Source organism: Pelecanus crispus, chromosome 5, assembly GCF_030463565.1.
Source record: "Pelecanus crispus isolate bPelCri1 chromosome 5, bPelCri1.pri, whole genome shotgun sequence".
Lineage (NCBI taxonomy): Eukaryota > Metazoa > Chordata > Aves > Pelecaniformes > Pelecanidae > Pelecanus > Pelecanus crispus.
Window position 1 is genome coordinate 67,870,552 of NC_134647.1, and position 72,089 is coordinate 67,942,640.

The 72,089-nt window shown below is 41.5% G+C and overlaps 1 protein-coding gene across 3 annotated transcripts; it reads right to left on the bottom strand.

Annotated features, from left to right (window-relative positions):
- Window positions 1-1,307: 1,307 nt before the first annotated feature.
- RNF11 (ring finger protein 11) lies at window positions 1,308-33,532 on the bottom strand. 3 transcript variants are annotated; one of them, XM_075710462.1, is made up of 4 exons: window positions 33,352-33,532; window positions 19,568-19,618; window positions 3,292-3,461; window positions 1,308-2,708 (listed from the first exon to the last, which is right to left on the bottom strand). In XM_075710462.1, the coding sequence occupies exons 1-4, from the start codon at window positions 33,472-33,474 to the stop codon at window positions 2,537-2,539; spliced, it is 516 nt and encodes a 171-aa protein (XP_075566577.1). In that variant the 5' UTR covers window positions 33,475-33,532; the 3' UTR covers window positions 1,308-2,536. The 3 variants fall into 3 exon arrangements, with proteins under 3 accessions (XP_075566577.1, XP_075566578.1, XP_075566579.1); XM_075710463.1 differs by having other exon boundaries at window positions 19,564-19,618; window positions 33,352-33,483; XM_075710464.1 differs by lacking the exon at window positions 19,568-19,618 and having other exon boundaries at window positions 33,352-33,529.
- Between the last annotated feature and the right edge of the window lie 38,557 nt (window positions 33,533-72,089).

Consider the following 72,089-nt stretch of genomic DNA (forward strand, 5'->3'; position numbering starts at 1 on the left):
AATGGACTGGCTAATATGTTTGAAGTGTAAGTAATTTATTAGACACCTCTGAGACAGGAGGCAAATATTATCTTCATCTTACAGATGGTGGAATTAAGACACAGATCTGTTTTCACAACTGTAGCTAAAATCCAGCTTACACATTATTTTGCATTAAATTCAGATCAGTTACTTTTTTAAATTAGAAATCATCCAGAACATCATTGCACCTAAAAACTTGAAAAATCATTTGATTTATTTGTTATATTTACACATTTGTCTTCAAGCTAAAATCTGAACTTTTTGGAATGTCTTTGTGTAATCACCTCTAGTTTTAGCCCTTCACACCTTTTTGCTATTTAATGAGTATTTCAATAAAACTAATTTTTTCCCTTAGTCCGGTAAGTATATCGGTGTTAAAAGTTCAACTGTACAAAGTGCCTAGAAAAGCATTCAGCTCAATAATCGGTCACTTCATATTTCTTTCAAATCTTTCTTAAACAAATCTTGTAATAAATAAAGACTAATACCAACATGACAATGCTGTATTTTTCAAATTGTTCATTTCCCAGTTTTAACAAGATAAAGAAATGAATACTTAATGTGGACATTGCTTTACCAAAAACAAAAAAAAAAAAGAGAGAGAGAGAAAGAGAGAGAAAAACCAACCCCCCAAAACAAACAGACAAAAAGGAAGACACAAAGGAACACACATGGAATGATGAAAAGGAACAACGATATTGCACAACTTCAGGTCTCTCTTCCCAGATTTTGATCCGTGTAATTGGGTATGTATGAATTCAGAAAAAAATTGTGTCCAGATAAATGTGTAGCAATTTGAGTGACTCTAGACTGCTTTCAATTCCTTCTGACTGCTAGTTGGCATTCTTTAAGAGAGCAGGTTGCTGTTAGCTGCAGGAATAATAAATAAATCAACATGTTGCTTCTACGATTTGCTGACCAACCCTTCAAAAATTATCTGTAACATGCACGATTCTTTTATATTGTAAATACACGAAGTCTTCAAAGTACTTGAGTCTTTAAACACAACTTGTTGTATCAAGTACTGAAACTACAGATGAAAAAGAATCGAGAACGTTCCCTGATTTTTTGTGGTTAACTTGAGATTGCACCTCATTTTGCAAGACCAGGACTTCTCAACATATCAGCGTTGCGTTGAATGTATAAAAGTCACAGTAGGGTACATTAAAGGAAAAAAAAAAAAAAAGAAAAAGAAAAAACAAACATGCTAAGTGGATAAAAGGTCTTTACAGCTACAATCTTTGCTAGACCATCTCTTAACAAGCACATACTGTTTGCTACAGAAATTTGCTAATTGTGTCATTCTGGCTATAGTACTTTTTTTGCCCTCAACTGCTAGTATGACAGTCTGTGTTTATATAAACTTTGCATTTATGTGCAGAACAAAGTATGTCTTTCTCATATCCGATTTCATACCTGTTTGGTGGACTGATGTGTCACCCAGCAGGGCTTAACAGATACATTTAATACAGGAGACTGAGATACAGTATGTTTATTCTTAACTTCTGATAACCTAAGAACTACAAGAACGAGAGATGCAGTATCCATTTGCTATGATCCAAGACAACCATTTTTAGGGAAAAAAAAGTAGAATAAGTGATCCATACTAACACTACATTAGTTCCAAATTTTCTTTTTCAGTCGTGGTACCTTAACTAGTTATTGTCCATCTGGCCCACTTTTAACCTGATCAAGTTAAAGGTGACATATTAAAGTTTAAGGACTGTTGTTTCATCAAAACCGAAGCAAGTTATAAAAAACATGAAACCATAATTTCTCTGTAGGACCTGTTTCATATCTTCATGTTCCACATCGCTTGTAGAAAAGGGATAATGCATCTCAGTTTGCTTACAAGCTAGGAGATCACTTTGAAGTCTGCATATTCCTAACTGCAAACAAAATATAGCACTTTTAACAGGTTATAAATAAACTGGTTTTCAAGCATAGAGCCAGCCCAACAATAACAATACACTATTAAAAAGACCTAAGGCAATGAATTCCATCTCCAATGGAAAAAAAAAAAGAAAAAGAACTGTGCAAACAAGCTTAAAACTATTTCTTTGTGCCAGTGTTATAAAATGTAGATTTCAATAAAGCCTTGACCCAAATGCCAGGACTTGTGAAAAGAATCAGAACAAAACTGGTTACTTTATTTAGGAAAAAAATACTCTTACCTTGCTGCTAATAAAATTGGATACACGCAGTTGAAACATTTACAGTCGCTGTAACACTTTACACAATTCCTATATACGGGTGTAAGAACAAACATTAAAAGACAATGGTGGGTCAAGGCTTTACATTAAAAATAACAACCTACTTTTCTATAGTCTCTAAAATACTATGTTTTTTCCAATATTTGCAGCCATTCAGGAATATTTTTTATTTATTTATTAGGAAATGTATACTTTGTGCATGATCTTAATTCCTAATTCCTGGCTCTTTGGGCTGAATGACAAAAGGATCAAACCCATTAAAGTGGATGGTCTCCTTGAAGGTTCAGTGGAGAAACCCTGGCTCAGTTAGTCTCATATGATGAAAGCAGTGCTGCATCCACTGGCTCCATGCAGGATGGACAGGTAAAGGATCTCATCAACCAGTCATCTATACAGTCCAGGTGGTAAATGTGCATGCACGGCAGAAATCGGATAGGGTCCCCATAAACAAAGTCCATCATACAAATGACACATCTGGGGGCGGGAAAAAAAAAAAAAGTCATAAAAATATTTAAGCTACTGTTACCACACTGGAAATGAAAAGTAGTGCAGTATCTACTCCTGGATATGTTTGAGTCAAACACACTTCTAGCACTTGCAGATAGTGGGAGGAGTTCTTAGCTCTGTCAGTGCTGGCTCCACCAAGCACTAGAGTTTTTTGGTGTTTCCTTTGTACTATGTGCCCACGGTTGCAATATGAGCAAGGGCAGGAAGCCTTCTACCTCAGCAGAGCGTATAAAATGAGAAATGGCAGAAGGGAGCCATGAAGGCGAGGAAGTAACATGAAATTACTTCCCTGTGAAGAGAGAATAAAGAGGAAAAAACCTGTAAGGGCATGAATTACATGGGTCGGGAAAGTAAGTTTCACCTGTGACAGGAAAACAAGTGAGGATAAAGGAAAGAGCCTTCTGCATGGTCATTTTTTTTTCAGAAAGCTACATTAAATTACAGTCCCTGAAAATAAGGCAAAAACAGGAGGACAAGATCAGGTTTCTCGGGGCAGTATCATAAGCCAGTGCAACAGCCACGTTAGTTCAGTTAGGTTTCTGTAACTTACTCTCTGATCTTCTTCTCGGAGCCATCTCTTCCAGGATCATAGACTCCTTTAGGTAGATGCTGAATAAGGCCTATCCTCTGCGCTATTCTGATTTGTTCCTCTTCTGTCAGCTGTGTTGCTAGCCGAGTCTGGCTAGGAGTCGGGTGATAAACAGGAACAGGGACCTGCTCCTGAAATTAAAGTATTTCCGTTAAAAAAACCACAGAGGCTTTCCTAGCATTTCGTAGCACAGTACAGGCAGTGTATTTAACTTTCCCTCTCTTAGTCCTACAAATGTTTGTATCATCTCCCGCTCCTACTTTGCAATTTTGGGGCTATAATTATATTGAGAATGGGATAAAGAATTGAGGCCAGTATCTTGAGCAAGGAGCTGCTTGTGCTTGTTCTCTGCAAAAGCTTTTTAGCTCCAGAATTGTTCATCCATGAAATACACATAGGACAAACTCCACATGACAGCAGGCAAATAAACCTTATAGGCACCTGGTGAACTGCTAAGAGACTGAACTGAACAACATAATGGCTGCGGCTGAGCCTCTAGTATTTGCAACAAAAAGTAGATTTTTTTTTTTTAAACATTTAGGAAGAATTATTTGCAAAGATGAGGACAGCACCTGTTCTTAGGAGTTTTAGAGAGGAAGGTTTTGATTGGTTCTGTAATAACTAAAATTTATGTGAACTGTTCTGGGCCACACAAACTCCAATCCAGAACTATAGATTTAATTCTTCTATGTTTAAAAAAAGTCACCTGGACAATAAAAAGAATAGCTTCAGTAAGTAAGCCAGGTTTTACATTTGTTCTCATACATTAATATGATTTTACAAGCTCTCTCAAGCTGGACTTCAACTGCTGTATGTTTAAAGTACATATTTCCCAAACAAAAAATAGGCAACATGTAGGTATTATGCAGTCCTTCCTCTGCCACGTTCTCAGAAGTTCTTTTGAATATTAACGAACTTTAGATCAGATATTTTCACTAACATTTATATTCACATGGTACTTATTTTACTTGCTTTTAAAGCACTTTTTCAGACATAAATACCAATTTTGAACAGGAGATACTATTAGGACAGTATTGGCCAGTAGCCATAAATCTACTGTTAATAGGGAGACTATTTCTTGCAATAGGCCTATTTTAATGGTACTTCTTAAACAGCAGGAAAAAAAAAATCAACTTATAGATGCATTCTGAAAATAAACCTGGCGCAGAGACACAATAGCATCAATTCACCTGTTTGGAAAAAATGCAAAAGTTGATGTTTCAGAGGACATTGCTGCAAAACCCGCAGACTGCAGGAGCGTGTGCAGCTGCACCGCAGGAAGCCCTGATGCAGCACACAGCACCTCCGACAAAGGTCCCACTGCCAAACTTCCCCTCTCTCATCACCGATACGGGGAAGACGTGGGCTCTCACCGTCTGCGACGGAGCAACCACCTTCTGAAACGTGCATGACCTCACAGAGCACGGACCGCGGTGGGCACCTCCAGATATTTCTAGCAGCAGGAACACGGCTGCATTCCCCTGTCCTGTTCCCTCTTTGCCTGCTCCAGCAATGGTCTAGTGCAGCGTGCAGCGACGCCAACACCTGGCAAAGTCCAGATACGGGGTTTAACGCATGTAATACTGCGCTTGTAAAAACTGATAAAGTGATTCTTCTTTCACTACTAGGCAGCATGGCAAGCAGAAAGACAGACGGGACTCCTGGAAGGCTGGGGGAAAGCAGCCCGAGGGGCGCGCAGCCTCTCGCCGGCTGGTGCCGGGGGTGCCCAGCAGCAGAAGTCCTTGCTTAGAAGAAATGCTAATCAAAAATACAAGCCTGCTTGGCAATTCTTCTCTTAACACAGTGCCTACCACTTGCAGTTGAGCTGTGGGGTAAAATTCAGAGTCTCCTCTTAATTTGGCTACACTAGAATTCTCCCCTCTGATTTCCTAGCAGAACTCAAAGGAATTATGAGAAGGTTCAAAAGACAAAATGCCAGTGGTTCTGTAAGTTTGGTTCATTTCCTGACTACTCTAAACTGTGTTTCACAGAATCACAGATTTCTTCTAGATCAGCTGCCTCTTAATGCTTTAAATCATCTAAAGTAATCATTGTCTGGATAGGGAAAAGCACCAGTGGAAGCTAGGGATGACCTGTCAGATACAACAGTAATCATGAAGCGGCTCTGCAACCTTTGGTGTCTGCAAAATAAAGCTCCCCTTGGCAAAACCATGACTGCAAGTGACAATGCAGAAATACAAGGAAAAGCAAAAACAGGAGGAGGAAAAGAGATCCAAGAAACTCTCAAAATGCCTGAAAGTAGCAGTGACAACTGACAGCAAATGCCTGTAGCAGAAGAACAGCAAACTGATCATCTCCACAAAAATTATACAGCAAAAGGAAACTACAGTTAAGTAAGAATCCGTTGTGAGTTAGAACTATCACATTTGGACAACTCTGGAATGAGAAATCAGTCAGGCTACCCAACCGATGACTGCTTCGGTTAAGTTTTGGACAGTAAAGTAACACAACTTTTAAGCCCGTAATGAGCCCAACAAGAACAAAACCTCACTCCCTCGTTCTAGTCTTTTACAGGCGCAAGCTGTGAGCAACCACCAAGGGACTATGCGCTTGGGGAACCCATTTCTGCATTATTGCAGTGCCCCACTCCCATGGGTGTTGTCTTCCCCAAGAAGACCTGAAGAAGAGGGGCCTGATGGACCCCCGGGCCCCCTTCCCATGCCAAATACACAAATGCCTTCCTGACCGCCAGCGCTGTATGGTAACACTCCTTTTGGTGTCCTGTCTCACGTTCCCTCCCCGCAGAGCCACCACCCTGTGCTACATGTCTGACATAACCAATTAAGGCAGGAATTTATAGTTGCCAGCTGTGGGCTTCTACAATTTCACATACTAGACAAGAATCTCTTGTCAGATGAGTTAACTCTGGGTGAAAATGGTGCTGCCTTTCACCGTGACGTCTTCATGCTTGTGAATATAAAGAAATGGGGTTGGTGTGGCTGCCAAGCTGTTGTGAAAAATGCATAAATTGTACTACTGTAAATAAAAAAGGGTGACCGCTCAATACCGTGAGCCGGTGCACTTCCTTAACACGCTCTCTGGTGGCACTTTAATCTCGCCTCCTGATTACTATTAAAAGCCTGCCCAAACAGAGCTAGCCGTCCACTGGATACGAACATACCAGTAAAACGGAAGAACACGGCCACATGCATGGCAGAGAGTCAAATTATAGGGTACACCAACAATGAGCTTTTCAAACCAGTCCTCTCCCCTCCAACAGATAAAAAGAAAAAGGTGTAAAAGGTGTGTTTATACCTGTATGATTCTAAAAATATTTTAAACTATTTATTCATGAGAATATGAGAGCCCAGATTTCTCCGACTCGGCTCGCTGAAGCGACATTCAGCATCCCCGGAGGGGTCGAAGTAAGAGATGGAGCAGACTGCATGAAGTGCTCCCTCAGCTAGACCCTGACCGCCACCCTCAGTCAAGCTGGGCTCCTTCAGCCCCCAGCAGCCCTGCTGGCAGGCACCCAGGCTGGCCCCGCACGCAGCCCCCACTGCATCGCCAGCTGCATCCTTTGGTTTCTCCACTACCAAATCTCTGAAGCATTTTTGGAAGTTGAGCTCAGCTGACAATAATTTCAAGCCGCCTGTAAGTACAGAGTGCAGCCCTGCCTGCGCGGGTTTATCGCCCCTTTGCACATGTGTCACAGTTTATAATGGCTACTTTTATCAACCACGTCAAGGCAAGGTCCCACTCGCTCCAGCGTGGATATTCAAGGGTAACGATGTGAGGATTTGAGACTTCAGTCAACTTACATTTGTAGCTAGAGGGCCCCTGACACATATATATATATATATAAAAGATTCTGTTACCCAAGTAATTATTATTTTACTCCAAAGACGAGCATTAATTTATGGCGCTGGTGTCTCACTTTTCCCTTATCTACCATGGAAAATGTTTTTGCAGACAAAATTACGAAATACTGAACTTCTAGCCAAAGTCCGTGTTATTTATCATTTGATAAAGATGTCAGGCATTTCAAACTAAGATGAAAATTCATGTTAACTCTATTTCTCCATGCAAAAAAAACCTAGAAAAGGCCAAAACAAATAATCAAACCCACACACTAGTGTCAGGCAATGAAATAAAAACCACTTTCTGGCACTTTACTTGCTCTAATCAATTATTTTTTCCCATATGAATTTAGTAATGATGAAACATCTCAGATGGCCGCAGTCCTGGAGATACACAACTCTGTTCTTGTTCACAAAGTAGGTGGTGTCAGCACAAGTTCCCCTGGCTTTCTGTGAAATCATTTGTTCCTAATGTTTATTCAGCCCTTAAATAACAGCATTACTTTAGGCTCAAGGACTACAGCAGGGTTTGTGTCTCCATCTCACCCTGGCTCTTCCTACTTTGGGGCGGGGGGTGGGGGCGGGGGGGTGGGAATCATAGAAGGCATCTGGAGGTCTGCATTTTTCACTTCTAATGAAAATAAACATTTTCACACATGGCTTAAAAGGCCCAGACGCTGTGTTCCTGCATGCAGATTCCCAAGCACACTTTCGGTTCTCACCTAGAAAAAGGAGGTTTCATCAAGCATGATTTTTAGTTTGAAGTTTTCTCATCAATGCAACTTACCTTGGTTACTTATGCTGCAATAAATCTGCTTTTCTCTTGTTTTACAGCGTTTTCATCTTGTTTTCGCAAGTGCAGTGATTTTGTAATACTCTAAAAACAGGTCAGTGGTAGATCAGAAACTCTTAATCCCTGGATAAAGATTATTTTAAGATCTCTCTACACCACATATCAGCAGTATGTTATCAGGACTTTTGTTTGTCATTTTTAATAATTGCACCAACATGCACAAATTATCCTTTCAGGAAGGTCAAAGGTGAGATGAATAATTTGTTAACATCTAACAGTTCCAGAGGTTAAAGCTTCACTGCTATCCCCGAGATCCTGTCTACAGCCACCTGCCTTCCACTATTGCCTGCTTCGCTCGGTTTCCATCTCCGAATTTTCTTTCTCATCTAATCTAATGCTCTTAGTGTGTCTCACCCTGGGATATTTATTTGCTTTTTAACACCAGATCAACAGCATATCTGTTAATTCAGTCTGACAAAGGAGACAAACGTCTTCCAAGCTATATTTACCCCAAGTCTCTTCTACATTTTTTAAATACCAGTAGGTATAGCGCTTACGCGCCTTGAGGTTGCTGCCTAATTAATTAATGCAAATATAACAGTTCAATTTGAATTTCCCCAGTCGTTCCCACAGCTCTTTTTTGAAATCCTTTCGATATGCAAATGTCTGTCTTGAAACGTGTTGTCTGAAAGCAGCTGCACTGGTTCACATACAGCTGCATCAGGGCCACGTACGCTTTACTGCTCGCCAGCCCTCAAACTGATCTGAAAAGTGGCCTGGCCTTTCTGCAGCTCTAACAGCCTTGCAACATGGCTGCCTATTACAACGCTCGTCGTCACTACACAAATCTTTCAGCCTTGCTGCTTCCCCCTTCCTTACCTGTAAGGTGAGATGCTTAGCAGGAAGCCCAAATAACTAATCTAGACAAGAACAACTTCAGTTTATAGATGTAAAGTCAGAAGGGTGAAGAAAAAAAATTGTGCTTTTGGGGTTTTTTTGCAAAATCCCCACTGAATTTCATGACATTTTCTCTTCTCGCTAATTTATTACTCATAAGGAACTTGCTGGGATGATGGTCCAGGAGCCTTTTCTCTGAGTGCCATTCTGATCTGGGTGAAAAGACTCAAACTCCATCCATATGTGAACACACATTTTGAAATAATATCCTCCCCCAAGACATATTACTGTAAAACCACTAGCCATTATAATGTGCATTATACGACAGCTACAGCTTACTTTAATAATCCTTAGAATATTACAAGTAGCCTGCCAACTATAAAAACCTTTTGCTGCCATACAGAAGAGAACAGTTCATTTATGAAGCTGAATATCAGTTGCTATAAACTACCATGTAATGAAATTGTTACCCAATCTTTTATATTCCTGCTTCCAGGTAACCAGTCAGTATAAATAACTGCAATATCTGAACACTTCCACTAAAAAGTTCTTTTGAAAGAAAAGCCCCCTCCTCTCACCTCTCCCACTTGGAAGAGACACCTGGGACAGACAACCAGATCAGACACAAGCACATGCACAAGAGGAGCCGTTCTGGCACAAGCCAGAAACTAAAGCATGGGTTTATCTAGCAGACCCCATTCACTTAACAGCAATGTAGTCGGAAAAGAGATTCAACATTAAATTAACACTGTATTAAGCAAAACTGTAACTGATCCTTTACCAAATTTTCAAGCGTGCCAAAGACTGATTCCCTTTGTTTATGTGAGAAGCGTGAATATCCAAGTAATTTTCTCCCAACAAACAGTAATATGTTTCAAAACAGATTCATTGCACCACTCCACTAAATACATGCTCACCTTTAAAATACAGTTCCCAGTCCTTGCATTTCTCAGGATTCCCACATTCCTCCCTAAGGAGACTAATCACACAAATTTTGCATGTATATCTGATTTATCTGGAACTTTAAGGCCAATAAACATACACTTCATTTTTAAGATTTATTAAGGGATTGTTCTACTACTACTGCTTGCTGGAGAGAGCTTACTTTAACTCTTCGTGACCATTTTAAACAAAACCACTTTACTTTTACTTTCCTTTGTTTGACTGAAGGACCAAAAAAACATACCTACAACACACAAAATTTCACATCTCAATTTTTCCTTTAAATTTTTATTAGTATCACAATTATCATTTAAATATGAAATAGAGAATTTTCATGCAGAAATAAATGCATGCACTAGCATCTTACTGGTCCATAGCCAGTAAGAGTACAACACTCCAAAACCCAGCAAGGCCCCCCCTGCACCTGGGATGTGTTGAGGTTTGTACACGCTTCCCACCAGGGCACTCTCAAGGGAAGATTAATAAGAATTCTGGCATTGTAGGAATTGGGCATTGTAGATATGGTCAGTAAGTAATGTTACCAACAGGCTAAGGAAACAGTCTGCAACAGAGAGGAACCTGCAGAATGGAAACAGTCTGCAGCAGAGGAGAGGAACCTGCCAAATCTGCACGGCGTTTCTCCAGCTGCTCACGCCACTGAAGAAGCAACACCCGGTTTGAGTCATGCGTCATTTCCGAGGGGGGTGTTTTTTGGTGAAAGCCAGGGTGGTTCAGCAGTGATGGCGTAGCCTCATTTAAGCTACTGCTAAAACTGCAAAAAATGTCCTTTACATTTTTCACAATTATTCCACTGAAATTACTGAGAAATAAATGTATCTGAAGAGTTGGAAAAGATGAAAGAGAGTGAGTCCTGGCTGCCGACTCTTAAAATATCACCTGTTCCCTGAGCTCAGCTTTGCTACCGAAAACAGGGCTGGGGCCAAGAGAGAGGAGGCACAAACTAGATGCATCCTGCCTGCTGCTTTCCTAGACAGTGACAAGGGCTATTAGAGAAAAGGGACTTCATTTTCAAGCTTCTTACCTGTGCTGTCACACAAAACCAAAAAGGCTGCCTACTGCCAAGATAAATCGTTGACGGTGCCCTTTTCAGCTTGGCCAGTGCAAAGCCAGCCTTACCTGGCAGATGGAAATCACCTGCTGCTCTGTAGAGTCACCTGCTCTGAAATTTGATTAACCATCAGTGCAAACCTAAATACAAAAGATTAGCAAGAAGGAGTTGTAGGGGAAAAGCAGTAATTAAAAAGCAGTAATTAATCCCTGGAAGCACAGTCTCCTGACACAACCAGACAGTTTTCACATTTCTAGGCTGCACAGCAGGTTTCTCTGGCTCAAGGGTCATATCCTTGGGTACAGTTCCACTAACTGAGTTCTTGTTCACCAGCTTCATGTTGGGTTTAGCCGTCTTTATTCCTTTCTCCAGTGATCCCATCAAACATCAGGGTGTGAATTTCTTGAGGAAAGTGGATAACATACACACCAACACATCCCAGACCATCAAATTTCTCACTAGAGAACTGACTCCATCTCTCCAGACAGCCCCACTGACAGCTCCACCTACAGTGTCAGGCCACAACTTCTGAGAGGTAACAACATTTTCTTATTACAGCTCCTAGCATGTTTAACAGCTTTGGGGTTTTTTTTTCTTTTTAGTATAGGGAGAGAAAATATCCATAAACAATTTACAAAAATTCATGCTTTTCTGTTAGGTTGCTGCAGTGAGCAAAGCCAAGGAAGACCAGTTACCCCTAAACATTAAATTAAGGACACTCAGGCACAAAATACAGCCTCCTGAGACTTGTACACACCAAGGACTACAAAGGAAAGCAGCTGGGTAAGGAGAAAATCTAGCAGAAGGGGCCAGCAGTCATTCCTGCAGCTGGTGGTAGAACAACAGCACATGTATGCGGATCGTCCGACCCCATCAGCAAACCACAACATCTGCATTATTGGTACATGTTCTCTCCTACTTACGCCAAGTGGTTATCTTTGCAAAAAAAAACCCTCTTACGCCTGGCAAGCGCAGACAGTCATTATAGTGCTACGGCTATGTTAAACACAGCACTTATGGTTCAAGCAAGACGGCTGTTGGAGAAATGAGGAGCAGATTTAACAACAAATAAAAACCTTAAGTTTTGGGAAGACGAAAATGGTCCTATAGTGGAAGAGGCTGAAAACAAATAAATCTCTTGGACCATCTCCTCTGCTGAAAGGTACAGAGTGAACCTGCTGTGTCCCATTCACTTACTGCTGTGGAACTGCTGGCTAGCAGGAAGCAAAAAAAAAAAAAAAAAAAAAAAAAGAACACCCCAAACAAATGAACCCAGTTAACGTGTTTTTCGGAGGCTGCATTCAAGCACAAGAGACGGGGGGAAGCACTCTGGAGCTATGATGGAAAAGCTGACAGAATGCTTAACGGTCCACGCAGAAGTAGGAGAACTGTTCACACTTCAGACACGTATTTACTTTCTGGAAAGGGTAAACATCAATCAGCACTTCCTTACAGTAGAAACCAAAGGCATAACAGCTAAAAATTCCAGTATTGATCACCCCAGGTAACATGTCAAGCCTGCAGCCAGCCTGGACTCTCGCTATGCCGGGTCCGTACACGGTGCAGCAGACAGGCTCGCTCACAGCTGCCCCGCTCGTCCATGGGGTTTGTACCAGACACCATGCCCCACGCACACCCACCCAAACCACTCACGCAGAGGCTTTGACTCACCTCAGGGTACAGCAGACAAAAAAAGCTTAAGCTCACACGCGCTCCTGCCTCCTGAGACAGGAGCTTGGCCCAAATCTACCCTCCTATAACCCGCAAAGCGTTGCATCACTCGCACAAGTTTGTGCAAGTCGCTCACACCAAGGGCTTGATACGGATTAGCGGACAGGCAGGCACCCTACGAGGGCTATAGGCATACAGGTGACTTCAGGTGGGCAACATGATCCACGAAGTAACAGCGTGCGTTACACTTTGAACCAGCTACTGAACCCCCAGGCTCAGCGTAGCCGAGCTAAGCACACGCAGCCCCTGCTTACCTCCTGGTGCCATTTTGGGGAATTTGGGGATTAGGGTGCAGCTGACTCCAGCTGGTCTAAAACAGCGCTGCCTCTGCAACACGGGTCCTGCCACTTCCCTTGCACTGGCTCTAGTCGCTGCGAGGACACCGATCCAACTGAGCTGCCACCTCATGAAAAGCAAACAAGGCGTTACCATCGACTGTGCGATTGCTAGGGCCGCTGAAAAAGTTGGGAACAGGCAGCCAAGACGAAAATGGAGGAGTGCCCTTGTCAGGGACTTAAGCCAATGGTCAAATCCTGACTTCAAACACTTAAAAAAACAACAAGAGTGCTAAAATTTATCTTTTGGCAAGAATTAGGTCAGCTTGAAGGCAATTCTAAGAACAAAACAACCCTTCTGAGTACTTCAGGAACGAGGTAGCAAAATTATAGAAATTGGCCATAATTAGCCAAGAGGAAGGGCTGGGGACATAAAACCAAACCAGGGAGTAAACACGAAAATGCACATAAACTAAAGGCACAAGCAATCCATCAGGGGAGGACTGCTGAAGTATAAATACAGGCTGTACTTCCGTGTGTAAATAGAAGACGTGTGTATGTATATTTAAACGTGCTAGTTTGAAGTAGTAAGAACATAATAACATACAGCAGAGGAATATTATGCATAACTAGGAATGTACTTTAGAAAAAGTATATAATGAGAAGGATATCAAAGGATCAGCAAAATCCAGTGATGAATGATCTCATCTCTAGGCTCAGCGTATGGTGTTATCTGGGCGTTATCGTTTAACGACGTGGCAAGGCATCCTCCTTGGGCAAAGAGGGCTATCCAGAATGCAATTTAACAGCCTTGCCTAAAGTAAGTTTCAACACACATCCAAAACCATCATATCGAACGCAAGTCCTCATACACCAAGTTCCTAAAACAGGACTTAAATAGACACAACAGCCCCAGCCGGAACAAGAACATCACCCCTGTGTGCGGTCTTCTGGGAGGTGTCAATTTGGCCTCAGATAAGAGGTAACACAGATAACGAAAACAAACAGACAGATCAACAAGCAGCTATCTCAGATAATCTGCCCCCGATGTACTAACCTATGCGACGACACGAAACACTTTTCTCTAGCCACCCAGTTGTAAGCAAGCACCAAAAAAGAGGTTTGAAAAGGGACACGGTAGTTCTTTTTATAGAGATACAGTCTGTTACCCAACCAAAATACACAGAAGAGGCAACACAGGAGAGGGCTTCTGCAAAGCTTGACAGGGACCTTCCCCTCGACCAGGGAGCAGGTAAAGAATGGCTGAAAAGGCAGAGCCCCACAGCCAAGCCGTGCTAGCCCAGGAAGGTGGGCTAGCAACGGGCTCCCCCCAGCAAGGGAAGCCAAGCAGAAACCTGATGGAGCATTTTCCATCGGGCCTCGCAGCAAACAGGGACTCAGCAGAGCGGGACTCTCACGCAGTACAAACCTCTGCCAAACCATAGAGAAAGGAGAGAAAACAGATTGCTCTACTCAGGATAAACGACGTGGGGGAGAAAAGTGGTAACAGTCCACGTGCTATTGCAGAAGAGCTTCAGAAAGCAGACGGGGCTGGTGATGAGCTGAGTCTGTGTAACCGCAAAGCAAAAAAACTGAAGCAGAGAGACTGCTGGTGTGGGGCACCGGCTTTGAGACCGGCAGGGTTTGCTTCAAAACTCAGGAATCTGCATTATACTTCACTTGATCATAACTTTGTACTCCATCTGAAATATTTTAATTGCCTTTTTAACAAAACCATCCTCAATTAGGAATGCTTGCTCGAGCAGGAAGCTGCCACACCTTGGCAGTTTGACGGTACGCTCAGATCCACAGCTCTCTCTATTTTCTTAACGGTATCTGAATTTCTAACACAAAGTGGGTGCCCCTAACATCCAGGTACGTGACTTGAAGCCTCAGCCTAGGCAACGCAGCAAGGGACTGGGCTGCGCAGAGGCAGCCAGGAGGCTTTCTGAGGCCAATTAAAGGCTATAATCAATGCTGGGTTTTGCAACCCCTTAACCACAGCTTTTTTTTAAGCATGTTTCTGCATTAGCCTGCAAGAAAGCCACAGACAGATGAAGCCTCACATACACCTGCCATACACCAGGGCACCGCCAACGCAGTAGGAGCCCGTGTGTGCAGCTGTCCGGGTGTCGCCGGTGGCAGCACGCTGGCTTGGCGAGGACGTCCCCGCTGTCACCCAGCCAATGGCTCCTCCCCTCCACCACATCCTGGGCAACCGATGGGGGGATTTCGGTGGTTTCTTCCACATTTTGAAGCTGAAGCTGGACATGAGGTTTGAATTGGGGGGTACTGACAGCACCCTGAACTGCTGGGCTGTACGCAAGAAATTTCAGAGCGGCCCAGGGTGCCGCATCATGCGAACACGGTCACCTCTCCCAGGCACACACAGGCTGCCATCTCCCAGTTCAGTGAGAATGAATACACACAAAAAATGCAATTCGGCTATTTGTTTAGCGTCATTTGATAATAACATTAATTATTTCAACTCTGAGTTAATGAGCAGCAGCAGTAAACAGCCAGAGGCACTGATTCAGGCTATCGGCTCATCTCAGCCAGTCATTTATTAATCTTAAAGGAATGTCTCAGGCATTAAATGACTATTACTAAATCTGTTGGTTTGTTGTTTTTTTTAAAGCAGTGCTCTATCTAAAAGCAAGGAACGACTGTATGAATATTAAGGCGCACTAAAGCTTGACGAAGCTCCACTTCTGATGCAGTATTAGCAGTGAGCACAAGGGCAATGTTTCTATTTTTTTCCAGCGAAGTCTTGTCCTCGCAAGCAGTGACTCTGCATTTTTAGCTCGCAGGGCACGAATCCAAGCATGATCTCATGCAACTGTCAAACCTCTTCTAACAGAAAAAAGGCCTGTGCCAAGAACAGGTAGAAAAATCATAAATAGCGCTCTCAGGAGTCAGTTATACAAGCAAAATATTTCCACAATGTGTTTATCCTACTTCAAGTTCTCAATGCGTAGAGACAGTCCAATGACCATCTGGTCTTTTCTTTAATCCGTCACCAGAAAACACATGTTCATTTTACTTCTATGTATGAAGCATGCAGCCAGTTGCTGCTGCAACCAGGATAAGCTGCATACATTCAGCTTCATGGATGAGTAAGGAGTGACGTCCATCGCTAACTGTATAAGCAACCATGTGTGTAATCAGTTATTTTCAGTCTGTTACTTTTTTGAAACACTCTTCTTCGGATCTTGCCTGTGCTGGTTTTACACCAAAAATACTTGTGTTCATTTCAGCACAGGTGCTTTCAGAGTACGTGGTTTGAAGGGGGAACTGAAGCAGGTCCGGAGCTCTGCCAGGGCGAGGGGGGAGAAGGGGGGCAAGGGGGGAGAAGGGGGGGAGAAGGGGGGGCGAGGTGGGGGGAGAAGGGGGGGCGCGGAGCCTGGCCCAGCCTCTGCAGCCGCCACAGCTCCCGCCTCACCTAGTTCAGCCCCGACAGGATGAAAAAACCCCTCCGTTTACTCAGGCTGTTCCCCTGCTTACCCCTGCTCTCATGGAAGGTGGCAAGAGCTTTGTTTACATTGAAACTGCCTTTCTGAAGGAAAACTTGGTTTCCACGATGGATTTGTCCTGCCGATTGCAAATATCAGCTAATAAAATCCAGCTACTCACACGCACTACAAACGTCCCCACTACTACCCCAGTAGCACACTTACTAAGGATTTTTAACGGAGCCAGGAGGGTTTTTCACTTCAATGCCAGGGACACGGGGGGGAGGTTGTTTTAGCACATACCTGTGCAGCTAGCACAGCAACAGAACCTGGCAGGAGCGGGCGCACCGCCTGCCCCCTCCTCACCACACCACCAGGGCCGGGGCACTTGAGCACCTACTTAAGTACTTGCCTGAATTAAGGCTCAGGCTGCTGCAAAATCTCAGAAGAACAGAAAACTGTTTGAGAGGAGGGACGTGAACACAGAGAGGTCATTTTTCTGAATATGGACTGACTGGTTGGAGGACAAAGGCCCATTTCACCCTGACACACCCGTAGGAGCAGCTGCAAAGCCTGGAGATCTCCAGCCTTAGCTCATCCATACGCAACGAGGGATCTTCCATGTTGCGTGAAGCACACCAGAAACCCCGAACACCGAATGCAGCAATAGATACGATGCAGTTTTGGGGCTGGAGCCGAGACAATCACATGGAAATACAAAGGTTCCCTGCGCAAATTTAAAAGCAGTAATTTCCCAAGAATGTTACCTGTGACTTTCAAATACTACAATTTAGACACACAGGTACAAGGAAACTGCTCAGGCCCTGCACTGAAGCTTAACTCCACCACAGGTGAGGTACGTGCTACTTTCAATGCCCCTCAGAGGCAGAAATGAATGCCTAATGGCATTAACACCATGTTATCGACACTCTTGCAGGCTTTATGAAGATATAAAGAAATACTTTCACTTACCTTATTCTCCTGCCTGAATGTTTGGGGAGGAATAACGATGTCCTGCTACAACCCACACTATCACTAAAGTAAGTTTTGCCAGTTTATACACACACAGACAAACCACAGTCCCAATAAAACACTGTAAATGGAGTAACACTGAGCTACAAGTGGAAAGCTTTGAGACAGTAAAGCTGGAGGTATTCAGTATGTTATCATGTCAAAAAAAAACCCCATACACACAGCCACAGCAAAACAGCTACCAAGAAACCCTGCGAGTTTTTTAGGTTTAATTTATGACATTTAGTCTAAAATACAGCTTGTTACTTCGGGAGTCACTAGGGTATAATTACAGAGGTAACTAATACCTAGATAGGCTTCAAGAGAAGAGAAAAAGAAGATGGGAAGCTGCTTGCTTGTATTTCAACTCCATAAGCAGAAATATCATTACCCAATTACTACAGAAATATTTTAGTTCTCCTTCTAGACTTTTTAGCTCACCGTATGGCCCCCGAAAGGGCAGCTCTCAAACACGTCTCAGAGGCAGCGGGTGCACCAGAGAGTGGCCTAGGAAGCGGATGGCATTTAGTGCTGCTCCCCCAAGTCCCAGGACCTGCAGGACTAACCTCACTTTGTCTCCTTATGCACTGCTGCGGATAAGTGAAGTCAGTGAAGGTGCAGCCTGGGGACACTAAAGGATTTGCTGAGTAATCCCTGAACCAAATAGGCAAGGTAACAAGATGAGTCTGAATTCCTGTCTTTAATCTGGGATACCTCCTTTACTATAGGCACATCTCCACTGCGGTAAAAGCACGAGTAGAAATCACTGCAGCAAACAATTTTTTGTTCTTTCATCTGTTGTTTTGGATCAGACAGTAGAAGCAGAAATAAACGAATCGTTTTGGGAGATGGGCAGCTCTAGATGCTTCCGTGAGGGCAGAAGAGGGCTGGGCATGGCTTTCTCCATGAACTTTGGCAAAAATGAGTCCGATGTTCCTCAAACGAAATCTGCTGAAAGTACTCTACGGAGCAATTTCAGACTGGCAGATCAGGTTAAAGAAAATGTCTTTGCTCCGCTGACACTTGGTACAGAAATTAGCCTTGGAATAACTTACAGACCTGGTCTTGATTTTTTTGTATCATTTCATGTAACACTGCATTCCTGGTGAGGTCTTCAGCATGTTATGGAATTGTTTACTCCAACGAGAGAGGATAATGGCTAGCAGTGCATGAAAAGGTGCTTGCCCCTTGGACTTTTGAGCTGCATGTTCTGCAGATTTAAAGCAAATATCATCTGTGACTTCCATTATCAGTCACCATGACAAAATTCACTGCAAGATTTTGATTTTTTTTTTTTTAGTTTCACTATGGATGAGACAGATTTTGTTTTTCAGGAAGACCAAGCTGTTTGAATATCATACCCACTAACAAACAAAATAAAAATAGACACGTTAGCCTAGAAAAAACAAAGGCTGAAAGGGATATAGGACTGATCTCTAAATAAATCAGCAGAGTAAACATCACGAAAACGACTAAAGATCGGTTTGGTACAAGAATAACAGGTACAAGTTTGCCATAAATAATCTAGAATTGTGCAATAGCTTCTAGAGCCTTAGTTCTTGGTTGATCAAAAGAGGCTCCCTGTAGGAGTAGGAAGGGCAAAGCTTGACCGGTGTCTTGTAAAAATCATACGTTATCTGCAGAAAATAACTTCACTGAACACGTGCATAACTATCCATATATTCCCTTGTTCACAGACACCAGAAAACAGTCCAATTCACACACTTATTAATATGCAATTTCCAACACTGTACTGAACAGGGCTGTTACCCGACTTAATATAACCTATGATGCAGTCTAACAACTAGCAATAATGCTCGTCATACTTAACTCAAAGCTAATTTAAATAAAATACAGAAAATAATGCTTCCCTGAATCTGAGCCTTGTTTTGTTGAAGCTATTATAAATGTCTGCAGATGCTGCCATGAGTGGATCCACCTGGAAGTTTAATACACTAACAAAAAAAAAAGCTTTAAAAGCTAGAAAATAAGTTTTTTGACAAAATCACTTTGCATTAACAATTCTGGTCTGATCTCTGCCAGGTTTTCGATAGCACACTGGTGGAAAACAGCTACAGCGGAAGCATGGGGGTTCTTGGCCAAACCCTGTTTCCTGCAGCACACTTTGCAGGTAGAAGCAGGAGTGAAGGCAGGGCTGAGAAGGACATTTATAAAGCTTATCCCGCTGACTGTATACTAGTTGGAAGTTTTACCACATACAGAAATCTCCAGTTTTACAAACCCACTTGTGTTGCTTGAGTAGCCCCGGGCAGCTGCACCACTGGCGAAGATTTGGCCTGTGGCAAGCAAAACATAAGATCATCAGTGAACAGGTATTCGTGGGATTATTGCACTCTATGTTGATATACAGGCACTTTATTGCTGGAACACGCTAATCATTCTGCATTCAGGATTCTAAAAAAAACATGTATCTTACTACAGTTTGATGCGTTAAGTCTTTTTAAGGGAGAAAGGGCAACAGCTATTGGTCTTATTTAAATAGTTATATTCCATCCAGCTGAAATGCGTTACTGTATTTGAACTGAAACTTGGCCAGCATATTTTGTGAAATAAACCAAGGAAACGTTAGTGGCAGCAAGCAGTCTCAATCAGAAAACTACTTCAACAGCTTTGCAGCGCCCCACAGCCCCAACTGCGTGCTGGGCCATTTGCTTACCAGTGACTGACAAGGAACAGCGTCCCTCACTGCCACGGCAGCCCCATCTCCTGTGGCTTTTGGGCTTTTATTGTAGGTCTCTAAGCAAAATGCAACTTAGCTCACAAGATCCGAAAAACTGTAAAGATTGTATTTACTGCTCATGTTCAGCGTTACTGATTCTGAATTCAGAAAAATAAACAAAAAGGTATTGAGCAAGAGGGTTCGAGCTATGCAAGAGCAAGGCATTACCACAGAAATTACAAGAGTGGGTAACACTGCAGAAGTGGATGCATAAAAATGAAGCAAGATTTCTCAAGTTTAGTTCTTGAAACAGCATTTTGTCCCTCAATTTGCTTTATGTAAGACTGGCTCCAATAGGAAACTAGTAGCCTCTCTCAAGAGACACCAAACTAGAATAAGTAGTCACAACATCTAAAACGGGACAGCCAAATTAAGGTGGCCAGCTTAGCTTCTGTTCTCGCTTGCTTCTAAAATTCCTTAATTCTAAACGTTTTAGACAACAGGGAGGTTGTTTTATTAAAAGCCACATACACTAGCAGTTCTCACATACATATGCACAAAGGTAATCAAACTCCTAACAGCAGTGACAAAGCTTGCCAAGTTATGTTCAGACTTTGGAAACCATCCACAGAGTCATAACTGGAAGGCTTGTGTGAGTGAAGAGGCAGAGCAGCACCCCACAATGCAGATGAATGATGTTACTGTAGTCACGTGTGTCCCAAGGGATACCACAGTCTGCTGCGCAACATGAACAGGCTGTGAAAGTCTTCAGCCGTTCCTGTACTTACCAAATATACTCATGAACTGTTAGGTAACATTACTGAAGCGTCTTTAAAAAAAAGAAAGGTGAGGAAAAACCTCCAAGCATCTTTAACGGCAGTTGTGGTAGACAGATTTATATTCTTTTATTACTTTTTGTTGGGGGGGCAGGGAGGTTAAGCCAGAAAGATCACGTTTAAGAAAAACAGAGCTTAGCCTTTGTCTACATCAGAGACTTGTCCTGAAACAGCAAAATCCCTCCAACTGAAATCACCACCTTACTAAAGTTAGAAGTGGCACCTTTAGACTGCATTTCACACACAGATCATTCCCAAATGCACTCACTGCCCAAACCAGCATCAGACATTCATTCTGTGCACGCTTGGGTATGCAGTTAGGTCCCAGTATATCCTTAATTGCAACACGGAGAAGCGAAAACTCGTGTAATACTTGGTGGTAATAGCACATGTCTAATACCTGACACCTCTAGACCCTCCCAGAGATGTCACATGGAAGAACGCAATATATAGATGGCAAAGAGTGCAGATAAATCCAATCTCCCCCCGGTTCACTAAGCTGACAGGAGGAAAATAAGAGCGAGAGAACCCGTTTCAGACACTGGAAGGCTGACTCGCTGAGGGATCAGGTAAGCACCAAAGCCACCACAAAGAGACTGCGGAGCACACAGCTGCAAGTGGAAAACAGGAGGGAAAAGTGAAGCAATCACTTTTGGCAGTGGTGGATATTTAGATCAGACCTCCTTGCACCAGAAACACGGACGCACACCATGCGGATCACGAGGCACACCACATTTTCACCTGGTTTCAGCTTGTGGTCCACTGAACACAGGGATAGCCCCCAAGCCTCTCCTTTGGCCTTGGCTGTGTTCACTCCCGAGCAGCGTCTGTCAAAGCCATTATTTGTAAGTGCTGGAGCAGAATCCTGCCTCACATCAAGTCAAGTGAACACTGATGCCGTTTCCCCATGTGTCAAAGGTGTACACACCCGAACACAGGGGCGCTGACGGTTTCCACTGGCACCCATCCCCGGTGTGGCGAATGCCCCAGGAAAGGAGCATGTGGTGGTGTTAGACGGCAGCACTTTCTTTAGGGACACAGAAAGTACCCCTCTCTCCCCAGAAAGGCTGCAGAAGCCCAAATAGCTCAAGTTGCTGACACACTGACTCGGATAAACTCCCCTATATTTAAAAAAATGCTTTATGCTGACAAAGGTATGGACAAATTTCCCCCAGCCTACAGTACTCTTCACTGTTTGACTTGTTACTCTGAGGTGGAAACATTTGTCTGATCCCTTAACACCAACAGCCTGTTTGGTACCATCTATTACGTAGTTGTTACTACCATTTTCCCAGGTTTTGCTTTCCAATAAAAATACCGCTGCGCCAGCAGTGCTGCTTGGAGGAATCTCCATCTGCGTGATCCGACCAGAGAGAAGAACACATTGACCCCAGGATATCATGTTCAGAGTCCACTGCAGGAACTCCTGCCAGCACGAAGGCGTGATCCAATTCACTCGTTAACCAAGAGGTAATTGGTTGTTATTCAGCCGCAGCACATTGAGAAGACACAGACATGAAGTTCTGTACGTCGCAGCTGGGAGCTCGGCAGTCTGGCCTTCACCACGCTGGAATCCAGATAGTGGCATGTACGTAAGATGTATTTAACAGACCCCAAAAAAAGAGGGAGGATAAAACACCCTCCTTTCCTACCTCAACCTAAAACTATAGCTCTTTTCTCCTCAGCTTATCAGCTCAGAGTAGGTGACAGCTACATAAAGACATTTCAGGAGAAGCTATATATAGGGCGAAGTGAACTTTTCCGCAGGAAGCTCTAGATCTAGGTCATCTTGCTTCTTCTGGGAGGTAGGAAAAAACAGGTTACTCACTGAACAAGAATACAGTTTATAGAGGAAAGCAAAGATTACTCGGAACATGAAATTTTGCATAGATAGTATTTTTCCTTTCCTAAAGGATTTTTAAAAATAAAACTAATTAGTTATTAAACACTGAATACCTGACAGTCTCTGAATACCTGACTCCATCTACTGTAAATCAAGAAACCCACTATATTTACAAAAGAAATGGACATTTTTTGGTAAACTTACTTTCAGTAGTTTAGCCACACAGTGAAATAGATACAGGTTAAATTCTTAGAAATTTCAGGAAGTTTGTCTAAATTCAGACATAATGTAAAATCCCTTCGTGCACCTCAGTTTTGGTTCTTATAAAGGACTGGCTGGAAGGATTATATACAACCCAGCAGAGCTCCAGGTGAGTTACCACATGAATCCACTCCGATGGATTAAGTGCCACACTACCACTTCCAATCAAGGGCGGGGTGGGGGAGCAACCGAACGTCCCACTCAGGTTTGGGCCAAAGACCATCATCTAACTCAGTCTAGCTGCTGGAAGGTACCCGGCCATTGCAGCCGCTGCAGCACCATGTGGATGCCATTAGCTAAGAGGTGTGCTTCTATCAGGGCAGGCAGAGGAGTTTTCTTGGTTCAGGACAGACCTTAGAGTAACACTACCTATGCAGCGCTTCTTACTAGTTTCCGATTTGCAGATCCCTAAGAATTGTCAAGTAGAGGTGTGGACCTGTATTCTCAGTTTAGTGACTACAGATGGAATTTTATTAGCTCTTGTAAGCACTGTAAAACAGCCCATAGAACCTCAGAGACCTAGGAACCAACAGGTGAAAAAGCACTAACCTAGAAAAGAATTAACAGTTAATTTAAATTAAGTGGTTTTGCTTGAATTTTAAAAGTGATTTTGTTTCCTTCCAAGAAGGGCAATATACTTTCAAGGATGCCACTCTCCACAGGACAACCTGCAACTGCCTCAAGGTCTCCAAACATATAGATGTAACATTACAGAACTCTGTGAAAGCAGACACTAAAGCAATGACAGTCATATTTCATAAGCTAAATTGGATGCAACTGCAATACACATCATAATACCTAAACAGAAAACAACCAAGAGAAATCCTGATACATCAGAAATTGGCAATGGCAATTAAGCAAGTACTATTATAGAGCATAAAATAAAGTCTACAGGTGTTAAAATACTAATTTCAGTGTCTTAACTAAATCTGAATTTAGAGCATTAGTTTGCTGATCTGAGCCTTTTACATAGTTTCCACTGAATACAGCAGTTAACTTCTTTCTGTTAAGCAACAGTACAGACCAAACCAGTTTAGCAATTTGGTCCATCTGTAGTCAAGTAATGCTAGCACCTGTTTGCTCAAAACCTGAGACCAAATCACTTCTCTTTCTGAACTTTAAATAAAATTATTCAGGCAAAATAAATACCGGTCTTAATCTATACCGCAAAATTATACTATGTCTGAATTACAGATTTTGACAACTGTGTTAATAAAATGCTGCGATTGACGTTCAGTGCACAGAACAAACTCTGTATCTGGGTTTAATTACAATGAGGAATAGAAGTCAGACACAGGCATCGTCCCAGAGTAGTCATGCATTATACTGTCCCATAGATACTGAAATAATGGGATCTGATGCACTGGGATCTCTTATGCAAGTCTCCCACAGCTCTGAAACAGAAAGGGCAAGAGCACCCAGCCTCATCCAATTCTGCAACGTTTGCACACCGAGTCACAGGAGATTTGTATCCCTCGCTACCAAGACGCATCTTATGGGAATAAATAAAGTCAGATAAATATTGTTCCATTTCCTTCTGGCTAGAGCTTGCATACAAATCATCAGGAGAGCCATACAGAGTGATAGTGGTGAGGACTACAGGGAAACCTTACAGCCTCTGCGGAACTACTGTCCAAGTATATACAGCTGTGTTATAGATACATTTCTGGGTTATATTCTAGTCTGACTTTTTTTTTTTTTTTTTTAAAGTAGTTTTGCCATGACAAAGATTAGAAACTGGCAGTATCTGGTAAATTTAATGGTTTTAAACATGGCTGCAGGATAACAGATTCCTTGCTTTTGTCCAAACCAGCACAGAATGATTTTTTTGCTTACCACTGGATATTCACGCAGCTTCATTAAATTTTATTAGTCATAAACCAGGTGTTTCCTTGATGTTTCTAGGACCTCTCTTAGCAGTCCAAACTCTAATGGCATGTGGGCTAGCTACAATCCCAAGCTCTAGAAAACTCAGCACTGTCAGCCAGCTGAGATTTGTCTTTGACTGAGGATGAGGTTGTTCCTGCATGGGCATTTGGCCTTGGAGTTCAGTGAAGTACATACAAGGACTGCTTCTGAACTACGCCTCTAGAAATACAAATTGCTCCGAGTGGGGAAAAAGCATATGAGAGGACACAGAGGCCTCTCCAGTGTCTGAAAAATATGATCAAGTGAAACAGGTTTCAGTATTGCAGGGATAATAGTCTGCACATTCATCGCTGCATGCCAGGGCTAAGGGAGAAACTGAATTTCCTGAGTCACAGTTTCTCTCATTCCTCCCACAGTTTCAGTCCTCCCGTAGGCACCTCAGGTCTACATCATCCCTAAACCAGTGGCTAAAAAACAGAGGCAGGATGAGAACACTCCAAATCAGCCCAGGCTTCGATACGACGGTACGCGTACGCGCATGTGTGCGAAGCAGAGAGCATGCGTAAACGTTCTGGTGGATCAGCAGAAATGCTCGATGCAAGAAACCAGCTGGTTGGGATTTGGCTGACGCAACTGCGGTTGAAAGGACAGTTCTTTTATCTCCTCCTCCAGTTGCTGCCCACATCTGCTGTTTGTCCGTGTCACTGCGCGTGGATCGTGGCCCAGCAGCTTTTATGCCACCAGCATTCTGACTTTCTTCTTCACTGATGAGAAACAGAACGGCCGGCAGATTCCTATGGAGGACTGGTAAATAAAACAACCACTGTCTATAACTTTTTGGTCTCTTGGAAATTGTTTCATTAGTTCATAGGAAAGTCACGGCTGATTTGCATTAGTCCATTCCACAGATCATTATCTCTTCAAAACATAAAACTAGTTTATTTTCCGTGGTTTTGAAACCGAAGTCCAGATGTACAGCCAGCAACAGCTGCTGATCACAGAAATGAACCAGTGGTACATATGGGAAACATAAGAGCTTCCTAAACACACGGTGGTCCTAGATTTTGGGGAGGGTGGTATTGCTTGTTTGGGTTGGCTTGCTTGAAAGAATGCACAATCTCCCAGCATGACAAAGATTCATCATCCTGATTAGGCAAGATTTCTTGTTACCATCTCCACAGCCTCTTCACTCCTACTAATCGAGCATCTAGAATGCGGGCTGCCAAATAAACGCTGAACTATCAGATTCCAAAACAGATTTTAGGAGACTTATCTACTGCCTTACACAGATCTTCTGATAAAGGTCCCTCCCTACAGCAGCCAGGTTTGTTGTAAATTCCTGCAGAGGTTCATTTTACAATGGAGGAATATTGTTTTATTAAAATCAAATTATCATGGAACACTTTACCAACAGGAATTCAATTACTAAGCATGCCTGCACTAAAAGATAAACTTTATTACTCCTTTACTCCTCATTTTACAGTGAGAAAACTAAAGCACAGACCAGTTAAGTGATCTGCTAACAGTTACAAACTAAACAGAAAACTGCACTAAGAATAATGAATGCTTATGCTAGGGCTTCTACAGTGATTTTTTTGGTAGATTTTGGGGGTTTTGTTTAGGTTTGGGGGTGGGGGTTTTTTTGGTTGAGGTCCACAGTGCAGTTTTACCCAGCAAGAAACTACACATCGACTCTAGCTCTGCTGGGACAGGTCGCTGCTGCGGCTGCCCCCCAAGAGGCTGGCAGAACAAGAAGATAGCATCTTCCACAAAAAACACAGCCTACCTTCAGGAAGCAAGGCACATCTTCACTTCCAAGACCTTCACAATGTCAGGGCAAATTTTTCTTGCAGTCTAAATCAAGACTGAAGCTTGCTTTGCCTTTTAGATTCAAAGAATGGTGACTCTTCAGCTTTTTCCCCTGGAGAGGTTTTATTCTAACTCAGCCATGACATCCCTAAAAACCTGCTCATTTTGTAATTCATTGGCCTCTTAGGAATTGTTTTCATTAGCTCATAGAAAAGTCATGGCTGATTTGCTTTAGTCTATTCCACAGACCATTACCTCTTCAAAATATAAATATGCTTCTCTTTTTGTGTCTGGGGGAAGGCAATAACAAGGACAAGCACAAAGATTGGAAGACTCAAGTCTGTCACAAGCAAGTGGTGTTATTTTTAATTTCTTGACCTTACATTCTGCAACCAGTTTGACTAAAACCATTACCAGGGGTCTGCAGAACTGTTCATTAAACCGAGCTTCTTTCCTTTGTTTACATGATGAACAGGGACATGGGCAGACAGGGAGGGACCTTGTATAGCATCTTGATCCAACTGAAGACATTTCTTGCAGAAATCCGTGTAAAACAGCAAGCAATACTCCATCAAATATGATTATAAACATATCCTTTTCAAAATTCTTCTTGGAAAACCTTCTGGCCAAAATGGCTAGGAACAGATCTTTACTGATTGCTGACTCAATACCACCATCTAGAAATTTGCTCTAATTTTCATAATAGAAAGACAATAACAGAGAACTCTTAACATCAGCATACACTTCCCATTTCCTCTAGCCATGTCTAATGCATATTTATAGCCAATTCCCACCCACCCCCAACTTTTTTCACTAGCAAAATAGAAGATGGCACCAATCAGCCAGCCTGGCAGGCTAGTCTGAAACCAGTATGCATTAAGCCAGGAAATACAGGTGCATAGTTTTTTCTAACTTATCTAGAAAGGAAGTTAGACTTAAGCACCCTCAAGAAACTTTCCATCTAGCACTGATTACCAGCAACAAAGCTCTGTAGACAACTTGCTAAGTTGTGGAAGGAGTAAAAAGTGTCATGGCATATTGTTCACTAACCAAATAACCTTGGATGCTATTACAATGAAGTTCATAATACATACAATTCATTACTGTCTGGATAAATGAACTGTATATCCCTATACAAACATGTAAACAAAAAAAAAAAAAAAGGTTTATTATTGCTTTGCACATATAAATAATTTACCAGAACAGCACCATAAGACATGGAGGGCTTACAGATTTTCTGAAGGCAGCCATCTAAATTGTGTCTCAACAATTTATGAGGAGTGACTTTAACACTTAGTGATTGGTCTTTCACAGTTAGAGATGCTATTGCAGAACGTTATTATAGCACTTATTCATTTCTGAGAACCAGTGATACAATGTAGCTTAAGCAATCATATTCTTGAAAAGTAGTAAACACAAAACATCACTAGCTTACTCTACCATTTCTCATCCATGCAGCAAACTCTCAACTTCAGCTCTTCTGTCACTTTCTCTCCTCACTGAAGCTGATCTCCAGATAGGGCACTGCTGCCAGAAGGCACCAGCCAGCAACACACCAACAGAGAGACACTCTTGTTTGAAGCCCTTTGAAGTTTCCACTGGAATGAGGAATTATGGACTGGAGGAGTATTTCAGTTCACATCCACAAATGCAACTGTAATTCATACATGTCACCAGTGAGATGTGGAGGACAAGCAGAGAGAAGGGCAAGACCTGCATATGCAATTTTTAAATATACTCCTTTCTCTTACATGAAAGTAAACTTACTAGTTGGTTTGCTTTTTTCATGGCTAGCTTTCTGTATGTACTGTTTTCCCCATCACATCTTTCCTCCTCTTACACTGTTCCAACACATACCAACAGTTCTAGATTTGCACAACCACTCAATGTCAAATTATAACACGTTACACTACTGTATTCTTCTTTCTTGTACAATAAACACAATCAAAGATGATAAATCATCTCATTTGCAGCTCAAGAGAATTTTGTACGGATGTTTCTATAAATGTGCGCAACTCCTGCATCAGAATTAATTTGGTTTGCAACTTTTAATGATATTAACTGCCATGCCTTTGAGAAGACAGCATCGGAACACCAATACAATATATTACTTAAGTCATGACGAGAGCATAATAAAAGCTTTGTTTCTCTGTTGAGCAAAAGACATCCAACACGTGCATCCATGGGGGCAAGTTTCACGCAGAAACGCAGCAGACTATTTCAAGAAAATTTTCTGACTGTTCAAACTGGGGATTTCTTCAGTGCCTTGGATAAGCAACACTCCAGGGCTGCATCTACTGTGCTGTGCTCAGGCTGAGATCCTGGAGAGTGACTTACTAAGGACCTAGGGCACCATCATCACAGGCTGCTGTGCCACCACCCTGAACTGGGGATGGCTGGCACAAAGCACAACACCACAGATGGATGGGGACGAGGGTACAATACGTACTGGTGACGCTCAGTTAACAGAAGATGCCCAAGGAGGCCATTGCAGCAACATCAGTTTAAGAGAAGCCATGAGACATCCTAAATTGTGCTTTCAAAACCTGCTGTCCCCAACAGTTTTCAGAAGATTATGGGAGCACGACATTAGGTTAAGCTCTTGTTTGCGATCTCGTCTCATTTTGTGCCTACAGCCTAATCAAAGAAGTATCCAGGTCAAAAGGTTTTAAATTAATCCCTAAAAAAAAAAAAAAAAAAAAAAGAGAATCCACCAGATCCACTGAAACATTTTATCTGGGCCTGTAAGACAACACAGGATGGTACTGAGTACCAGAGTGCGCTTTGGATCTCTTCAGGTAAAGGGGTAAAATAATTTATTAGTCTATCTGCCACATGGACATTTCAAACGCGCTTTCATGAGTTCAGGATTAATACCAACAACTTGCACTTATTTCTCATGCTTTTAGCTGATTAATTTAGCAAGTGGTATACATCTTTTTTAGAAGACTGCAGTGTATTTTTGTCCACAATAGTACCTTTTAGAAACTTAGGGAGAAAAGATGTAAATTATTCTGTACTTTACTGTGTAAAATTCCAAAGTTTACTAAACTGACAAATTATTTCCTGCAACTATTAAGGAACTATTTAAGAACAGACATATGAGACAAGGCTTAAAAAAGGGGCACATCTGTTCTGCAAAATAAAGTCTTTGAAAAGAACTACTAGAAGTAAGAGAAACTGGAAAAAACAGTAAACTTGTATGGAAAAACAGCAGAAGGCATATTGCCAACAGATGGCAAAGAAGTCATACACAGAAAAGGAAAACAAACTTGAAAGCATACTCAATTTTGAGGACTTGAGAAAAAACAAAACCAAAGCTAACTCCTTCCTAATCACAGAGTCACTGGTTAAAAATGGAGCTGCACATGCTTAGCTCTTAGAAAAACAGTTGTAATTTCTGGGTTCTAAAATGGAGCCATCCAAAATTAGCAACTGCCTATGAAAATGTTGGTCCATTCTTGAAATCACTTCCTTTCCCCCCACACACACAAATGCACTCTTTTTTTTTTTTGTTGTGTTTTAATTTTTTCCCACATTAGCCTGTAAGCTTGATGCACTGGAAAATGGCTGATGTTTTAGTGGACCACATTCTTATTAACTCAGATTATCTGTTTAAAAAGATCCTTCCTCTCTGAGGCCTTTCTGCTATAGCTTATAACACATACCACCACAGAAACTGAAAGCAGAGACAGGTATATGCAGAGCCTCTGAATGGAAGTCATATTCCCCATTATTCCGTGTGTCCATACTGCCAATCAAATTTTCAATCTCACTTCTGGAGGCAGGAATTTCACACAGTCGGTGCAATAGCACTCACTGATAAAAGAAATTTGACATGCAATACTGTAGTGATTATTGGGGGCATATTTTGCAGTTAGAAATGAACAGCTAAATAAAAATTACAGTTTAATAAGATTCCCATATGGATGCCCATGGCACAAAACTCTGAGAACACGAAAAAGTATTTTATATGTCAAAATAATACAGAAGTTAGTTACAAGAGACATAGTTGTAGAAAATTACTTCTATGTATTTTCATCCAACAAGCTCCCTTTTCCTAGTTTGCACACCTTGCAAGATCTGTTCAGGAAGCTGACCCATCATTGCTGCAAACCCAAGAAAAACAAACATACCAGATCTTATTCTCTTCTAAAATATGTCCATTTTATGGCTGAAATTTCAGTAGTTAAGATTTTAAATTGTTCGTCTCCTACTTTCTTGCATGTGCTGCTAGTTGCCACAAGCTAGTTTTCAAACTCATTTTATCCTCTTCCTTGCTTTCCTTCCTCAGGTCTATATATTCTCACATACACTCTAATTCTGGTCAAGATACTGTGAAAGAAGTAATTATCACACAGAAGGACAAAACTTCTAAATTCCCATTTGTAACACTGAATCCAAGCTGCCACCTGAAAGCTAAAATGTGAGAGTGACCTATCGCTAGCACAACAGCAATAAGGGAGCAGAAAGAATTCTTCACCTTTAGAGTCTGTCTTGTGCGTCTTCTAAACCTAAAACAATTCAAAATTATAAGTCCCCCTTGACCTCAAAGTGTGTGAAATGCTGCACAATTTTTTTTTTTTTTTTAAAATCACAAACCACGGTGGTTCAAAATCTGTGGAAAGGGTAGCTTTGAATTTTGACTGTACGAGACACAAAATGCTACCTGAAGTTGAAGCTTTGGGAATTGCTAGGATCAGCAGAGGGGCTATCAGGACAGCCATCAATGTTCAAGACAGCCAAGCACCTATGGGCACATCACCCGAAGCTATACAGCTTTATTCAAGCAAGGGAAGTTTTGCTATGAAGACACTTACTCAATAACAGACATCTGTAACCTCATTCATTTTACTCTCCACTGTCTTCTCAGTCAACCATCCACACTTATGAGCAAGAAGTTCTTCATCAAGAAAAAATGATAAATAAAAACAGAAAGAACAGCAAGAGACGAAGAGTACTTATCTACACTGAAATCCACACAAGAAGGCCTGCACAATGTGTATACTCGATTCATGACTCTTGCAAGAGCTAACAGGTTGTTTTCAAAGGGGGGGGGGGGGGGGGGGAAGCCCACAAAATCCACAGGTCTTCACAGAATCATAGGTGTAAATGCAACAAACGGCACGAACAGTCAAACTTTGTATATTGATTTGACAAAAATACGATGCATTCCTGAACCACATGGACAATTCAGGTTTAATCCAGGACAACGCGACCTTTAAAAAACTGCCACCAAGCACTTTCTACTTATTTGACTTCAGCAGACATAGTTTAGAAGTCAGAAAAAAAAAAAAACCCACATCAGGAAATTTATTCTGATACTAAGCTTTTGCACCCAAACAAAACAGAGAGCTACACACTGCCAAGCAACACCAGTGCTGCTTCACTGCACCAGCACGGGCTGCTACGTGTGGGGCTTCTCTTCAACACTTAAGGGCTTCCTAACAGGGCTGTAATTCCTGAACTTGTTAAGGCATTTGTAGATTACACGTCTGCCCGCTTAAATACTTCCTGCCATTTTCTTAATTATACGTCAAGGTCTGCAACTACCGAATGACTCCCATCCTAGAAAACAGCTCTCAAGTCACCCTCCAGAATTTGTGCCTCAACTGTCATTTCTATAGATTTCTCTGGAACATATCCAGTTATCTCAGATAGGAAAACGCTTTTCAAAACTTGAATAAAACGTGCAGTTATACCACTGGAATTTTTTTTTGTTTTTTCCATTTTTTAGTGCTGTGCAAGCGTTTATTGTAGATGGCTTGTTTAGGGCAATATACATTTCTATATATGGTGATGGAGATCACAAGGAGCAGACAAGTGCAACCCCAAGTTCAGCTTCCCCTCTCCACGGCCGCCGCTCCGAGCAGCGGCCAAGAGCAGGGCTTTCCCAGGAGCGCCGTCACCGCTCGACATCAGCCTCATCCTCCGCTCTGAGGGAAACGAGGAAGAAAATACCCGGCCTGCCCGCCTCCCCCCCAGCCCCGATCGTCACCACGATGTCAATGGACAGATCCAGAGAGAGGAAAAAAGCGAACAATGGGAAACGCTTCCCTGCTGGTGCCCCGCACGACCGAGGGAGCTGCTCTCTGGCCGGGGAGCTACTTCCTGGGGATCGGACGCTGCTAAAAACACGGGAACGAAGCCGGGGCGGCGGTGGATGCGCCCGGACAAAGGCCGGGCAGGGCACGCGCCCGCGGTCCCCGTCCCGGAGCGTCACCCGCGCAGCGCAACGCCAGACGGTGATGTCACCGCACGCAGGCAACAAAGGACGCGGCACCGGACGACCGGACGGCGCCTGCCCTCCTCCTCCTCCGGGACCCCGCGGCCGCCCCCCGCCCGGCAGCGGCACCGAGCCCCCCCCCCCCCCCGCCCCCAGCCGGGCCCGGCCCGCCCGACGCTCCCCGCCGGCGGCCGCCGCCGGAACCTGGCCTCCCGTCTGCCGAGAGGCCCGAGCTGCCGGGCTGGAGAGACAAAGCGGCACCGCCGGTACGCGTGAGCGGAAAGGGAGAGGTTCGGGCAGCCGCCCAGCGCAGGAGCGGCGGCGGCGGCGGCGGAGGGGAGGCGGCGGCGGCCCCCGGCCCGGCCCTCAGGCCGAGCGGCCTGGCGGCTGCCCCGCTCCTCACCCCCTTCCCCAGGGCCCCGCCGCCTCCCGCTGCCCGCCCCGCTCCCTCCCGGCCCCCTCCGGCCTCCGCTCTCCGCCGCGGCGCTCCCCGCCCCCTCCCCTACCTGATATGGCGGCGGCGGCTCCTGATCCGGCTCAGCCCCGTCCCCGTAGCTGGCTCTGTCCGACTGGGACTCGTGGAGCAGCGAGATGTCATCCGAGGTGGGGGACTTGAGGCAGTTCCCCATCTTCCCCCCGGGGAGCGGGGCTCTCCCTCCGCCGCCTCCTCCTCAGGGACGGACCGCCGGCCCCCGCCGGCGGCGGCTCCGCGCCCTCAGCCTCCCCGCCGCAGCGCGCAGCCCGCAGCCGCCCCGCCGGGGAGGCTCATGCCAGCCCCGGCCCTAAGCGGCTTAGCAGCAGCCCGGCCGCCTCCCGCTCCGCTCCGCAGCCGCCCCGACCCCCGAGCCGGGGGGGCGGCAGGGCTGGCCTCCCACCCCCCGGGGGGCGGCGTGGGGCAGCGGGGCTCCGGTGGGGTCCGCCCGCCCCGCGGCAGCCCGGCGCTGTTCTGCTTCCTGGTCACCAGCTCCCTGCGCACTGGGCTTTGTCGCACAGGCCGCGCTGGCTCCTCCTCTCACTCCTCCCCGCCGGGCCAGGTTAGCAGCCGCACGGCCCCGCTCCGCCGCGCCCGGCCCCGGCCCCGCGGCGGGGGAAGCCCTGCCCGCCCCCGCGGGACGAGGGGAAGCGGGGCGGAGGGCCTCCGGCTGCCGCCGCCGCTCCTGCGGGGCGGTGGGCTCCCCCCCCCTCCCCGGCCCGCAAAATGGTGGGTGCCGCTTTGCTCCACCCCCGGGAGCGCTTTGTTTTTGTTTGTTTTCCGGGCATGGCGGCGCGGCCGGGGCGGAAAGGCCGCCCGGGCCTGGCGGCGAGGCGGCCGGCGGGGCCCAGGCCCCTCGGTGGCGGCAGGCACCCCCCGCAGCCCCGGGCCCGGGCTGGTGGTGCTGTGTGTGAGGCCGAGGGCCCTTCCCCGGCCTGTGGTTCAGCCCCGGGTGGTTCCTCAGGGAGGAAAGGGGGTTCCTCTGGTGCGTGTCGCTGGCGCTGCCCGAGCGGGCAGGGTTTATAGTGCAGGGGCAGAGTATTGAACCCCGAAGGTGGAGCAAAAAAAGCAGCAGGCACTTCTTGTGTCACATCATGTTTCTGAAGGTAGCCATTCAGGCTTTTTGTGTGATAAGCAGAGACTAGGGTAAACCATGTATTTAGCTCCAGTTTTTTCTTCATAAAAATTTATTCTTGCTTGGCCAGAAGTATAGATAAATGCAGATTTCAGGAGAGCAAATGCCCCTCTTTCACTGCCTTAGCGTGCTAGCAGACCCACGCAGGGGGGAATGACGCTTTTTGTCCTTTACAGGCTGATAAACCTTTTGAGTGTTCCTTCTGGTTTTCATCATCTGGGACCATTTCTCAAAACCCCTCCCTGGCTTTCAGATTCAGACCATGGAATATATTTTAAAACCTGGTTTTGTTACAGTATTTTTTGAAGTGAAGGAAATTTGGTGCAGATGAGGACAGCTAGAAAGTACAGTTTGTAACGCAGCACAGCATGGCCAGTGTTCATCACAGGCTTCTCTTGCTGATCCATGTCAGTCCTGGTTTGCACTAGAGCCTCCATCTTAGGTCAAAATATCTACAAACCAGTTGTCCGCAGTGACGTATTTGGCTCTAAAACGTTTACTTAAGCATTTGAGAGGTCCTATGGTGGAACTCTCAGTCTGGGAACAGGCTTTTTGCTGATTATCCGTGCGAGTTCTTTCTTGAAGATTTCCTTTTATTACTGTCTAGGAATTTTGTTTTGCTGCTTATCAATGGGTAACCTAAACAGCCCCAGTGTAATATCTGTAGCAACAGAAATGTTATTACTGGCATTTGTGGGGTTCAAACACAGTCTTAGGCTTTTCTAAGAAACTGAGAATAAAAACGGTTCATGAATTGTAAGTGTTGATCGTGATGGAGAGGCTTTGCAATGGGCTGCTGTAAATAATAATGACTGCTGTACGTGACTTGGTCATTTGGGTGTTTATCCTATGAGTATGTTGACTTGGTTTAATATGAGAAAGGCAAGCAATCATTGGAGAGGATCCAGCAAACCACTGCCTCACCCAGTCATGATTTCAAGGTTAAGGCAATGTCAGAGCTGTCTGCTGTGAGAAGCTGGTGGTGCGACTCCAGCTCTGTCACTGGTATTTTCAGTTGTGCAATGGCAACATTGGGAACAAGACTACTGGCAGCTAGGAAGACTTCTTTATTCAGCTGTCATTTCATGGTTTATCCTCTCTGAGGAGCTTCAGCCTGTGTCATTGGTGTAGCTCAGAGTAGACCACAGGCATGTGTCGCAGCGTGCCTTGCAGTGCTGATCCTGTGCGGCGTGGAGGTCCTGTGGCAGCACGTGGTGCCTCCCCGCTGGCTGGCATGCCAAGATTTCCTTTCTTTGGAAACCAGTGTGCAAATGTGGGTCTCCCGTCTCATCCTGATATGCAGCAGTCAGGACACAGCTGGCACATACTCAGGGGTCCCACAGTAGAGATGTTGCCTTTATTTACCTTGAATCAGATCTGCAAAAGCAGTAACTGCTAACCCCAGTTAAAACTTTCCCATTAGTAGGTACAGGATGCTCCAAATCTGGGCTACGTTTAAAAGATAGAAACTTGTCAAATGCTGGAAGAGATCTTCTTGCGGTGGACTCACAGAGACCAAAGAGGAAGCAGCAGTTCACATCTGGCTTTGCAACATGGCAGCCTCTGGACCCCTGAGAGTGCGGAATGAGGAAGAGCTGTTACCAGTCATTACTGGGCTCTTCGAAGTAGGGATGATTTAAGCCGCTTGTTTTCTAGGCAACTCACTCCTGTTACGTCAGGCTTTGCACCACCAGCTCAAAAGTTGTACAGTGGTTCAGGAGATGGAGAATGGAAAAATTATTGTGTTCACAAATGCAGAAATGTTGTCTTTTAATATCCCTGAGTATGCTGTGGTGTGACTGTGAGGCTACTCCTTTTGCTACCACATTTCTTGGGGACAAGAAAGCAGTCAAAGAGCTTTTCAAGTTGAGGTTGGTTGTCCTTATTGCTCAATAACAATTTGATGGGAGTCTTTTTTCTAGAGAACACATGAACTGTTTTCACTCTTTCTCAGTATTAAGTTCCAGAAAATTGAACAGACCTGGCAGGCTTCCCCGTACCCGCTTTTTGTAGATAATATTTTTAAGTACAGAGGCTGCTTAGAAGGATCTGCTTTTGTAGAAACAGACACAGAGGTGATCCTTGCACGTGCAGAATGGTAGAGGTGACTAGGGACCAAGTAGACTACAGACGAAAACAAAACAGACCTATGTTTATGGGCTGTTCATGCTGTAGGAGAGCCTTGTTGCATATAGACTTGGAGGCTCACAAATAAGTTTTATATGGTCCTTTTTTCTGAGAGCATATGATTCACAAGTACAGTTGCCCTGTTCCAACAGAAGCATAGGACAATTTAACCAATGGCTTTAGTTCTCCCTGTTTTTTACTTCCCCTGCTTAATTTGGGGAATGAATGATTACCAGACTGGATTTTGTAGAGCCTTAAAATGATCCTACAGATGGCAGAAAGAGCCATGTAGTGGTTCAGGGCTGCATGGATACTACTGGTAGGAAAGATGAATGCAAATACAAAAATTTGTATTGGACAATGAAACTCTTTCTTACCTGTAAACATTTAAACAATTGGCTATAATCTATTGTAAAAAAATCTATTGGAAAAGGGGTAGTCTGGAATTTTCCAGTGTACAGGATTAATGTTCTGCTAAATCTCAATACAACAATGTCATATACAGGTTTGTTCTACCATTTTTTAGCAGGTAGCATCTTCTAAGTGAAATGTATTTTTGAAAACAAAATGCAAATTAATGAAAAATGTTTTTAAAGGATGCAAACAATTGAATGTTTATGTTTTATTTTGGAGGTTTTTTATATGAGGGGAGACAAGTTACATAATGCTGTATTCTTAAGGCTCATATGAGCTAGCCAGAGATGGTGAGCTATCTTACTGAAAAATCCCTTTCTTTTTGAATTAAAAATCTAAAAAACACTGAGGATGTGAAAAGTCTTTCTTGTTAATAGTTTCTCTGCAAAATTGACATCATAAATTGCCTAATTTATAGATAAAAGACCCTTTAGTGACTTACATGATCCATGGTCATGGTATTGTTGGATAACACTTTGGGCATGTTTAATGTGTCATGCTCAACAAAAGTTTTTGAAAGACCTTTTCTGTCCTCAGCATGGAAAAGTTTTTTCACTTCCTTTTTTTCCATCAGGCTTATTTTCCCAGCACTTATCATCTCTTATTATGTCTTATCTTTCTTCTGGATAAGATTGTTTTCTCAATTCATATACAGAAGCCCACTTCTGAGTGCAATCTTTCCATGCCATGGTACCCATAGGTTCAGAGATAGCGCTGTTTGCTCAGGTAATGTTGGTGAATAAGACACATTGCAATTTTAAAACCTTTTTTTGGGAAAAAAGGCCTTGTATACCTCCGGAGAATTGGAGTAAATTACATTCTTCTGTTATACATGTGAATCTGATTATGGGAATGACTGAGTTAGTTTATCTGGTTATAGAGAACATAGCATCTTCTAAAATGCACATGATTAGTTTTGTTGATTTTAGCTGAACCATAGACATTTCTCAGTATAGATTACAATTGTATTTTGTTTTCTGAGAGAGAATGAATGCAGCACTAGAAAGCAATTATGGAACTAACATATTTCCCTGAAATGCACTTTGTGATGCAGCATTTTGTGCATGTTTCTAAAAATTACTTAAAACTTCTGCTTAACTTATCCTGTTATCACAAACACCACTTATATCAATTTATCCCGAGGATACCATCTTGGTAAGGATAGGTTTTCCATTATTGGCATAAATAAGTTGTCTTCCATAATAACTGTTTTCCCCAGGTCCAGAATGCTTTATCACCAAGGAGTGTAATGCCTACCTACTCCATGCTGTGGGGCACCTACAGCGTATGTCACAAAGAAGAAAAAGGACATGTATTTTGGCATTTAAAAAAACCAAAACAAGAAAGCAGACAGTCATCATACAAAAGTAACCTCTTCAAACAAACCCTCTGTCACCCAGCTTCATGGTGAATTTTGTGTAGGAGTCAATTTTCCTTTTTCTCAGTGTACCACATAGTGCCACAGTCTCAACTTCAAGAATGATCAGAGACCTAGAAAACATGATCTAAGAGGAAAGACTGAAAGAATCGGGGTGGTTTAGTCTAAAGAAAAGGAAAGTGTTGGGAAAAGTGGTAATGATCTTCAAAAATGTAAAAAGTTTCTCTGCAGAGAGAAGGAATATATTTTTCTTCATGTTCAGTGGGTCTAGGGCAAGAGGTGATGGAGTAGGGGATTCAAGGTAGACATTAGGAGATTATTTCAAACTGCAAAAGTAGGTTAGCACTGGAAATGATTACCTGGGAATCTCACTGAAGGCTTTGAAAGGCCGATTAGGTCAAATGTCTCAGGAATGGTTTTAGTTGCAGTAGATTATATACAGATAACCCCAAAAGGTTCCAGACTGGTTGGTATTGTTTCGTTTCTCTCAGGTGATTTACAACAGATGCATTACTGCTGTGTTATTTTAATTCTCAGTCTTCCTTATATGCTTAGAAAATGCAGTAAGAAAACAGCAGTAGGTAAAAAATTGGGTAAGTAGAATGGGTGGTAAAGTTCCCAATAGCAGAGTATTAAGGAATCACAGTTACTGCAGGGTAACTGTTGTGTTTGAGCGGGAGTGTATCTTGCTGGACATGTCCCCCTGACAGGCTTTGGGACACTTCAGTACTGGGCTGGCATTCAACAAGTAGTGATATTCAATACACAGAAATCCATGTTTTAACGAATGTTTTAAATTTTAATTTAATTTAATTTTAATAAATATTAATTTAATTTTAAATTCTAATTGAAGTACTGGTCTTTCTTCACTTTTTGCTGTGTGTAAATACTTTCTGAATTTGCAAGGAGAAAGCTCTATCCAGAGTTCACCAGTGGCCAGTGTGTTAGTGATCAGGTACCATCACTGCAGGTTTGGTGATATTTGCCCAAGATGTGGGGAAAAGACAAGTATTTGGAGTAGCAGGTCCAGAAGCCAAAATTACCTCAACTAATGAGGGGTATGAAGTTGAACACGGTATTGTTTCATCAGAATTTTACTTTTATCTTGGAGGCTTTTTGTTCCTCACAAAACCTTCAGTTCACTGCAACAGCAAGGGAGTATCCAAAATGCTTGTTCCTCTTTGAAACAGAATTGGGGCATTTATCATTTGTCCAACTTGAATATGCTTTCTGCTGCACAACTTAAAATGCCTCTTATTCACCTTCTCCTAAGTCTTTCTGGTTTTCTGATTTTCACCATTTTTCCTGTACCCTAAAATCTCTGTTTTCTTCCTGTAGGTAGCTATAGATCTTCTGCAATAACAGAGTGGTAAAATGACACATGGAAAGATTCATGAGAACCTATGGAGTGTGACCCTCTGACATACAACTCTGACATGCAACTCTGTCCCAGTCCAAGATCACCTATGTCTTTGTCATTCCTTGACAGACAACCGTTCAAACTGTTTCTGGATACTGAATGACGTCTGTAGGTACTATGTTCTAATCCCTTGCAATTTCAAAAGTTTTCCTTATATCTGATTGCTATAAGTCAAACTCTTTACTGCATGTCCTGTCTGCATTGTTGCAGTGATTTTAGATATCTGAAGACTATTATCATGCTGCTTTGTTTCAAGTCTTTTCTTATGGATCATGATTTGTAAATCTCCCATTCATTTCACTGTTGTGCAGACTCTTTATTTGGTCCGCTTTTTCAGTAAGCGGCATCCAAAGCTGGGCAGAGTACTGTGGTTAAAACCTCAGTGTTGAGTAAAGAGAGTATTATTTAGTATGTGCAAAAATGCCATTTATCAAACTTAGTGTGCTTCTTTTTTCATAATACAACATCATTGACTTCAGTTTGTAGCGCACTGTCACTCCCTATCCTTCTCTGGGTAATTCCTGCCTACTCAGATTTTCTTATTTTATGCTTCTCTAGATGATTATTCTGAAGGGTACTATTTTGTATTTCCTGTTGAAACTGTGGTCTGTGACAGCTTAGCTAGCTGAATTACAGAAGACAAGTTACTGGAGATTGAACAGAAGGAATGTGAGGAGGAACCACTGAAGATTTTATACAAAAAGTATTAGGTGATTGTGAATGACTGCCTCTGGCACTGGGGAGGAGTTAGTCTTTGGGAAATTAACTTTACCATCTGGCCAGAAGTGTTTCCTCTTCTTCAGATTCAGTTTACTTTTTGAATAGTCTGTGTGTGTGCACCCTCCTCTTGGAGGGAGAGTAGACTGGAAATTTGCACCCGTATTTGCTTTTGCATGCACAAATGCTTCTGTGTTGCCTGACAGAATACTGTGCTTCCTGCAAAAATTTCTAGAAAACAACTATATCGTGCAGAAAACAAGATGTAATTAAGTCCTCCTGATTTCTCTAGTGCTACAAGAAGGGATACAAGAAGGTAGTTGTACAGTCTCAGTTAGTCTGTCCTGGTTTTGGTTGTGTGGAAATTCCTATAAGACATGAAAATCTCAATTGTTTAAGCTTACTTATCTGACAAAAGAGGAGGGAGGCCTTTTTTTTTTTTTTAGCAGAACAAATCACATACTGTTTAAACAAACACCTCCCACACACTGAAACAAGATAGCTAAAGGTACTGTAAGTCTATTCCTATTTTTTTAAAAAAAATTTCAAAATTTTTGTGTCTGAGAATAAATTATTTTGCATTTCTTTTGAAGAGCATGCCTACACTTAGTTTTTGCAACAGCAGACTCTTCCCTCTTTCAGTTAAGTTTATAGAAATTACAGACTCTGTGGAGCTACTTTCTTTAACTTTTTTTGGAGGTGTTATCATCTTAACAGGAACATCTTGACAGTGGACTTGCAGATTGCTTTAGAAATTCATATACTGGGCTACATATTGTCTTAGGAAATATCTCAGAACAACATACCTGGTGTTTTGGACTGCCTAGTTTTCCACAAAAGCTCATGTAGAAGATGACCTTACCGTATCTCTGCAAGGTGCGGGGTGATTGTAATGGTGCATATTGCCTCTGAGTCATAAGCTGTACACCAGTGCAATGCAAGGGTTAAGGACAAGGTAAAATCACTTTCTGCTGTTTTGTTTTCCTGAGGGATTATTGTTTTTATGTGAGAAATGGGGAGTGGGGTTCCTTTTGTGAGGACTGTTCCTGTGCCAGAAATTGAAAGTATGGGCCAAGGTGTTCCTGTCAACTGTGATGCTGTTCATAGCTTTTGCATCAGTATCTTAAATTTGGATATAAAGATCTCCGTTGTAGAAGCCCCATCTTGTGGACAACCAATCAATGACTACTTCAGCACAACCGAGATTTGAAATACTTAGAAAATCTGAAGATAGTTTGGTAGTCTTTGCAATAAGCTGGAGAGTCTTCATGTTGCTGGACAATATGGAAACTTCATTCATGTGTAGAAATCAGCATATGCTTTTCGAAGACTGTTTCCAAAGGTAAGAAATAGTGAATTACAGAGAGGTGATAAACAGGGATGGAAACAAGGATGTTGTCCCCAGAACACTGTTTTAAGCCTGAATCAGCTAACAACTGCATCAGCTAACATTGGCTAAAACACCAGCAAGTCTGAGTCCTGCCTTGAATTTCCAGAATCGTTTCCTGCAGCATTTGTATAGTATAAATGAGTTTTGGGGGGAGCAAAATCATATAAGGGCAGAAAGACATTCTTTGAAAAAAATGGTTACGACAGAAAGAATAGCAAAGTATGCATGAAAACAGTCTGGAAACTTTGGGAATATCCTTAAGGAGATACTTGGTTTCAGCACAAAGTGATGGAAAAGAGCAAGCAACTCCAGACTCAATGAGCCGACTTACTTGGTGGGAAGAGTCTTAGAAAGGTAAAAAGAACATGAGAACAAGCCTGTAATTAAAGGTATTTTCAGATTTCAGTATGACATTAGTAGAATATATTCTATTATACAGAATGATATATACATATAATTAGAATATCTTTTTGTCACTCTGAAGAAATTGGGTTACTATATGATAGTTTTATATTTCTTCTATGTGAAGAAATTGGGAAACTATATGGCCGTTTCCCATTTAATAGTAAAGGCCATAATAAAGTAGGCAGAAAGTGTAGCGACATCTAGGGGAAGTTTGGCAGAAGTGCCGCCATGCTAAAACTCTGTAGCTCCCTTTTTCACTTCTTAGGTTGGCATTTGACAGTTATACTCCATGCAAAAAGAATAGTGTCTTCAGCAACATAACCTGTTGAGAAACAAACATAATTAAAATGAGAATATGATCTTTATTTTAAGGTGTTAGAATGATCCAAGTAGGACTTTTGAGTGGCAATAGTAGAAAATTGCTGCTCTTCACTGAATTTGCAGGTTAGAGCTGTGTGAATTTTAAGCAGGAGGCACGTATGTGCTTAAACCCAACCTACTCTTCAAAAGACATCCTACATTTCTAACTGAAAATGTAACCCCTGTTTTTTTCTGTGAAGGTAGTGTATGCAGTTTGGTCAGAGTGGCTTACCTGGAAGGGATGAGAAGAGTAAAGAGGAACATGGCATGTGAATAGGGTGCCATGCCAGCCCCTTTGTTGGAGGAGAACAGAGGTTGCTGATCCTACAGGTGTATGTCTGACTAAGCACAGTGATTAAAAAAGAGACACAAGTTCATGATCTGGACATCACAAAGCCAGGAAAGAATTTCCTAGTTCGTATCAAGAGGAGTCTGGATGAAGCCTTCACTTTAAATACATATCAGGTGCAATAAATTTTAATACTTAAAATTACCTGTAAAAGCGAGTGTACATCTGCCACTTTACAGTTTAGTTTAAAATAGCTGTTTACTTCATATTGAATCTAAAGGCTTAGATTTTCATCTTTCAGTAGTCTGGGAATTTCATAAACACAACTCATTTGAAACATATATAGGTCTAAAAAAGTCACCGTTCTTAATAAATTAACAGATAAAACTATAAATGCACATTACCAGCATATTATTAAAAAGTTCACAGTAATGCCTGTGGATGCTTAGGAGTTCCTGACTGACTCCTTTTGTTTCTCATAGCAATCCTTTATTTCAAAGTCTCCTTTGAAATAAAATTCTACGTTTTTGGTGAAAGGCATCTTTGAGGAATTGTCTGAGCCAGGACAAAGCCTTTGAGAAAAACGCATGTTCTCAATTTTGACCTCAGTCCATTCCTAAAGGGAGAGAATATTAAGACTTTAGCAATATACAGGACTAAAATTTTTACCTGAAAGCAAATGGTGCTGGAACCAGCATGCACAATAAAAATAAAAATCTTTCTTAGTGTGAAATGAAGCCATGAAAGGAGCTTCGTGGTTCCTTTCTGTGGAAGGTGTTCCTTCCTCAAAAGACAGGGAACAGCAGATGCTCGTTCACCCCTCAAGGGAAGAGCATATGAAGCAGGAACAGCTACTTATAGTTCCCTGCGCTTAAATAATGAAGCATGAACAATTCAACAAAAGGAGTACAGACAGATATTAGTATGGTGTGAAATCTAGAGAAGAAGCTGTAGCCTACAAAAAGAAAATTAATATGTAAAGCTTGTACTAAAAGGGTGTTGGAAAGCAAGAATTTATTCCAGAGGTGTCCAAGAGGGAATAATGGTTGCTCAGAACCCCTGCTCCACCAAGTGAATTCATTGTAGTACAGAGAAAGAACAACCCCTGGTATAAAGGACAGACTATTTCCTTATTCTGAGCAGAAGGCTCTAGAAAAAGGCAGTGTTGGTAAAAGCAGAAATCTCTGGAGGAGTATAAGACAAGGGCAAGCATTCAGTGATACTTTTTATATTAGATTATATTAGAAATTATAGTTGCTTGTATATGCCCATATGGGAAGGAAGGACAATGATGAAATCAAGACACTGAAGAGCGACCTGTTTTACGGTCCTCTGCTAATATGTATGATAAAATGTTCAGTTGCAGTGTGTCATAAACAGAGGGTTAATTGCTAAAAGTCGCAGAGTAATATGAATCTGTTGTACTAACAGATTTTTTCAAGAAAATACAGCAGGACTGGAAACTCAGAGTTTAAGTGTGAACTTGCAGTAATCCACTGGCAGAAGAGTTGTGTAGGTGTATAAAATTGATTTGAAAGGGAATGAAGAGGTGTGACTTGTGAATTGCTACTTTTTAGAGATAAAAAATTAGTGCACATGTAGGTCATGTTAGAAAAGAAAGTAAATCTCCATCCTTATCTCTGTATTATGCACATTTTTGTAAATGTTTTCTTTGGTTGCCTCTAGCCTTTCTACTGTTTTAAATCTTTGTATTGAATATCTTTTTATTGATATCAAAATGTTAAGAGGTATAACAGTACTGATATATCAAGTGATTTAACATTAAAAAAGATAGAAGGATTTTCAGTGGCCATTTGAAAACAAGGCTCGATGTGTTATGTTACTACAAAATGAAATATATGCAGTTGAACTCCGAGTACTTGTGTTTGTAATGTAGGAAAGTGTTCTCCTAAATCAGTGTCTCCATAATGACATTTGAATTCCAGCTTTGGTATGTAGTTTTAGCATAGTGTTTTATGTTTGATTTTCAGCAGTGTAGGTTTTTGCAGCTAGGTGGCTTACACTTTGAGCGGATTCTTCTTTTTAATCGAAAGGAGAAAAGCTTTTGCTCTACCTCTTTATAAACTCACCAGAGCCAATCCTTCATAACAAAGTTTTGTTGACCAGACAGTGTTTTGTCTTTGCAATTAACTTCTGCAAGGATACAGTGCTGTAGAAACTATTAAAGAACAGTATTGATGTTACTGTAGTATTTTACCAGAATAGTTATTTAAAGTATACGGTTGGTCACTTACATTTTCATGTCTGTGGTGTCAGCCTGTTCCACTACTCTGCACCTGACTGTCTCTGCTTTGTGTCCCTTCCTCTTCCAGCCCTGTCCTTTCTCTGGAGCTGTGGCGGTGCCACATTGCCGTAACCCCACTACCGCTTGGCATTAGTCACCACCATAGGATCCACTTCCCCAGAGATGGATCCTGGTCCCTGTGCATAAAAAATCAGCAAGGTACGGAGAAGGAAAGGCCCCTGCCATCACCAAAGACAACTTGAAACTCTTCCGAGCTCTGTCCAAAAGGCTCAAGAATTCTATAGTTCCTTATGGTAAGACACTTTTTCTGGTATTGATGCCGTGAACATTTTAAAATTGCATCAGCCGTTAATTACGATCACAACTTTTAATTCTGGGTTTCTGTTTCAAATCTTCCCCAGTTCAATCAGAACCAAAAGTTAATGCCCATTGGCTAATTTCCAGTGCATGCCTCCACAGAACAACTGTTGCCTTTAACTGGTGGAGAGATCAAGACCTGAACTGACAAAAGACATCTGTATCTTGGAAAACAAATTAATGTTTATGTTTTAATTTATAAGTTCCTGGCTCTTTTATGGTTCCTGTTTTTCAAGTAATGTCTCTTTGGATCCCTAGTTGATGGAGAGTCAAAATGGAAAAGGCCCATGAGAGAATTATCACAATACAACATCTGGTCTGCATTGGAAAAAGCTAAGAAAGATATTCAACATCTCTGAGATCGAGAGGCAGCTATGAGGTGCTTTGAAAGTCAGTCTATGAAAAGTCGTGCAGGTTGTGGCCACCGGGGCCAATCTAATGTTGTTTTGGGAAGACCTATTCTGCTTCCTAGCATCTGAATTTTAATCTCACTTCAGCACAGATATGTGAGAGCTGGGAGTGGTATGAAAGGTGTTTGCTTTTCATAATGTTAATCTGAATCCCAGCATTGTCATAATTATATTGTGGTTTTTTGCCAGTCTCCCAGTTTTCTTTTGCACAAGTTAGCTGAGAAGTAGAAAGGCTTTCCCAGGGCTTTTGGCATAGCTTTACAGGAAAAAGGATGGAAAGGACTTTTGTGTATTTTTGGAAAAATATTTTGCATCCTGCTTTAAACTATTCCAGAAGGTAAAAGGACATTAGCTAGACTGCGTATTGGCTCATGTACTGGTATGTCACTAATGGCAAGGAGTTTTGCTTTGCCTAATTGTTCCTGTTTTTTACAGTCACAGACTATGAGAAATGCAAAGAAATCATGGACCAACCTGGGCAGTAAGTGTACCACTGGATTCAGAGGGAACAAACTCCTTCCACCACATGAAACTTTGGTCCTTTTATGTCATCATAGCTCATGCAGAACAGAAACAATTTGACATGTATAACAAGAAACACTGCAAATTGTTTGCCAAACAAAGACATATACTGCAGATGGAAGAACTGATGAAAATTGTTTATAGTTGAGGAACTAAATATAGATTTTTCAAGAACAAGGTTGCTCTCTTCCTTGCCAAGACAAACAAATCTGGTAGAACATCTCATTGCTTTGGGCTGCCTGAGGACCCACTGGAAAGTCTATGGACCTTTCTCCACAGAAAATTTGTGTGTTGTCAATACGTAAGTGTATTGTCCACAGTTGCACTGTGGCAGCTGCAGAGGAAGTGGAAGGTTCTCAGGAATACATGGGGGAGAACTAGATTTTTGGCTCCTGAAACAGTGTGGAGTACTTTTGGAAACTGGAAGTTTATGAGCTGGATGTTATTACGACAAAAGGTTACCTGTGAGTTAAATATAATGGTAATTAATCTGCTATCTTTAGATCTCAACACAAAAAATACGATGAAATTGAGAATTCTTATTCTTTAGAATTGCCGTTTTCCAAGATGCCTTTATTCCTATGAAGATACCCAGATTTGCACTGTTAGAGGTTTTCAGTGTTGCCTTTAGAAATACACTGTGCACAGATGTTTTTACAAGGCAGTATATAGTCATCCCAAACAACTGTTTTTAATGGCCCAGTTATTTAGGAAAAGCATGTACCAAGAGCATAAGTACAATCCGTGATACTGACATAAAACATGTACTAGCAGAATAATATAGTTTGTACTGCCTTGGTATATAGTAGGCCCTGGAAATATAAAACTAATCATGCCCTTAAAATTCCGTCATATCTGTAAACATATATATTGGAAAAGAGCGTCAGCAGCATTCTGGGCTGCATTAGGAAAAGCATTGCCAGCAGGTCACAGGAGGTGATTATTCCCCTTTACTTAGTGCTGGTGAGACCACAGTGGGAGTACTATGTCCAGTTCTGGGCTCCCCACTACAAGAAGGACATGGACATGCTGAAGTGATTACAGGGAAGGGCCATGAAGATGATTTAAGAGGCTGGAGATCTGTCATATGGTTGCCCAAAGAGGTTGTGGAGTTGGCATCCTTGAAGATACTCAAAACCCAACCAGGCAAGGTCCTGGGCAGCCCGCTGTGGGTGATTCTGCTTTGAGCTGGGGGGTGGACTGGGTGATCCCCAGAGGTACTTCCAACCTCAGTGATGTTGTGAGTATTTGAAGCAGTTTGCTTATGTCTTGTCAGCATTTTAGCTAGAACTTGACTATGTAGGAATCCTAAGGAAAGCAAAGACCTAGAAATACATCCAGATGGCTGAGGCCCAGAAAAGGTGTAATGGGAGCTGCTAAGTATTTTGAATATCTCATCAGAGTGATATTTGACTTAAAAATACAAATATAGAAGTGACTTGGGTCTTACTATCAGGGACACTGAATACCCATAATGATCTCTCACTTCATCTGGACTGCAGATGGTAACAGCCTCTCTCTATCTGAACAGTTTAATCTTGCTGTTCAAAATCTTACCATATACTTTACTCTAGAAATGAATATTTGGTGCTTTATGATGCAGAATTCGTTTGTTGGTTTGCTACACACTTTGTTTCCTTACTAGTACTGATATTAACAAATCGCAATGTATTTTGACATATTACTTCAGTAACAGACACATACTATGTCTCAAGAAATTGAGAATATCATAATTTGGATGAGGTAAAATCAAAATATATAATTACATCGCATATTCTATCACCCTTTATGCAGTTAGCTTGTAACTATTCTTTTAGCACCTTCAGAATAAGAACAAAGCTGAGATTAAAAAATGGCTTGCATTTCTTAATAGACACAAGATTTATATAGAAAGGTAGAAATAATATATTTTTTTAGATCAGCTGAATAGTGTTAGGAAGATTTACCTGTGGTTTTCCATTATGAAAATGCTGAGGAACTAACTTGCAGTGTTGAGAATTCCTGGATCCTCCTCCTTTGGAAAACTCTTTGTCTATCATATTGCCTCTAAGAAAGAGGGAAAGCACTCTGGAAAACAGGAGGTTGAGGAACATTATGCAAGGATTATAAAGCATTTGATTTTTTTTTTTTTCACTTCAGCAAATGAAACAATAAGTAGCAATAAAATAATACGTTTATTATCAATGTGCGGAGTCACATTGCGTCTTACAGACATAAATGTATAAATAACACCCCTGCAAATTATCAGAAGACATAATATTTTGCTATGGATGAACCCATCCTGAAGCCACAAAATTAAGTCTTCAGACATAAATAACATATGAAGGTCAAATAAACTTAGTCATAAGTTGCCATCTTCTGCCACCACTTTCCCCTGCCTTACTGCTTTTACAGCATATCTCCTCTGATTGCTGTAGTCTTTGTGTGGGATGGGTTTTTTGGTGGGGAGAGTAGTTTTTTAAATTGACACTTCTAGCAGCAGTTCCTACTTCTGCTGTTTTCCTTTTATAAATTTATAGCCTATTATATCTGTCCAAGCCTGGCATAGCTCCAAGTCACCAATTTCTCAGTAATACAGGAAATTAAATCTAATGTCTAATAAGCATAGAGTCTTATGCAACCTCCAGTCATTGAAAAAAGTATTAAATAACTTAATAATATTACCTTGTCTTTTGATAGCTAGAGTTGTGCACTTTGTTTTTCTGTAGACCAAATAGGTTCTGCATTTGGACTAGAGGAGGCTGGGTTTATCCATCCCTTTCTGCAGACTTCCTGAATGTCACCTCAGTATTCTTCTCTTGTTGAAGGACTCCCGGAAACTTTCATGTCTAGGGTTTGGTGCCCGTCTCCACTTCTCCCTGTGGTGGGAACCCCCTTTGTTCCCCAACACAAGGGCTGTGTACCCCATAGTCTGGACCCAGGGGTGCTGGTTGCTTTCTCGCTCATTCTCTCCCTCCCAGGATTTTCTCCAGCCTGCCCTGATTTCTGCCTGTTCCATGCCATTTTCCTGTTAATGCCCACTGTGGTTCTGTGTCAGTGGGTATGGCATTTAAAAATGCAGAAATCTGACTTTAAGCCATACAGATTAGCACCATAATTTCAGGAGCTTGTCTCCTGCATGTATCAGTTTAATAAGTGGATTTATACTGAATAATTTTAAACTGTTACAGCCCTCTGAAACTGTTTCTGTCTAGCTTCTGTAATATGTAAAGTGACATAAGGTCACTGATGCTGTGGAAATTGGGTTTGCAGTTGATACACTAATTCAGCAAGAAATCAGTTCTTGCAGAAACCCCCAAAAAATTATTTTAATATAGTGCCATGCTACTTTGTTGACTTTCAGGAAAGAGACAATTAAAACATTCAAGGGAGTTCCAAGTCTCTGGAGAAAGTACCATTATGGAAATAATAAGGTTATTTTTACCACACGGCTTATTATCTTCTTTCTAAAAGCAAATCAACTGAATGCGATGGACACAAAGTAACATTTTCACCTGCTCAGGAAGATGAGAAATAAGATATTTTTGTAAACTGAGTTCAGTATAAGAATACACTTGGCACCATCTCTTCTGTGTCACTCACCCCAGGTTTATGGTAACCGCTGCTGCAGTTTTCTGTATGAAAGCTTCCATCCAAATCCATCCAGGGCCATTAATAAGGCTGCACTAGTGTAACTGATTGCAATGGGGAACAGAATTACATTGATGGTGCCTAAGGAGAAGAAGGATCTCTGCACTCAGTATGAATAAGGGGTAGCAAATCCCTTATTTTTTCAGAAGCAAATAATTAAGTTAAATTGAAAATATTTTTATTAGTCAATCTCTAAGAAAAATCACTAAGACTTTAGAAGCCCTATATTTTTTCCAAACAATGCATTTATCCTGGGGAATTACTGAGCACAAAAAGAAATAACTGTGATATTTACTGTATGAAGATACTAAAGGAAAACAATTTTACCAGCATAAGCTGCTTCATCTTTTTGAGATTAAGAAGAACAAACAAAATTTTGTTTATTAAAGAATAAGCAGAATAAAATTGAGTTTTGAAGAAACAATTATAAAAAAGATCTATATTGTAAAAATTGTATTGTCATGTTTAAAAGATATTTTAATTTTATGATATATTAAAGGAAAAAAATTACATTTTACTCTCTGTTCTTTCATAAAACAGGTACAATACAGCTATTCCCAAAGGAAAGACACCAGTTCTAACAAGAGTAGTGTCTGTTATAGAATAAAGGATAAACATTTCAAAATATCTATATAAACAAGAAAGTTAAAAAGCTTAATGTGAAAATAACATTATTGTATGTACAGCATCCACTGTGTTCAGACTATTCTGTTTCAGATGGCCCAGGAACGCAAACAGGTATGACATCATATAATTTTACATCATTCATGGAAGTGTTTCCTTTAAAAAGTATATTGTTATTTTCTGCTCAAACTTTCTTTCATTAATGCCAAAGTTCTTTTGGCCCAACCATCTTTGTGTGTGTTTAACTATGTTAGCTAAAGATGGTTTTCCAGTGTTTTCTAATATAGACTTTATACCGAACGATATATTTAATTGTATTACATGACATTTTAATAAACCAACTTTCTAAAAATCTGTATTGATATATATATTCCGATCTTTCTTGATAATCTGTTTCAGGGTGACATTCTTATGGAATGGACTACCTCAGAGGTTGCTTTAGCTATTTTAACTCCATTCCTGTAATCAACTCCAGTCTTCATTTTTCAGCTGGTAACTTCTCCGACAATGAACATTATTATAAAAAGTGGTTATTTAACAAAGAGTAAATTTAACTTTGAATTTCATTGTCATCTAGGTTTCTTTCTTGGTGCAATACCTGTAAATCAGGTTCTTTTCAGCTAACAGAGTCTTCAGAGGCTGTGCCAATGCCTTAGCTGTACTCCTCATCCCTCTTCTTCCAAGACTGTGCAGCAGTGGATGGCAGCAATGATTATTTACCTCCTTTACTAAAGATGCATAACTGTAAGAATAGAGAAAGATGTAGGTTGTAGGCTCCATGTGAGTAACATGTCACCAAAACCCACAGTAAGCCACAGCTCCTGGGTAAGATTTGCAAACTCTGTTGGAGATGAGTTTGCTTCCCTGGCTGACAGTGCTTGGTGTATCATTCTAGCTAGCCTGAGATTTTTCTGTGCTTGATTTCTTCCCAGAGTGGTTTGGTTTTCTCAAATGCTAGACCACTTCTTCTAAGAGTTACCTTAGATGTCCAGCAAGCATTCCTGTAAAAGTTTGTTAACTACCTGTATTTATTAGTTTTGATCAATTTAGTGAACTCTGATGTTTGCTGTAACACTCCATTTCAGTTAGAAACGGCACGATGGCAGTAGGCAGTTGTGGAGCAGCCTCTGAGGCTGCCAACCAAAGACTTGATTTACTGGTTATTCCTATCACTATAATGATTAATTGGGAAGAGTTTGTGAATGCACAAAAATCCAGAAGAGGTGAGAAGTAAGAAACTTGTGCAAACTTCATTTAAAGAGATACTGTCTAACAAAGAAAAAAAAAAATTGACTGAGCTACTTCAAAGTTTTCTCAGCTGAAGGCTGCAGATTTTCCATGCCTTGCTTTAATAGTTACATATTTGTCAAAGAGTTAAACTAGAAATGGAAATGCTCTGGTGGGTGAACTTTCATACACAACTAAGGAGAGTTTGGGGAGGGACTGTGTTAGTTGAAAGGCCTGCAGTGTTTGGGCTGCAGAGGTCCATATTTGAAGGAGAGACATGAAATGAGGGGTCTGTGCCCCAATACTATGCCAGAGACACCAAAGCTGTTCATCCCCAGGGGGGCTTACTCATGTGAGATCCCCAGGCGGAGCTCAGCACAGTCTGCTTGGCAACCCAAGAGAGGAGGAACTTGGTCCAAGTCTTCATCTTCTCCTCCACCTTCACTTTATGCTAGTGTAAATAACAAGTTGTATGCAGTTACTTTTTGAAGAGATAGAAATAGAAAATGCAATTCAATGTTTAATATTATGCTTCCCAAGCTTACTCAGATAGGCACACACGGGATGGATATATGCTGTACACAACTTGGAGATCTCCTTCTGTTTAAAATTCTGGCTCCTCTGTGCTTTACTGATCTGCCCGTATAGCAGGTAGAGTATTCATAACAGTAACACTCTGTTATCTCAACTGTGAAAGGTTGTTCTAGGAATCTAATGGCCAACAGAGTGGAATTTAAATTTATTTTTTGTTTTGTTTTGTTTTTCAGCAAGCATTTAAAAGATCTACCAGTTCATCTCTGTCAGGGATTGTTTTTCTTGTGGCTTAGCTTGGACACTAATCTCACTGTTGAGTTTACATTTATGGAGTAGGACCTAAGGTTTTCTCCATGTGTTTAGTATTATGGTTCTGATTTTGCAAGTCTTGTTGCTTGGGATACTTGCACAAGTCGTGTCTGTTTGCACAGCAACAACAGAACAGAACCGGGGCTCAGATGCTGCTAGTTAATCAATCAAGAAGGAACAAAAATAGTTTTGAAGGCTACCACTCTTGGCTGATGCTCAGAAGAGTTGGTAAAAACTGCAAAGGCAACAGACTACACTGGTGACAATATTTATTATACATTTTATTTCATAAGTGGATTTTTAGGAATCAGTTTTTTAATTTAGTTACTTTAGTCTGCTTTAGCAAATCATGTGTGAATATAGTTGTTGTTTTTCCAAAATGCCTGCTCTGTTTTAGGTGCTTTTGTTGCCACTAGTCAACTTTTTATTCATGTAGTAATGTCCACAAGGTGGTGCCACAGCTAAAAAGTTAGCAATAAATAACACAAATCTAATTTGATAATTCTACCTGCTGTTTATAACTGACTGAAGTATCTGCATCATTAAAGAGTTAATAATTATTTTATAAGCATAATACCATCTGCATTTCTAATGACATCACAGGTTTGCAAGCTTTTTTTTAAATCACTCATCTATGTAAGCAGAGCTGGGTCTGTCTGCTGTCTGAGTGGGAGCAACACCCACACATGTGTGACGGTCCAAAATCATGTACAAAAATGAAGACACAGCTCAGGGTTACGTAGATAGGCTGATGAAGAATGAAGAGCTGGATCCATAGAGACTAAGACCAGCAGAGCTGTGTATGTCCTAGCAGGGTTACCAGTGCAAACATCATGCCCCACAGATGTGTCCTCTCATGAAGAGCGTGAGGAGATGGATGTCTAGATCGCTTCAGCAGTACTGCAGGAGTCAGCCTGAATCCAGACAAGCAAAATAGTTCATCCTCAGCTTCAACTGAGTCAGCGTCCATGCAGTGACCCTAGTGTGGCTGTGGCACATCGTAGCCTAATTTTCAGAGTTTTTTCTACAGCGAGGGATAGCTATGCTCCCCGTTACCCTGTCATATGATAACATACAGTTGACTATTAATTCCAAAGGGGTATGAAGTGCTTACAGAGGGACCTGTTATGAGAGCAACTGGATTAGTATATATGGGAAAAATTCAGTAGTAGTCTTTTTTCCTTAATCATGGTTAAAAAGGCAGTCATCCCAAACTGTGTTTAGTACAGATGATCAAGTTTCTGAGCATTTTCTACACAAGATCAGACTAGGGAAAGTAAAAGGCAATAACAGGGAATGTAAAATGAGTGCATGAATTAACCACCCAGTACAGAAATGACAATAAAATTTACCGGAAAAAGTTCTTTGTGTGGATCTGAATGGCTACACTGTTTTATAGCAGACCTGCATGTCCCTGAACAGCTGAAGTGCAGAGGGGCTCGGTCATTCCTCTAGGCACGTGTGTGCTCAGTTCTTCATCTACCCTTGGCCACGTGGCCATGGTTGCTTCTTGCACCCCTGCCCTCCTCCCCTCAATGACCTCTGCAATGCAGCTATGCATGCTAACGCCATAAATACTCTTTATGAGCTTCTGCAATGGATAGATTAAGTTTGAGTCATTTATTCATCACGTTATTTTGTACCAAAAGCATCAAGAAAGAGGGTTAATTTAAAATACCTTTCAAGCAAGTGCTGCATTGGTTGTCGTTTCATGCTAGAATCTCTTTTTGGTATGGTAGACCTGTATCAGAAAGAGAAAAATAACAGGTTTTGCATAATATATTTTTCTCTAAATTGCTATTTTTAAAGGATCATAATTTTAAATTATGTTTTAAAGTGGTTTACAGTATTTTAAAATTTTGGTTTTAACATCTGTTTGGAAAAGTCAGAAGCAGAGAACGAATTATGAAAGTACAAAGTCACTGAACAGGTCAACTAGATTTAATTTCTGAGTCAGTCAGTCCAGTTAGTTAGTTTGGACTAAGCAAGTCATGACAGTGACATTGGGTCAAAATATTCCTGTAAGATTGTTCTGAGTGTATGGCTGCGATGTGTGTTGTGATTAAAATTACGTATTTCTGCTTTAGTTTGGACTTTGCTTTTTCTCTGACTTCGTAAAATTACTTTAAAAAATGCATATTTTTCAGATACTTTACATAGAGAAGAAATAATGCTCTATTATAAAGGGAACAGCAGAGCATCTGAGATCATACATTTAAGTCTCCGCTGTATGTAAAACCCAGGTATGCATTATTTTAGTAATTTAACAACCGAATTAAAATCCTGACCATTTGGCCTTGCAATGTTTGCAATGATTTTGTGTTCTTGTTGGAAATCCCTTAAGTATTTTTAAAGCATCAAAACTGTTTGTCGTCTAAGTCTGGTTTTCTGGTTTCCCATTTAGGCAATCATGAACAAAACATGCTTTAGCTCTATGTCTATACCTAAATCTATATTTAGATCCCATTAAATATTAGAAGGAGGTAACTTCCAGTATTCTAAGTTAGGAGTCAGTCTGAGCATGGCTCAGAAATCATCCTGCAGATGCACAGTGTTAACCGGAAACAATTTAGAATGGCAGTGGTATCCTGCAGGATGTGTGCAACTCGTTCAGCCATGTGTTGATTTACACAGGACTACATTATAGATTATACATTCTGGTAATTGTGGTATTGTTATTGCTAGGCTGTATCTAAGCACAGGAAATACATATAAGCACATCTGAAGTGATAACATCCACTCCTGCTTAAAAAGCAATATTTTATTCTTGTCAAAGAACTCATACGTAATACAGCATTTGCAAGACAAAATAGACAATTTCCTAATTAGTACTTAGAAAGACTTTTAGGAAAAAAGCTGATTCATTATGGGAGGCCCATAACCAGCATTTTCAGATAAACTTTTATTCTTAATCACTTCAAAAAATTTTTTTCAGTATAGACTCTAATCCAAGATCAGGGAGGAGACAGTACATTTCCATCTGAAAACAGAAGAAAGATCAAAATAAATTTTCAGTGTGCCACCAAAACCACAGTACTAGGTTTTTGTTAAGGAGAATGAGTAATATCATTCTAGTTATGTAGAATGCTGTGAGTGGTAATAATTCCATCTAACTGATAGGGTAGGTTATGTATTCTGCAAGAAAATTACCCCATCTAAAATCTTGCCCTGTTTCTTCAGCTCAATAAGGAAGCCTACTCACCAGACCCATTTACCTGAAGTCCCTCTATGCCTGCTTGTCTAATATTAGGATTCAAGAACAAGCATGTTCTCCATCCAACATCCCCAACCCTGTCTTGCAATTCAGGAACAGATTGGCCTCAGCCTTGACTTGAAAAAGAGGCATCCATTCCTGCTGCTGCTCGTGGGATGCGGGATTCGGGTTCATCCTCAGCTCTGCAGCTGGAGATAGCGTACATTGAGGTCCCTCTCGGACCCTCTCTCACCAATTCTCTTTAATAGTGTAGGCTTCAGACCTGTCTATGCGCTTAGGAAAATTACTGATCAAGTCAGGGGTCTCCCAGGTTCCCTCCTGGAAGGGGTTATGGATCTGTCCAGAAGAGGGAGGGAATATCCGTCAGATTTTGTATGCCAACCTCTTCTCCACAGACAACACTAACTGACAAAACATAGTTAACGTATTATGCATGCTATGCCTATTTCTTGCTTTGTTTCACCAGGGAAAATAGATTAAAACTGGTATAAAGTTTCCCTCTTGTTCTTCCCAACAACAGAAGATTACCAGGGAAGAGAAAATAAAACACAGATTTAACTTTGTGGAATAATTAGAGGAAAGCATATGATGTTCTCTCAAAAGGCCTTCCAGCTAAACAAGGATTTTTTTTAATATTATGAAACATTCTTGCCTGTATTAATACATGAGAAAAGTAACAGCAGAACTGTGAAACAAATTAATACATCCAAAAAGTATAAACCCCTGGCCCATAGCTAGATCTATATCCATACTGCAGCATGACGTCGATAGTATTGTGGGGTAAAATAAGAATTAAGAGTTGATGCTATTTGATACTTTTCCTGTTCATAATCCTGGAGCTTGTAATACTGTTCCAGATCAATAATATCATGCTATACTGTCTAAACTGATTTGTTGAAATGGTAGTCGAGAGTGAGGTTCTAAACAGACACTGCAACATATAATGAAGGATTGACCTACTAATGGATCTAATGGTGATGTGATAAACACATCTACAAAATAGCCCAAAGCCTAATGATTTGCTTCACGATTTCGTGAAAAGCTTTTTATTGTTTTCTATCTATGTTATTTAACATTAAGAATACATTTGTCTTTATGAATTTATAAATGCTACTGGTCTGAAGTTTTTGTGCTGACACTCAAACTAACACTGGACAGAACTTTAGTTTTGTCAGATCTCATATTAGCAAAATTCTGAAATAATAAGGAGGCTGATGCCTTTAAGTTAATATTAATATGCCTTTGCTTTGGGGGGTGGTAGTGGGGGGGTGGTGTGCTAATTATAATATTATTTTGGAAGTGTCACCTGCTTAGGTAAGCTTCGTTTTACAAGATAATATGAAGATATGCTTAATTTTAAATACCATCTTCAGTATTTTCCTGAATAGGAATCTCTGTCCCTAGTTTAAACTTGTAATATCCTGCTTAACAAAGGACCAGCTTCAATAGTACTTAGAGTACTTAATGTTATGCAAGTTTTCAAAGTTTGTTGCTGGGATCAGGGCTTTAAAAGCAAAGGTCAGGTAAAGATCCCTTCTTGGAACACACCAGGTTATGAGCCCCTATGTTTATTTTTGCTTCATAAGTCTACTTATTAAATAGACCAATAATAACTTTACCTTTAATATAATTAAATATGTTTGTATTTGTGTGAGTCACAGGAAAGGAGCGAATATACATATCCTGTTGAACAGCACACCTAACACGGCTGCAGTGTGTGCGAATCTTTCTGCAGTACATTCAGATGTTGGCTTTCATTAAGCAGTAAGAGATGTTGCCTGCAAAAATATCTCACAACTTCAAAAAGAGATTCTCATGTCTGTCTATTTCACATGGGAAATATATTTCATCACTCTTTTACATGACATCAAAATCATTGTGTCCTTCCTTAATCATGACTATGGAGATACAATGGAAATTAAAATACCAGACTCTGCTTGCCATACAATTTGTAATTAGCTCGAGATATCCAGAGGAAATTCTGTAAGTTACTTTAGTCTCTTCATTTTGCCTTGTCTCAAATCTGTCTGATTTTGTTTGAGTTTATAAGAGCAACTTGTCACTGAATTTTTAATGGAAATGTGTATGTTCCAATTGAAGTGCTCTAACAAGTCCTTGTCCTTAAAATCCCGTGAGTTCTGTCACTTGCAAGGAACTGTGCAGAGCTCCGGAGCCCTTGTGACTGTTGGATAACTCAGAAGCTTCCTCATCTTGCTTGAGCAGTATGACATCACTCCAAAACACCTGAGATATCTTTAGGGTTTAAATATTTGGTTTAAATATCTAGAAGATAAGAGTTTCTTAAGCATTAGAAGACACAGAGTTCAAAGATCAGATTGAGCCATGCCTCTTGCATTTGCTTCTTTAATAAAGCTGTCAGGATGCTGACCAGATAGCCTGCCGGATGCGCTCTTCCATGTTTTGGGTAAGTAATCACTTGGGCCTGGGATCTACTGTACAAGTTATATCTGAATCCATTTGCAGTTATTTCAGGTGACACCATTAAGTGGTCAGCATAAACTGAGAAAACTTTGTCTAGCACTTTGTCAGCGTGCCAGAAGAAATTCCTTGGGATTCAGAGTCTAAGGTTTAATTTCAGTTAATTGTCAGGATGCTGAATATTATTTACTCCACACTAGGGCTCATTTTAATCCAAAACACTGTCAGTTAGCATCAATGCAGACAAAATTATGTTTCTTCCTACATAGAAGCCCATCTAGATCTAATCCAGTTTGCTCTCCTATCTCTCAATTTGGTCTGCAAGGACAACAGGAACGGAGACTGCAGCTGGCCTGGGATTCCCTTGCACTTGATTGTGTGTCATCAGCCTGATCTAATGAGGCAAGTCTATTTTTCCACAAAATAAAATTATTACAGACAACAATATGATGAATTGAAAACATCTCAAAGTTGTTCAATTATATCTCGTTTCAAAAAGGAGCTGTATCGAGCAGATACTCAGCGAGGCAATGAAGCCCAGTGGGCAGAGTGCTGAACGGGGATTGAGAAATCTGTGTTCTTTTCCAAACTCTCCTGATTTTTAAATGACCTTGAGCTGCCACTTCTCTGTGCTTCACTGTCTGGATGAGGAGGATAATAATCCTCCATAATGATTTTAGATTTACTGAAGAAAGGATCTGTACCAACACTAGGCATTTCTTGCACTAGCCTGAGCTACGTGCGGCTGTGGTTAAAGATGGTCAATGATTTGGTCAATACCCCGTATATTCCAGAAAATTTGGGAAACTTTGGTTGTTAGACTCCTTGCTTTCTATTATCTCTCAAAACATATTTCCATGCAAAAGGTCTTTCTTATCTTTCAGACCATTACAAAATATCTCCAGAACATTTCATATTATTTAGTTGCCACATTAATACTCACACAATGTTCTTACTGACGTTACTGGGAATTGTGATTGCCAAGTGCCTCTCAAGATCACACAAATGATAACATAGATAATGTGTTTTTGACACAAAAAAAGTGTTTTGCAATGTTATACGTGACATATCTGGGGAAAATTTGTGTCAGTTTATGTTATATTTCAGTTGGACTTTTAGCTTGAGTTTAAAACACTCTGAAATGAAAAAAAATTTTTTTTAATTATATCTTGATTTTACACATTTTGTATTGATACACAACTGCAGGCTCTGCACAAAAAGAACATTCTATTTTCAAAACTGCTGAATGCTTTGACCTCAAGGGCATAGAAACTGTTGACTCATTGTTTTTACTGCATATAATATTAGTCCTTTGTCACATCCAGGGAATGACATCATCTTCTTCATTGTTAGCAGCAGGTTTGAATAATAGAAAAAGTGCTGCATTAGTTGTCTGCTGTATTTGCTCTTAATAAATGAATGGATATCTGGTATCAAGATTTGGATTAGGGTTTTTGAGTAACATTTAGAACAAGTTTGTGGCCGGTCCCTGCAAGGAGGTTTCCTCCTGCCCTCCTGCCCACCGTCTGCAGGACATGCAAGCTGGCAGGGAGCACCGAGCCTGCAGAGTGAATGTCACTCATGGTACTGGCTTCTCAAAAGCAGTAAGAGGAGACAGGAAAGGAGGAGACTAGGCACAAACAGAACGAAACAGATCTTTTCTTCAAGGTCAGTTTAGTAAAAGGAATCCCTGAAGTTCTGGGAATCCTATTTCTCTGGAATCTAAAATTGTGAAAAGTAATTCTCTGAAAATAAGTCAACTCTAGGACATGCTAACGAAATGGGAACTGATTATCTTCAAAATACACCAGGATAAGTATTTTATCCATTCCAAATTTGTATTCATGTCTATTAGTCTTCTATGCCCTATAACTAAAATGTTTATATCCTATTCTCAAAGAGTAATTCCCTATTAGAAGTATTTGCTTGTGCCTGCCTTCTTCATGGAAGAAGGATACATCATTACACGTAGTAATCACGCTAGTGAAAGTCTTCTTTGGGGTGATACACCACCTTCTGTAGGATTCTGCAGAATTCTTTCATGGCAAGTAAAATTTTAAGTGTTGCTTCCTGAACAATAAATATTCCCAGTGAAATGGAGTTTACTCAGGGAGAGATTCCTGGAGAGTTTGATAAAATGTCAAATCCTAATCTGTCTCCATTATCCACTGCCATTAAGTCGTACCAGAAAAATGTGATGTATTTAACTGTAAAATTGTACTTTTGTGGTCCCAAAAAGGTGTTATGCTGAATGTAAGTTCCTGTGTTAACAGACTGAATCAAACTGGACTTTGAAAAGCTGAAATCCATACAGCTGTGAGAGAACTGAGGCAGCAGGCTGGGGAAGTTGGAGGCAATGGGTTAAGGATCCAGAATTGCTTAATTGCAGAGGCCCACATGCCAAGAGTGGACTCAGACAAGGGGTACACACATGGAAATACTTCCTAGAATGCCAGAGCTAAAAAAAACCCCAAACAAACAAACAAAAAAACCCCCACGCTGTAAAAAGATTAAATGCAGACCCACTGACTTGGATGCAACAGGGACCCAATGTATTGGCCTTTTTGCAACAGACTTATCTGTCCTCGTGCAGCTAGAGACAGCTGCTTTGCAAGTAGATGGCTCAAGTTTAAGCAGGTGCATCTATCCCAATTCCTATCCCAAACTTCGGACTTACCTGTTATGAAAAGTACAAAATGTTTATTCTTCTTTATGTTTTTTTTCTTTATGTTTCATATGTTCTTGCAATATAAAGCCTGAATTCTTTTCCCAGTCTTCTGTTCCAGTCCACAGTTCCTCTTCAGTCGACATTTCCAAATGGTCTCAAGTAGCATGAATTTTGGTGAGGCTAAATCACTTGATTTTCCCTTACCCTGTTTAGAAGAGGCTTGACTTGGACAAAAGCAATAATGCCAGCCATCTCCCTTCATCCCTTTAAAATTACAGGCCACCTCTAAGGAACTTGGTCTTTCTTTTATGTCACTTTCTGACAACTCGTCTGAGTTAAACAGGTTGCTGTGGCCAAATTAAATGCTTGGGAAATAGACCATACAATTAATTTGCAATAGTAAGTTGTCTCAGCATCATTTCTTTTCCTCTCAAGGGGAATGCTGGCTCAAGCATAAGAAAAGATTAACATAATAAAAATATTCTAAAGACATCCTGTTAATTGTCCCAAGCTTGGATGGTATTGTCTATTCTTCTGTTGTATGTAGCCGGCAAACAGTGTAAAATTCAGAATTTCTTCCCACCACAAAAGTGTGGTATATATAAGTGTTACAGGATAATCTCTGCCTTTCTGAAAAGTGGATGAAAATGTGGTGTGGCAGAGCTTTGCTTTGGTTTTCATAGGTGATATCAAATTTGCCCCATTTATGAATATAATAGTAGGACTTGTTAATTTAGACACATCAGCAACTTTAATGAAGAGAATAAAGGTATGTGAACAAAAGGAAAATTGCAAGCAAAATAACAGCAAATTTTGGAAAAAGAAGGAAATACTTTTTCTCTGAATGTGCAAATAAGGTTTCCCATGTTTGTTTAGGGACAGAAAAGACTTGAGGTTTTAAATTCAGCCAAAATAGAAGCTTTCATTTACAACGACATTTGAAATGTTGACCTTGAATATAAAACTCAGTAGCAGCAAATCTCATTTTAGAAGTAAGTGAATATAGCCAATAAAACTCAGAAATATTCACAAATGACTGAGTGAAGCATAGCTTACAGAAAAGTTAGATGTAACAAGAGTCTCTAATTCTCTATTTGCTCTAAAATGTCCTTTTCTCAAAAAGGACCAACTCAGATTTAAGGATTTTTTCCGTATATGAAAATATTCATAAATTAGGGAAGAAAATACAGAATGTTATTTGCTTCAGTTCATGTAAACGAGTCAGGCTGAATGATGAGAGAGCCTTCCTGTAATTCAGAGCTCTACTGACTACTATGCATGAAACAGCATTCCTCCCCTCATAAACAACTCGAGCTTTCCCTTTGTATCAGTGTCAAAATATAAGTATTGACTTATTCACAAATTACTTTTTAGGCACTGGATTCCCAGAAATATATTTGTATAACAGCATCTGGAAGCAAATGAATTTGTTGATAATTTAATCAGGTTTTGTTTAATTTCATGGCCTTAAAGACACCTTGATCTTAAAAAAAAAAGTTTGTCATTTTGAAAAGCAGAACTTCTATTTCAACTCTGATGCTCACTTCCTTACTTCTTCTTCCAGTACAGATTTTTGACATGGATTCAGTATGCCCTATTTCATTATCTTTCAGACTGCCAATTAAGAAGTTTCCTAATATTTTATCAAACAAACAGGTTCTCTACAAGAGGCTAAGTCGTTCTCCTGCTTTTATTATTTATGTATATTTCTAAAATGAAATACTTTGAATGGGTTACCTTTTTTCACATCCAATTTTTTACATTTTTTAAATTCTGTAATTCTGCAGAACAGTAAGAGAGCAAATTAATCAGATGTTTTATCAGATTGTGCCTTGATCAGATTTTTCTGTGTTCTCAAAGAAAACAGTGTGGAGAAAGTAAAGTTCCTCCATTTTTAGCTTTGAAAATATTTTAAAGACCCAACACTAAGAGTGGAGTTCTACTCATCTTAAAAAAAGACTGGTATTGCTCTACCATGGTCATATCTGACCATTTAGGCTCTCCTGGTATTTAATCTCCGTTACATGAACTGGGAAAAATTTATCAGTAGGAGCCAAAATAGAGGCAGAATTTCACCTACCATAATACTTCCTATCACTGTCCGTCACTGACATGAGTGGGTGATGAAACTGTCTGTAACTATGCTTCTGGGTTCATCTTGGTATGTGGCAACCTAGGAAATACTGACACTGTGCATTCGTTAGGTACTAAACGTGGCGGGAGAGATGTGTGAGCCTTCACGTTAGGGAATTTCACTGTTTTTGAAGGATAAAATTGGAATTAATAATGCTAGTGATAAGTTCATGGTGGCCATGCAAGTCTAGAGGTTGTTGTAGGGCTTGTGTCTTTCGATAGACAAGTTAGAAAAGGTAGACAAGCTTTCGGGCAGACAAGAAAGTAATGTTGCCGCCCTTGTATGATACTGTTGCTATAGGCAAAGAATGTTGCAGATTTGTTCTGAACATTAAGTAATCCAAGAAAACAATAGGCCTGTGAAAATCCTGAAGTTAGGCTTTAACTCTTTTCCATCTCCCTTACTGCCTTCTCAAATTATACTGCAAAGATCCAGAGGCTACGCCTCTGGAAAGCTCCTCAATCTCTGGGGAAAAGTCTGAGGAAGATGTTCTTCAGAATAATTTACCATTTAGTGTCCTCAGTATGGTAAAAGGTAGACACAGCTCTTCTGGCTCCTCTCAGTCCTCCACAGATGCCTCTCATTTATAAAAGGCACCTAATAACAAGTAAACCTTTTTGAAACATTTGAAAGGCTTCTCAGTGCTCCAAGATAGCTAGTAGTCTCATTATTTCAGATATGTACCCAATCTGATTTCTCTTTTGATGCCTCCAGTGCAAGATTATTACATTGTCAGAAATAAATCAAGTCTAACTTGTGGGGAAAAAAAAATTTGAGTCCATCATGTGTTTCATATTGTACCATTATGAAAATGGTATATTGAATTCAAATACTTCAATTGTACCATTAGATGGTGTCATTATGTGGCTTGCTAATTCATAGGTTATTCAAATGAACATTATAATTTTAGACTTCTTAGAAGCATCCATATGAAGAATTTCCAAACTACAGAGAAGTGAACTGGGTGTTAGGAAGGAAAAACATCGACTGAGAATATTTCCTAATGCATGTCACTGAAAAATCGTTACATAACTGCTGTGTGCATTCCAGGACTTGGTGCAGTCTATTTTTAATACCTGGTATGAAAGAACTTCCTGCTACTTTTTCTCTTTGAAGGCCGCTTTGTGGTTCATTAGATCATGTTGTCGGGCCAATTTTTCTGCTATCCTTAAACTTCATTTTTCCTGCTAAAAAAAAAAAGGTGAAACTGTATCAAATGGAAAAAGGTGCTGAGCATAAAATATCATTAAAGAGTAAGGTACGTTATGTAAATGTTGCAGTGGTCCCAGAACTAAGCATTGCCAGCTCAGGCTTAATATTAAACCTGAAAAGAAATCTGAACATGTTAAACACATGCACTGTTAAGAAAAGCAAAAAAACGTTTATGCCAAGGAACAGCACCAAGCATGAATTTTCAAATTTGTGTTTGTTAAGCCATATTTTTTTTTAAATTAAATTAGGGAAGTTTTAATTTTGTACTGTTCTCCATACAGTGTTATCACAGGTGACCATTTTGACCATAATTTATATAATCATGATCATTAACATAAAGCATTTTGCTTAAATGTAACCAAACATCTTCAAACATAGTCTATGCAAGGTATTTCAGAATATTTTAACCGCACAGAAAGTTTACCGCATTAGTGTAATTTTGCTGTTAAAATCCCAGACAAACAGAGACTGATAGAAATGAAATGGCCAGAGGGACCACCATTTTCACCTCGTCTGACTTCCTGCAAAACAAAGGCCACAGGACTTCCTGAATTAATTTCTTTTCAAGCTAGAACGTATCTGTCAGGCAAATGTGCAGCCAAATGACAGCCAATCCCTTAGATCTGCTACAAGAATTTAAAAGTATTAATTTTACAGTTAAAAATATAATGAAAGCACTTGCAAATTAACAGGCAGTTCACTGTGTTTTAGAAAGGACTTCTGTGACTTTCTTACTTTCATCCATAGCAGAGAAATGGAATGACAATTTTAAATGCAAAATCGTTCAGTGGTAATTGCTGCAACCGTTGCCATGAACCTACTCTTGAAATCTCTAGCAGAGAGGCAGCAGAGCGTTTAAGTCAGGTGACTGAACCAGGTAATACCCTCAGCTGTCCAACCTGCTGCTCTGACGTACATCACCACTGCCACAAAGGGGAGGTTTCAACGTACAGGGCAGCTCCTGAACTGCCTTAGGCTTCAGTTGGGTGTATGAAGGCAAACAGTCAACCCTGGGAGACGTGGAGCACCTTTAGGGGCCGTTAGGTTATTCTTTCCGTGGGGGCTGTAATAGTAAGCTGCACCAACAAGAGTGTGGGGACGAGGCTACCTGCTTTACTCCACAGGTTTACTCCATCGGCACATGCGGAGCAGAGCCAGGGTATTTAAGAACCCTGGAGCTACCAAAATATTTGGACTTCCCTTACTATTGCTTTGATGTTCTCCTGCCAGAAGCAATTCCTTTCCTCCCCTTCCCTCTGCTGTCTCCATAACATTTCATCTCCACAGAATACTTTTTGATCATTTATTTCTGCACTTCTGTAGATCTTGCAAGTTGGTTTTGTTACCAAAGAAACCGTTCCAGCCTTCAGTCCCAGTGCTCCCAGTCTCAATCCCAACACACCTCCCTCTCCCTCTTCACGTCAGAGCACTCTGGATCATAGCCTTTGTTTTCAGAGAAAACATATTCACCCCAAAATGTGAAATCTGAATTCTGCTTATTTCAACGAAGTTGTTACTAAAAAAAATTCGTTACAGGTCACTAAAGAATCTTCCACATTTAGGCCAAAGTCATGGAACTGCTATGCTTAATCTTGTCCAGTGCTTTCATAATACCATCTTGTTTTCAGTTGCTTGTAACTGTTTGGGCTGGTATTTTCCAAGCCAAGCATCTGCCCCAGGTTTAATTTTTGGCAGTTTCCAGCTAAACCACTGTAGTGATTTTCAAGAACAAGGTTAAAAAAATATTTTGCCCATATTAAAAAATAATAATCCCGTTGCTTCATCAGAAGTGTTGGTATCCCTATTTCTCTACAGAAGGAATTTGAAATGAAACACCATCACTAGTCTAGTTTCATCCATGTACCTTTTGAGCAGCAACTTGGAATTTGGCAGCATGATGGCTGTGGTTTCACAGATGTGCATCCAAATGTAACAAAGTTATAAGACTCCATAAAATCTCAGTTTGCACGTGATCAGTTAAGAATTGTTAGCTTTTGGCAGCTAAATTTTTGAAAGACCAGCCTGTGCTGACAGAGCCCGTTCTGCGTTCGGTGGCTGTATGGCGTGCAGGCATCACGTGCAGCTTTTTCGTACAGCAACTGAGTATGCTCTTTGCCTGAGGCAGTGGGGACCAGGAAGCATTTCTCTGCAATTTCTCCTCCTGCGTTCCTCAGCAATTACTGTCTGTGAGATCTGGGTCCCCCTCCTATGTACATCATCTCCCTTTCTTCTGTTGCTGCTGAGGCAGTGAAAAAAGGAGGATGGGTCACAAAAATGAAGGAGTTTGGGAGAAGGCCTGTAACCCACGGAGCATAGGAGGGAGCAGAAAGGGAGAGGCAGAAGGAGGAGATGAAGGCAGTAGATGCCAGGGAGACAACTATTACTGACCAGTGCTAGGACTTCTCCTAGGACAACTAGGGCATCATGGACAGAAATCAGTTGTGGAAGCAGTTCTTCACGACTAGGAAAAAAAAAAGATTATACATAATGAGATTCCACTAGGCTGTGGGAAAGGATATGATATATTAGGTAAGGAGGTTAAGAAGCATAATGGAGATAAAGATAAGATGGCAGGGGAAATAATTAAGAAAAAAAAAAAAGAGGGTGGATGTGCGGATGAAGGATAGGAAACTATGAGATGAAAATAGAGCGTGAAGAGTGCAAGAAGGCACAAGCCAGGGAACGGAGGGATGGATAAACAAAGTGTGGAAGAGAAGAGCAAGAGCTGGGACTTACGTGAAAACAGCACAGATGAGAAAAAGCAGGCAGGAGCCAGGCAGGAGGAAGATTAGTAAAGAGCATCAAGGGAGAGAAGGAGTGTGAGTGCAGACTGAACTCTAAGAATAGGCTGATTTTTTTCAAGTCAGACATCAGTGCAAATTGTGATATATCTGTAATGGAACAGGAATAGGAAACGGGTATGGCTAGCATCTATAGCCACACATTTTTTTCTTGTTAGAGAGCTTCTTTATCGAATATTCTGGATCTCTTGAGCTCCAGAGTTAAAGTGACCACATGTCACTATCTCTTTACTTTTCAGGCTTCCTCTGACTTTATTAACAAACACTTGAAGTGCCTAAAATGCAATATGCTGGTTTTCTAACCACAGTAAAAAATATTTCTGCAAAATACATTTGAAAATATTTTAAGTAATTTTAAAATTATAGGTAGGGCTGCCAGCAATGCCTCTCACTGGCAGAGCAAAGCAAGGCCCTGTGCTTAGCTCGATGGCCTTTCACCAGGGATGTTTGTCATCTAGGAGGGCTTGCACCATCACCACAGTCATTAGGCACGCTTCATCACAGGCATGAGCAGCGCCGCCTTTGCAATTTTTTTCTCCCACCAGCTAGGAACAGCAACACCTGGAGACACGGGAAGAGAGAGGCGAAGAGGGCTGGGCACGCTGGGTGGCCCCTGCGTGCCCACGGGCAGAGCAGAAATAGAGCTCAGTCGAGCAGGAGCCAGGGAGTGCAGCAGCTGGAGGTGGAGAGGGAGGTGTCCTGCCCCGTGGTACTGCTAGAGCTGCAGAGGCACCAGGGCTACAACTCTTCCAGTGATAAAGTAGGGGGAGACGGTGATATTGGCCTCTGACACGATGATTCAGCTTGCAAGCTGGAATTTCTTGAGCATAAATGGCAACTGCTTCCCCACAAGCAGCACGTTTGGTCTGTCATGTTCTCTGTCAGCTGGAAGGCAAGCTTTGCAGAGCTGAGCTGCTTTACTTTCCTTTTGAGAATGAAAGTAGCACTGCTGTCAGAAGATTAAGTTGTTGGTATGTATCAGGTGGTAGGAAAAATTACTCTGAAACTGCAAATGGTCTGGTGTACATTTTTTTATATATTCTTGGGAGTTACAAGGGTTGATTTGCTGTCTGTTGATCTGTTTGTCATCCTGATAGCTTAAAAACACAAACACCACTCCTAATAACTCCTAGGGGTAAGACTGCTCTTACTGCTTGGTTCCTCCTAAAGATTAAACAGAGCTGAGAGTTGATGCATTGACCTATTGCTTCTTGAAGCAGATCTGTGTTCAAATTCTGACCTACGTCCCAGCTAAAAATGCGTTCAATCTTTTCTTAATTTGTAATAGATACTTCTGTACATTACAAAACCATCTCGCAATCTGGCAAATTAAGTTGTCTGTGGTTAGCTCTGGAATTGCAGAGATATTGCAGTGCACTGTAGCATTGCATAACGAGCTTCCCCAGACTTTGCCTTACTCGAGTGAGTAACAGTAATCCTTATCTCTAGCGAGCATCAGATTCATCCCATTTTTGAGAAAAGAATTAGTATCAAATATACGATGGGCATGTTATGCCTTGTGGCTGCAATGTTTTTTCAATTAACTTCTCTGAATATACCACAATGAAAAGTGTCAGCTTTTTGCCTCAGAGGCCTATAATTAGATTAAATGAATACAGTTAATTATCTACTACCTTCTTTACACAAAACAATATGTTTCTATAAATTAAAATGCTCGTACAGGAAGGAAATTGTTGTTCACTGCGATATATGCATACAGTGCTGGATTGTAAGTACTGTGAATATATCATAGTGTAGCACAGCTTTTTGTCTGCAGCCCTTATTTTACAGGAGCTAAAACAAATTACATCTGAAAAATCCACAGACGTCACACTGTTTAGAGCATGTATGTTGGTGCAAGGAGGTGATATTGTTAAAATTTACAGTGCTCATAAAACAAATGTACTTTTCTCTGTCACAGATGTTCTCTATAAAATTTCCTTAGAGAGTTTAAATGCAGCTTTGTTTGTGTACCTACAGTCACATCCTCAAGGACTGTGTGCAGATATAAAGCTGCTTTTTCTAGCAGAGTGTACTTCTCCTTTCAGCAAATTTTAAAAAAATCTGTTCTGTAGGAAGTATTTACAATTAACAGCTCGGTTTCCAGGCCTGCTGATATTCTAGCTGGTGTGGACTGAAAATCTTCTCTGCCTGTTTTCCAGCGTTACTAAATATAAGCAAAAGTTCATGACCGATCAATACACTCCCATCCTCTGCATCTGAAGGGCAGATATTCAAATGGTGGTACATCACCTTGGCGGTAACGTATCTGAAGCAGAAAGCACTCCTTTTGATTTGACAACGTGTATCCAAATGTCCCTATTTCCATCGGAATAGATGTTAATAAATTAAGGCCTGAATATGCGATCCTCCCTCACCAGAAAATTGCAATTAACTTCAGCAGAAGCCCTTATTCCGGCCTGGAGTATACTCTGCATATAAATGCAGTGTGTACCCAGCACTGGTCTTGTGTTTTGTGAGGGTCAAACCCTGAAAAGCTTTTGAATAGTCAGTGTTCCTGCAGGCCATCGCATTTTATTGTGGTTTGTGCTCTGTGAGTATCTTTTCCTTTAAACATTCATTAGCTCCGTGTATAAAAGTGTTCATTAAAATATCATTGTGTTGATAATAATCATAATATTGAGGAGCGAAGAGGGCTCTGTTGCCATATAAATGCTGCCCCGTTTCCTGCTCTCAGGGTGTAACAGGAGACCATCTTGATAGGCACTATCTGCTGAAGGAAAACTTTCACCAGGAGCTGCGAGTTGACTTTAACCTTTCAGTGACTGCACTGTGAAGCAAAATGTTTCATGCTTCCTACACAGAATGAAGCTTTTTAATTTAAAATACTGATAAGTACCAGTGGCCCTCCTAATTACTTCTACAAATATCAGAAAGCAGTTACAGAGGAACAAAGAAATGCAACTGGAAACATGGTTCAGTGGTCTTGTACTTCCCTGAAAAGCTGATTATACTTTTGGCTGATTCAGTTTCTTTCAGAGGGAATTTACCCTTTTTGGCAGTTTGCGTTTCAGCAGTGCTGATTGGACTGACGGCAGAAAATGCATCTTGGGCTGAGGAAATTAACTCAGGGTCCTGTCTGTATCAAACCGAATTTTGCCAGCGAGCTCCGGATTTGGTCTTTCAGCCCCTCTGTGTCCCTTGTTTTGTAGGATTCAGAAGCCATTTTAACACTAGTTTAAAAATAGACACCTTTCATTTATGCTTTTGCAGGTGCCTTGCCCCATTCCCTGCTTTCCCTGGATGACTTCTCTCTTAGGATAAGCACTAATGAAAGGTCAAGGTTATTCTAAAGTATCCAACATACGAGCGTTCTCTATCTCGTAGCTCCTTAAGATTAACTTTGCACAATTATAGCTGATAACATGCTGAAAGGTAATTCAAACGTTCTGGGAAAAAGTACAAAATGCCAAGCGGTAACCGTATCACTGCAGAACGTCCCTGGTAATTCGTACTTAGTGCTTCTTCAAAATGCAAGAAGCCATCTTACCACTCAGTGCCGTGGCAGAAGTTAATTTTTTTCCAGGGGTGCTCTGTAAATTAGGTCTGCAGAGCAAGACTTGGCACATCTGGCTATCAGAAATGTGCCGCGTTGTTTCCATCCGAAGATCATCTCCTCGCCTCTGTGACACAGACACCGAGAAGCGTGGATTTCTCTCCCTCCCCCCCCCCGCCCCCCTTTCGCCTGTCTGTAATTTTCAAATGTAATAAAAGGTCATAAAAAGCTCTGGCTGGGAGATATACCGTGCTTCCCGTTTTCTAAGGAAACCTGGAGAGAAACCTGCTTCTTTGTGTCTTCTGCGTGGGCTGCGCTGGGAGAAGATGCTTCTGCATCCCTGAAATCTGGGGGTGGGGGAGGAGAGCCCCGGGCTGGAGCGGGAGCGCCGCCGCCGCAGCCCGGGCAGCGGGCAGCAGCCGCAGGCGTGTGGCAGAGGCACCCCCCCGGCAGCTGTGGGTCCCCCTTCGGTACTCACTGCGCCTGAGGGGCTGCGAGGGCGTCAGGGTGATGCAGCAGAGGCTCCGGTCCCGACGGCGGGGAGAGGCAGGGAGGAAAGGGAGGGAAAAGAAAAACAAAAAAAAAAAAAAAAAAAAAAAACCACCAAACCCAGAAGCAGCAGAAGAAGAAGGAGAAGGCGGCGGCGGAGGGGGGGGGGGGGGAAAGGGCGCAGTGCAAGTTGCGAAGAAATGCGGCGGGCAGGCGAGGGGGAAGGCGGCGGGGGCGGCCGGGGCGGCCGGCGAGGCTCGGGAGGGCGCGGGGCGCTGCGCGGGCCGGCGGCCGCCCCCGGGGCCGCCCGCGGCGGGGGGCCCAGGCGAAGCGGCGGCAGAGCCCGCGGAGGAAACTAAATAAATAAAATCAGACTGTTATTTAAGGCGCGTAAATTTAAAAATATTTGGACAGGAAGAGAAAGGGGAGAGGAACCGTGGAAGACAACCTAACGGTTTCGGAGCCCGGCGCCCCCCCCCCCGCCCGGCGGCCGCGCTCCCCGGGGGCCGCCCGACCTGCCCCGCACCTCCGCCGGCCCCGACCCTCCCTCCGCCCCGGGGATCCCGGCAGAGCCCTCCGGGAGCACCGACATTTTGAATGCATGTCTTGTGGGGCAGGCTTTTCTGAGACTTGGTGAGGAATCTTTCTTTCTTTCTTTCTTTTTTTCTTTCTTCCTCTCTTCCCTCCTTTCTCCTTCCCCCCCCCCCCCCCCCGCCCCCCGCCATGCACGGCATAACAGTCCTCACCAGCAAATGAAGCAGCTTTCCTCCCCTCGCTTTTTCGA

Coding starts and splice junctions, on each gene's coding strand:
- RNF11 (XM_075710462.1), bottom strand. CDS start 33,474: ATGGGGAACTGCCTCAAGTCCCCCACCTCGGATGACATCTCGCTGCTC. Junction 19,619..33,351: donor AGCCGCCGCCGCCATATCAG/GTAGGGGAGGGG, acceptor TGCTTGCCACAG/GCCAAATCTTCGCCAGTGGT. Junction 3,462..19,567: donor GGGCTACTCAAGCAACACAA/GTGGGTTTGTAA, acceptor CTTTAATTTCAG/GAGCAGGTCCCTGTTCCTGT.